We start from the raw sequence: 71,862 nt of genomic DNA on the forward strand, positions 1-71,862 counted from the left end.
TCGATAACGGTCAGCTATTGTTAATATAACACAAAAGATCTTCCTGCCTTCCAAATTTTGTGGCATTAGAGTAGGGGCAGAGGAGACGTGGAGAAAAGGATGAAGTTTAGCAGCTTCCAGGAAGAGATTTTCCTATTATCTGTAAAAGCATATTGCTGAGAACAAACAGAATGGATAAGGGAAGAGAGGGGAGGGAAGCGAGGCCAGGGCAAGAAGATTTCCTGAAGGAAACATCCACAGTAGGAGGTAGAGCTTTGGGTTTCTGAGAAGGGGCAAGGGGGGAGAGTTGGTGGAGATTAAATGGCTTAGTATCCATGTTACAGGTGTGTTAATGGGCACTCTGCTCTTTCTATGGGCATGATACGATCAATAGTCACGTCACAAACCCCTGATCTTTTAACAGATACTGATTGATTACTCCTCACCCCCTTGGGCATAAGACAGATGTATAAAAACTGGTTGCACAGGATGTCTGAATGGGTGGTGTCCCTAGCGTTGTTCAGTGCACAGCTGGCACAACTGTACGTGGCAGTCCTGCCTGGACTCCACCCTCAAATATTTTTTGCTTTGCATTGTGAACCACCATAAGGACCACAAATTTCCCGAGGGCAGGAACATGGATTACATAATTTTTTATACTCCCACAAGTGCTTGGCACTCAGTTGATGATCAGTAACTCTCCCTGGGACTTCCCTGGTGGCACAGTGGTTAAGAATCTGCCTGCCAATGCAGGGGACATGGGTTCAATCCCTGGTCCAGGAAGATCCCACCTGCCGCCTAGCCACTAAGCCCGTGCGCCACAACTACTGAGTCTGCGCTCTAGAGCCCGAGAGCCACAACTACTGAGCCCGTGTGCCACAACTACTGAAGCCCGTGTGCCTAGAGCCCATGCTCCGCAACAAGAGAAGCCACTGCAATGAGAAGCCCGCGCACCGCAACGAAGAGTAGCCCCCTCTCACTGCAACTAGAGAAAGCCTGCGCGCAGCAACGAAGACCCAACGCAGCCAAAAATAAATAAATAAATTTTTAAAAACATAATAATTCTCCCTTAGCAACTCTGTTAGGGGGCCTCATCTGACCAGCATTTTTGGGCCTGCCCCTGACCCTCCAGGCATACTCAGTCCAAGCTCCACACACCCCCATCGGCACCTAGTAAACCCCACTCGGCCCGCCCTCCCCTTGAGACCAGATCAATTCAAGCACCAGGAAATCATTAATATCAGAACTCTCAGAGGGAAAGGAGCTTCAAGTTCTTGTCATTGAGGGCCACAGGATGTAGCCCTGTGACCTGCAGGACCCCAGAGAGCAGCCTTCTTGAGCCACGCTGCCCAACGCGTGGATCCTATCCCAGCCCTTATCTATGCAGGATTCTAAAGGCCCTGGGGCCATTGTTGGAGAGCTCTTATTTTTGGGTGCTTCCTCATACCAAGCCACTCCCCACCCCCACAGAGTGGTTCGCACCCTGGTCCCCATCCTGTCCTCTGTAGTCCCACACAAAAAGCCTAATCTCATGTTTCAGCAAATACGAAACTATGAGACCCCACTCAGGCCTCTTGGGTTCCAGCCCCGCCTAGATGCAATTCTTCTGAAAGCTGTTCCCTGTCCTTCCTCTGAAGGTGCTTATCCCTAGGCTGGGGTGGGAGGAGGGAGGCCCGGGACGCCACACACACCAGGCGTGCCTGCCTCTGTCCACTGTCACCCGCTCAGCCAGAGCCTGGCTCCCAGACAGGCGCAGAGCCAAGGTAGAGCAGTCAGGACACCGGAAAGAAAAGGCTGTGCATTCCTGCTTCCTTCTCGGCAAGTTTCCCAAGCAATGGGGCTCCTCGGGCTGCTGGCCAAAGAGCCTGGGCAGAAATCAATCTCCCCAGCCAGGGCTCCTTCAGAGCTGCCCTTTGGGGAACGTGCCCCCAGTCTTCCCGAGAGCCCCTCAGCCAGCGCAGCAGGCTCTTCCCTGGAGTTAGGTGTGTGTGGGAGCATGTTCCTCCCCCGGGATCCGTGCCGTCAGGTTTGGGGATAGGACCAAGTTTTCCCAGCACAAGTGAGAAGGACACAGGCACCTCTCCTCTTCCAGGACAAGGGTCATGGACACAACTTCTCCTGGAAGCCAGCAACTCACCTGCCGCTACCCTGTCCCACACCCCCCTTTCCAGGAAGGAAAGGTAAAACTCAACTCTTGTCACTCCCTGGGGTTTGGGGGAAGATGCGCGTGACCGCCTGGGCCTGGGGAGACACCTTCCCCTGAATGAGAAACTGAGGCCTCAGGGGCTGAGCAGAGAACGAGAGGGGCTGGACCTGGATTGGTTCCAAGAAACAGAATGCCTGTGGGCGTGCTCGGGGGGTGGGGGGGGATATAAGCCCTCTTGTCCCAGAAGCAGCCAAGAGGTGAGGGAGGGGTGTGAGTGACACCCAGGAAGACAGCAGAGGCTGAGGAGCTCAGGAGAGGCCGGAACAGCCCTGTAGATAAGGCTCTGGGCTTTCTCTCCTTTGGGGCCAAAGCCAGAGAAAGCACAGCCAGTTGCATAATCCTTCTATTTGCTCAGATCTACGTTTTGTCCTGAAGCTCCCTGCCCTGGGAGGTGATTGAGGAAGGCACTCAGCAAGGACTGGGCAGGGCAGGGAGTCAGCAGGCGAGCAAGGGGCGTGCTGGGTCTTCAGCTTTTTTTCCACCGCTGCCATCCAGGAGGATGGAGGCCCTCAATGAGTCTGCCCAGTTCAACTTCTCCCTGCCTCACAACTTCGGCAAGCGGCCCACCGACTGGGCGCTGAGCGTTATCCTGGTGATCATACTGTTAACCATCATGCTCTCGCTGGGCTGCACCATGGAGTTCAGCAAGATCAAGGTGCACTTCTGGAAGCCTAAGGGGCTGGCCATCGCCCTGGTGGCGCAGTACGGCATCATGCCCCTCACTGCCTTTGCACTGGGCAAGGTCTTCCAGCTGAACAACGTCGAGGCACTGGCCATCCTGATCTGCGGCTGCTCGCCGGGGGGGAACCTCTCCAACGTCTTCACTCTGGCCATGAAAGGGGACATGAACCTCAGGTAGGACGGGGGGTGAAGAAGGAGCAATCTGGGGACAGCAGCTGCATGGGAGATCACAATCAAGGCGAAGAGGGGGGCTAAAGCCAGAAGCGTGAGTGAGTGGGGGCTGGGTGGGTGCTAGGGCAGGGGGTGGCAGGCATTGATTGTCAAGAGCTCATGCTGGGCTGGGGACAGGACCTGGGGTTCATCTTGGTTTAAGCACCAAGCCAAAGGGGCCCAGCTGGTCCAGGGGCACCCTGGAGAGCCCCCTGACTCCCAGAGTTGTCTCGAATGGGGCACAAGGATTGTCTTGCAGGAGTACTGTACTGACTTAAAGCAAAGGGACCTCTGGAGAACTTTTACCTGTCTGCCAGGTGGGGCAAGTTGTCTGCTTTGAGGCCAGAGATATGAAAGGGAGTGCAGATTAGTTTCAAAGATCTCCAGGGAGATCAAGGTGGCTCGGAACCAAAGAGCACCTCCAAATCCTGCAGAGCAAGAAGGAACTTCCAAAGATTCCCCCCACCTGTCTGGGCTGTCCTCTCTGAACTTCCCCCATCCACCCATGAGACGCAGGAACACTTCGATGCAAAGACACAGCCAGGTAGATCCTAGAGTTTCCCAGGACCAGGTCGGGGTCCCAAGTCATCATGGGCCTCGCCTCGGCCAAAGTGGTAGGAGGGAAACAGCAGCAGCCCCACCCAGCTCATCACAGCAGAAATCAGCGAGGGCTCCCTCCTGCAGGGGCTGGTTGGACACCCGTCCTTCCAAACAGGTGGGACTCTGGTCTGGAATGCCTCCCAGGGTGAGGCCACATCAGGCCTGTTCCAGCTGCAACAGCAGCCCCTGCTGGCTAAAGAAAACTCACCAGCATAAAAGCTCTTGCTGTTATCTAAGCCTCCGTCTCAAGCCGGTCTCTTCTGGTTCGATCCACTCTTCCATGCCAGGCAAGGCAGTAAATTCAGACAGTCCATCTGCTTGTGCCTGTCAGTATCCTGTCCCTGGCTGAACTTTACTAAGGAAACTAGCCAGGTACGGAAGCCTCCTCCTGGAGACGCCAAGCGATGCTGGGGTTGATTATTAGATGAAAAAATGATAGTGATCATTGGGGGTTCCCTGGACCTGCCATCTGAGAAGCTCTGGACTCTCTACCCATATGATTTGACCCTTACTGAGGTGGTCAATGGAGAGAGAGCTTGGCTTGTATTGTCTCCCATGGGAACATATCCATGTTCGACCACCTCACTGTGAGGAAATTCTTCCCTCTATCTAATCCAAGTCCTTACTGCTGCAAAACAAGCTCCTGGTCTTGATTTAGCCTGTGGACAAGGCCGGCTGCAGCCTCTGTGTCTTGGACAGAGAAACCTGGACTACACCTTAATTCTGTTGTAGAAGGGTTGCAGGTCAGGAAAGGGGTACTCAGGGCTTCGTGGCTCTGTAGAAGCGGCAGCGCTGGATAGGACAGCGTAAAATATCATGGGGGAGCCTCTAAGTGTGAGTGACCAGATGTCCCAGCCTTTTGAGCCAGTGGGTGCCAACGAGGTCTCTTCTGAAACACCTGCGTTTCTGAGGCTCTAGGCCTCCACCGGCAGAGCCTCCAGTGACTCTCCTGCTAGGCCAGGCCTCCTGGTCTGGGCACCTGGGAACTGTCACTTCCACCTAGACCCTCAAGAGACAATGCTCTGCCGGGACGGCCACCTTCTACCATAACGCCCCTACCCACAGACAAACCTCCCCCTCATGTTAAACCAGGCTTCTGACCCCACTGGAGGAGCGTGAATCTCATCCTCCACCATCACATGCCGCCAGGCCTCAAATCCCAAATTGAGTTCTTCATCTGGGACAACTTGTTACATGTATTATAATAATGATAATGGTGCTGATAATAAAAGACAGCCAGGCACTGGGCCAAGCACTTTACATGGGATCCTCTTACAGCTTCCCATGAGGAGGTGCTGTAAAGAGCCCCATTCTAGAGATGAGGAAACTGAGACTTCGAGAGGTTAATACATTTGTCCAAGGTCTGAAGGCTCCAAAGCCTGTGCTATCTTCAGGGTCGGGTGTGTACATAAATGAACTGAGTGGCTGGAGGGTGACCGCCAGCCTCGGAGACACGGGCCGCCCTACACGGGGCAGATGCCATGCATCTCTGCCATGGGTGTTGTGGGAACGGGGACTCAGTGCCTGCACAGCTCCCTGCTTTTCAGGAGAAGATGGAGTCCCCCTTTTTATGTGAAATTTCCACATTTTTAATTATTGGTAACTCGCTCCAAGTTCTTAAAACACTGTGCAAGCCAAACGGGACATGACAGAGGCCCAGATGTTACACAGAAGCTGTGGGTTTGAGATCTGTGTACAACCCCACGCGATTTCCCACCTAGAGCAGAAAGGAATGTTAGGACACCTATTCCACTTTACACGTGAGGAAGCGGAAGTCCAGAGACTTTCCAGAGGCTTCCCGAGAATCTGTGGGCCAGTTGTGTCTGGAGCCATTCCTGGGCTCTCTCTTCCCAGTCATTCTGCCTCACAGCTGGAGTGAGGCTGGGGGAGCGGCCGTCCCAGGGCGTTGGGCACATTCAAGGAGGCTGGGCCGCAGGGTGGACCTCTCAAGGCAGCCAGGCCCAGCAGCTCCTTCCTCAAGGATGCTGCTAGACATCTCCAAAGAAAGCAGGCGACCCGCAAGAGAAAGAGAAAGTGCTCTCACCGGGGACAGAGGAGAGAGTGCCAGAGGGAACTGGGCCCCTTTGATGGCCGCCTCTGCCTCCAGCTCACCTGCTCCCCCTCTCCCCTCCAGCCAGCTCGCAGCTGAGACAAGAGCCAATGGCTGAGGGGATAACCCAAGGATTCCCACAGCTCTCCCCACCATGACAGAGGGAGACTAAGCAGGAAGAGACAGAAGCTACCCAGGTTCCCAGAAGTTTCCCACTTCACCACAGAGTCTCTAATGGGTCCCCTCACAACTCTCTCAGCTTCCGCCTCCAGTGCCTCTATTGACAGGAGTTCAAAAACTGTTCCTCAAGCAGGGTGTACCGATGCCCCAAAGCAGGCTGTATGCAGTGCTCTGAGAACTTAAGCAGGAAGGGTAAAGAAAAAACCAAATGTGCTCCTTTCTCCCTGGTCCCTGGACCCCGAGAAGCATCCGGGTCCACAATGTTACTATGGAACAGATTCCAATCTCAGAGCTAGAGTCAGGAAGTTGCCTCCCATCCCTATCCTTCAGGGTAACAGGATCATGACAGTCACAGATACCAAAAAGTTAGGACCAGTGCCCAGCACTCACACATGCGGAGGAGGTTCGGGGGTCTGGGAGCATGGCTCCCACACACCTCAGTGCACGAGGCTCACCAAGTCTCAGAGCAAATTCCAAAGCTCCCGACATGCCAAGCCAAAGTAAGCATGACTCCTCTGTTCAAGGACATCAGAACAAGCACACAGGTTTTGTGTGGCTTTTCTCCTAAGAAGAAATCAATAGCTAGCACTGTAGCCCCCTGTGTGCCCTTCCCAGTCTCATTCCCCTCTACCCACCCTGAAGGGAGCACCTCCCAGGATTTGCCTTTCAGCACTTCCACAGACCCTTTTACACTATTACTACATAGGTATATATCCATCAACAAGATACACTGTTGCATTTACATGGTTTTAAATTTCATATCAATGGTATCATACTGCCCATATCATTTGACAGCTTGCTTTTTTGAGATAATAGGTATATAAATAAAAGAGATACTTCATGCATTTGAACTGCAGTATAGTTTGCTTGCATTTATCCATTCTCCAGTTGTCAGACATTTACATGGATTTCATGTTTTGTTGCATGAGCAAGTCCTATGCATGCTCCCCCTGTGCTCACATGTGAGAGAATACATAATGAACGCAGGAGTGCTGGGTCTTGAGGTTCACACATCTGCAATTAACAAGTCTCCAAAGTAGTTATTCCACTTCACACTTCCCAGGGCAGTGTATGAAGATCCCTGTTGTTCCGTGTCTTCATCTGTATTCGGAATTGTCAGACTTCTAAATTTTGTCATCTGGTGAGAGTGAAATGAGTCACGGTGGTTTTAAATTTAATTTCACGGGAGGTCTAGCAACTTTTCAAATACTGTTGGCCATTTGGGTGTCCTCTTCTGAAAATAATGCCTTTTGCCTATTTTTCTATGGGACTGTGGTGTTTTCTTCTCATTAATTTAGTTATTTGTTGTTTTTACATGTTGCGACAGTCTACTCACAGTTTTGGGGTTATCCTTACATTTTGATAATGATGTCTTATAAAACGGAATGCTTATTTTAACTTAACCAACTATACGAATATCTTTCCTTGGCAGTTTGTTTCGGGGGTTTCTTTAAGAAATCCTTTACTGCCTTGAAGGTCATAAAGATATTCACCGATGTTTGAAAAGTTTTACAGTTTTGCTTTTCACATGGAGATCTTTGATCAACCTAGAATTTATTATTATGTATGCTGTGATCTAATTTTATCTTTTCCATATGAATAGAGAAAATTCCCAGGACCACTGAGTGAATTTTTCTCCATCAACTTTTAATTCCATCTCTCTCGTTGACCAAATTCACAAATAAGCATAAGTTTGTGTCTGGGATCTCCCTTCTGTTCTATTGTTCTATGTCTCTATCCTTGAGCCAATATCACACTTTCTTAATTACAGCCTTTTAATAAATCTTGATCCCTATCCTTTCCCATCCATATGTTTTTTCTACTTCTTGTTTTGCTGTGCTAGCAAAGACCTATATAGTATAATTTACAATAGGTGATGTGATGGGAACAGGTATCCTTGCTTTATTCCTCTAATTTTTCACCATTAGGTTTACTATTTCCTGTAGATTTTTGACAGATAACCCTTTTCAGGCTAAGGAATTTCCATTCTGTTGCTAGTGTGCTAACTTTTGTCATGCATGAACATTGAATTTTGTTGAATGGCACTTTTCTGCATCTATGATACCATTTTTTCTTTAATCTGATAATACAGTGATATATATCAGTAGACTGTCTAATGTTAAACCATTTTTATATTGCTGGGATAAACCCATTTTGTTCATTGCATTATTTTTTAAAGGCATGGCTAGATTCATTTGGTAACATTTTATTTATGACTTTTGCTTCTGTGTTCATAAATGAGACTGGACCCTAATTTTCCTTTCTCATAATGTGATTTTCTACCTTTGATTGTAAAATTTTATTATTCATATATAATAATTTGGGACATGTTTCCACTTTTTTTGCTCTCTATATAATACTGAGGCTATCTGTACTTTGAATGTTTAGTAGAACTCTACTGTAAAACCATATGTACATCGTGTGGGGGTTGGATGACAGGTTTCAAACTACTGATTAAATGTCTTTAGTGATTCTAAGTTGATTCAGGTTTTCAGCTTCATTTTGAGTTAGTTTTTGTAGATTATATTTCCCAGGAAATTGTCCATTCAATCTGAATAGAAAAATGAAAGTATAAGACTGTCCTTGATTCCTTCTATGACTCTCTAAAATCTTTGTTGTATCTGAAATTATGTTTCCTTTTGCATTCATAATAACATCAATTTGTGCCCTCTTTCCTTTTTCTTGGTTAGTCTCGCCAGCGGTGTCTATTTTTATTAGACTTTGCAAAGAATTTGCTCTTGGTTTAATTGATTCTCGGTTAATTTATATAATTTTTAAAGTTTACTCTCTCGTCTTTAATATTTTCTTTGTCCTGCTTTCATTAGGTTTACTTTGTTTTTCTTTTCAATTCTTGAGTGAAATGCTTAGCTCATTAATTTTTAATCTTTCTTTTCCTATATAAACATTTCAGGCTATAAATTTTCCTCTAAGAATTAATTTAGCTGCTCCCTAGATTTTTAAAATTATTTTTTGAGATATAATTTATATACCATAAAATTCACCTTTTTAAAGTATATAAGTCAGTAGTTTATAGAATATTCACAAGGTTGTACAACTACCACCAGTATCTAATTCCAGAACATTTTAATCATCCCCAAATGAAACCCTATACCCATTAGCAGTCAGTCACTCCCATTCCTCTCTCACTCCAGCCCCTGGCAACCACTAATCTACTTTCTGTCTCTATAGATTTCAGGTAAATGGAATCATATAATATCTAGCCTTTTATGTTTCTGATTCTTTCACTTACCATAATGTTTTCAAGGTTCATCTTTGTGATAGCATATAGCAGTACTTCATTGCTTTTTATGGCTGAAGAATATTGAATTACATGAATACACCATATTTTGCTTATCCATTGATATTTTGTTTTCCATTTTTTAGCTATTATAAATAATGCTGCTATGAAGGCTTGTATACAAGTATTTGTGTAAACATATGCTGTCAATTCTCATGGGTATATACCTAGGAGTAGAGTCACTGGGACATATGATAACTCTGTGTTCTTGATGGCTATACTCTGGACCCTTTGGACTAGGATGTAGTTGATATTCATTTAAGCCATATTTGACCTCTATGGAAACAATGAAGAGGTGTAGATAGTGAATAGGGCTATAGGGAGGAGGGACACACACTTAGTGTGGTTTTCCTGCGGTCTTGTCAAGCCCTCGTCCCCAACCTTCCCACTAGAATGGAAGCCAGAGCATATATTGTAAGGTGAATGTCTACAAACCCAAGAAGGTTCCCTAGCAGCTTCTTCTCTCGGTTGGTCTTTCTGGAGGGCCTCTTCCTACACAGGGTCCTGGGATTAACATGTATGAGGTTCCAAATGGAGATGGTAATAGGACATTTAGGACAGTTAGGATACAGATTAGAGCTGGGAGGGTATACTATTTTTCAGGATCTGCCGAGGACCAGCCCCAGCTGAACAGGATTCACCCAAAGGGGAAGACGGAGTCGGCGTGGACAGAACTCAAGACACCTCTTCTTGGATGCAAGGATCTGACAAATTTATTTTTAAGATTCCAAAAGCTTTTATACTATAAAGTGATCTCATTTTCAAATTTAACATTTTCATTTCCACGCCAAAAATTCCCCCACATAGGCCACAAAACAAAGATAATTTACATCAGCAGATTAATTAAAACAGGTTAGGTAATTTTCCCATCGCCCAGAGTCTCTTTCTTCTCCTGTGGTTAGTCACATGTTGGTCACATCTACGTCAGGAACACAGTCTGCGGTTTCATCATCTTCCTTAGAAAATTAAATGTTCTTGTACCTATATGTTTTTGTTCAATCAGCCAACTATTTAAAGCACAAACTCAAGCACATTATTCTTTTAACAATTGTAAATATTTATAGACTATTTTCTTCTACCTTTATAATCAAAACAATACACGTTATTTTTTATACTTCTAAAAAACCATGGGAGCGGACATTGTACCGTAAACTCATTGATTAAACTCACTGTTGCATAAAAACTCGCCATCATACCCAGGTATTTTCCAACATGTTTATAACTTCACTGGGAGGCCATGACTCTTACAATTTTTCTTTTAAAATCAAAAAGCTACTGCAGAAATATTCCCACCATTGTATTTCCCCAACAAATATAATCATTAAAGGAGCCGAAGTAGTTACAATTCTCCTCTTGATTTTTACCCTAACTTGGGGTTTTTCTTAAACCCCTGCATAAAAACTATACATTTTTCCCAACACCAATAGCAATCCTATAAAAATCACCTTAGGCAAAGGCAGGGGAAGACAAGGGGAGCCACACAGAGGAAAGCTTTGCTTCCACACAGAGAAAAGCTGTGGTTCACGGAGGAAATGGGAAACAAAGCCCTGCTGCGGTGGAAGAGCAGTTGCCATTGGCCAGGTCTCTGGTCTGCTACCTGGGTTCCCATCTGAGCTGGGCGTGGGAAGCGAAGCAGCCATGGGGACAAGAGACCTCTCTCAAAAGGGGTGAGGGTTCAGGCTCCTGCAAAGTTGGGGGGGTGAGGGTCTATGCCCCACCTCTGTTGGCCCCCAAGTTCTCTCCTGATGGCCCCTCTGCGACTGTGCCTGTCTTAGGTTGTTCCTTCCCTGAGGAATCTTACCCGTCTCTGGCTAACCAGCCATCCTCCGGGGCCAAGCAGGGAGATGTGAGGTGTGCGAGTGGGCGAGGTGCAGCGCCCCCAGAGAAGGTCAGTTCTCTGTCACCTTGGTAGCCTATGCCCCCGTGGCCTCCACGCCCAGCACCTGCCCTGGGATTCCCTCGCCAACTGGCGGGGCCCCGGCTCTGATCACATGTCTTCGGGAACCCAGGTTTCTCCTCCAGAGAGGGCCCAGCTTACAGCACTGGGCAAGAGAGACCAATTACACGGCACCAGCCACCAGGAGGCAGGAAGCTTTGCAAACGAGAACTTTGCTTTTCCATATTTACACCTGACAGCACCAGCTTTGCTTGGCACTATGGGTCTCATTGTACCTGGCAGTACCAGCTTTGCTTGGCACTATGGGTCTCGTCCGTGCTGAGACTCAAAGGCTCGTCCGTGCTGAGACTCAAAAGCACTTCCTATACGGCTCCCGGCAAGGATCTGAGACTCACACTCAATTTCTCTTAAATAATGTTAAGGATAAACCAGAAAGTAAAGAACATGAGAATATTGGTGTTGGAGACTAGAATATTATTCAAGATAAAAAACAGGTCTGACGACCAGATTATCTTGTCACTTACTCAACAATGGGTAACTATTGCTGCCTCCTCTACAGCTCCACCATTGTGGTCCTTCCATTATTCTGTTTTTACTGCTTTGCTGCTGTTGTTTACAGTCCTCCTAATCATGGCCTCTGTTTACTGCTTTTTCTTTGCATGTTTTTTGGGTTTTGCCTGAACATGCCTCCCATGCCTCTCCAAAACCAAGTGCTCCATCACTGTGCACACATTCAAACTCCCCAAGTGAGAAAGTGCTCTTGATGTACTTAATCCTTGTTATCTTAGTTAGACAGAATCACTATGTCCAGCCATCCCCTAGGCTCTAAGGCAGGCACTTAGCAACTTAGTAGGTCAGGTGTTATTCTACGTTCCAATGGGCTATAGCCAGAGTGATGGGCTCACACAGCTTTCTTCAAAATGGGCTGTGCTATGTCAAGTATAGAGAGCAAAAAGAGTTCTACTACAGAGGAGATCAGAATGGCTCCTTCCACAGTGAAGCACACAGGGACTGAAGCAGTTGGACAGACCTGGGTTCAAATCCTGCCTCAGCCATCCTATCTGTGTGATTCTGGGCAAGCCACAACTCTTCAAGTCCCCAGCTTCCTCATTAGCAAAAAGGAGATAGTATGCTTACCTCCTAAGCTACTGGGAAAAGGAAATAAAGCAATGTATGTAAGGTTCTTAGCACAATGCCTGGCACAAAGCAGGCACTCCACAAAGTAGTCTGTACAGGCATACCTTGGAGATACTGCAGGTTCAATTCCAGACCACTGCAATAAAGCAGAATATCACAATAAAGTGAGTCACATGGATTTTTTGGTTTCCCAGGGCATATAAAAGTTATGTTTAAACTATATTGTGGTCTACTGAGTGTGCAATAGCAGTGTGTCTAAAAAAACTTACATACCTTAATTTAAAAATACTTTATCGCTAGAAGATGCTAACCGTCATCTGAGCCTTCAGCAAGTTGTAGTTTTTGCTGGTAGAGGGTTTTGCCTCCATGCTGATGGCTGCTGACTGATCAGGGTCGTGGATGCTGAAGGCTGGGGTGGCCGTGGCCATTTCTGAAAATAAGACAACAAGACTGAACCTTCCTTTCATGAATGATTTTGCCATTTGATAGCATTTTACCCAGAATAGGACTTCTTTCAAAATTGAAGTCAATTCTTTCAAACCCTGCCACCACTTTATCAACTAAGTTTATGTAATATTCTAAATGCTTTTTTGTCATTTCCACAATCTTCACGGCATCTTCACCAGGAGTAGATTCCTTCTCAAGAAACCACTTTCTTTGCTCATCCGTAAGAAGCACTCCTCATCCATTCAAGTTTTATCAGGAGATGGCAGCAATTCAGTCCCATCTTCAAGCGCCACTTCTAGCTCTCTCGCTATTTTCGCCACATCTGCAGTTACTTCCTCCACTGAACTGCTCAAAGTCATCCCTGAGAATTGAAATCAACTTCTTTTAAACTCCTGTTAATGTTGATATTCTGACCTCTTTCCATGAATCACAAATGTTCTTAATGGCATCTAGAATAGTGAATCCTTTCCAGAAGGTTTTCAACAAACTTTGCACAGATCCATCAGAGGAATCACTATCTATGGCAGCTATAGCCTTACAAAATGTATTTCTTAAATGGAAAGACTTGAAGGCCAAAATTACTCCTTGATCCATGGGCTGCAGAATGGATTTTGTATTAGCAGGCATGAAACAACATGAATCTCTTTGTACATCTTGAGTGACCAGGTGCATTGTCAATAAGCAGTAACATTTTGAAAGGAATCTTTTTTCTGAGTGGTAGGTCTCAACAGTGAACTTGAAGTATTCAGTAAACCAAGTTGTAAACGATGTGCTGTCATCCAGGATTTGTTGCTCCATTTATAGAGCACAGAGTAGATTTAGCATAATTCTTAAGGGCTCTAGGATTTTTGGAATAAGCACTGGCTTCAACTTAAAGTCACCAGTTGCATTAGCCCCTAACAAGACAATCAGCCTGTCCTTTGAAGCTTTGAAGCCAGGCATTGACTTCTCCTCTCTTGCTATGAAAGTCCTAGATGGCATCTTCTTCCAGTAGAACACTGTCTCATCTACACTGAAAATCTGTTGTTTAGTGGAGCCCCCTTCATTGATGATCTTACCTAGATCTTCTGGATAACTTGCAGCTTCTACATCAGCACTTGCTGCTTCACCTTGCACTTTCATGTTGTGGAGATGATGTCTTTCCTTAAACCTCATGAACCAACCTCTGCTAGCTTCAAACTTTTATTCTGCAGGTTCCTCACCTCTCTCAGCCTTCCTAGAATTGAAGAGAGTTCGAGCCTTGCTCTGGATTAGTCTTTGGCTTAAGTGTATGTTGTGGCTGGTTTGATCTTCTCTCCAGACCACTCAAACTTTCTCCATACCAGCACTAAGGCTTTTTTGCTTTCTTATCATTCGAGTGTTCACTGGGGTAGCACTTTTAATTTCCTTCAAGAACTTTTCCTGTGCATTTACAACTTGGCTAAATGTTTGGGGAAAGAGGCCTAGCTTTCAGTCTATCTGGGCTTTCCACAGGCCTTCCTCACCAAGTGTAATCATTTCTAGCTTTTGATTTAAAAACATGAGAGACATGTGACTCTCCCTTTCACTTGAACACTTAGAGACCATTGTAGGGTTAGTAACTGGTCTAATTTCAATGTTGTTGTGTCTCAGGGAATAGGGAGGCCCCAGGAGAGAGAGAGAAGGGGGAACAGCCAGTTGGTGGAGCAGTCAGAACACATACAACATTTATATCCTTTAAGTTTACCGTCCTACATGGGTGTGATTCGCAGTGCCCCAAAACAATTACAATAGTAACATCAAAAATCACCATAATATAACGAAAAAGTTTGAAATATTGCGAGACTTACTAAAATGTGACAGAGACATGAAGTGAGCAAATGCTGTTGGAAAAATAGCACCGATAGACTTGCTTGATGCAGGGTTGCCACAAACCCTTACTTGGTGTAAAAAAAAAAAAAAAAACACACAGCTGCAAAACGCAATTAAAATGAGGTTGTGCCTGTATTAACGGGCTCTCTCTCTCTCTGCACTCTTCCTATGTCTCCCACCCAGCATCGTGATGACCACCTGCTCTACCTTCTTTGCCCTGGGCATGATGCCCCTCCTCCTGTACATTTACTCCAGGGGCATCTATGATGGGACCCTGAAGGACAAGGTGCCCTATGGCAACATCATGATATCACTGATCCTGATTCTCATTCCTTGCACCATAGGCATCATCCTCAAATCCAAACGGCCACAATACGTACGTTATGTCACCAAGGTAAGAACCTGGGGGCCTGGGCAGGGAGCGACAACACCACCATCATCGCAGTGAATGGCTTGAGGCAAGTCATTTGGGCTTTTTCTGTGTCAGTTTCCTTCCTTGTTTAAAAAAAACAAAAGAAGTCTGCTGCTATTGGTACAACCTACTTCATGGGATTGTAATGTACATGAGAATATTTTTGAAGTTAGGAGAAAAATAGTAAAACACCACACACAACTATAAGGTATAATCATTATTTTAATAATAAAATTAAACTTTTATCATGTACCTAGTAGCTGCTAAGTTTTATGCTACACTCTCTGAGGAGCCACTGTCCTCGAAGTTTGTTTGCAGAAAGTCAATAATAGATGAGAAACAAGATCAACACAATGTACAATCAGGTATTGGCAGAATGTAAGGAGGTGAGGTTAGTGAGGGCCAGGTGGTCAAGAAAGGCTTCCCTAGAGGATGGAAGGAGGGGGCACGGTTTCAGCCAGACCATGAAGAAAGGGTTGGATTTGGGTAAGCCTAGGGAGATGCCTGAATAGAGGAGTTCCAAGGGAGACCATGGGCAAACATGGCTGACTGGATGAGAAGCCAGAGGGGAGGAGGCCAGGGGGAGAGGTGGTAGGCACACTTGTATCACTTTAGGAGTGGGATAGGAGAAAAGTGGAGTGAGATGGCCCCAGCAGGTGTAGGAGTGTGCTATGAGGGCATCACGCCACTGCCCTGCCTTTGGAAAAATCAGACTTGTAGAGTGAGTGGTTCCTCTACCAACTCTTGTGACCTTGGAGCTCAGTTCCCATCAGTCTCTCCTCTGGCTCACTGCTCAGCCCAGGATCCCAGGCTCCATCCCTGTCCTCAGGAAAAACTCGCCTCCTGAAGGCCTGCTGTGGTCCCCACCCCTGGATCTATGCCTTTGGGCCGGGCTACAGGGCATACTACTTGGAGGCCCAAGGCTTCCAGCAGCTTCGGGCCTGGAACAAAGAGGTTTGGTCAGGTTTCCAGGGTCTTTTGATTTTCACACTACCATTGTCAAGGGTAGTTTTTGCCCTTGTCCCGGTGTAGTCCTAATACCGTGGCCACAGTCCCCCTCCCCACCTGTTGAAGATGTGAAGTCATTCCTCCTCCTGCCAAATGGCTCATCACCCCACTCTGCTCTGGATGGCATCTTCCGTTCTCTCCTTACTCCTCAGAAATGTCCTTTTATTGATCATGTCCTCTACCCCCATAGCCTCCTCCCCCTCGCTCTCATTTCTAGAACGTCTCCATATTAGTTCTTCACAGCCAACGTTGATACTGGTTCACATCTCTCCTTTTTTTTTTTTTTTTTTTTTTACTAAGTAGAGTCACGGGACTCTACTTCCCACTCCAGCCAACACCTCTCTTTCCTCCCCTTCCGAGCCGTGCTCCTGGGAGTCACCCGTTGTCCCCACACACCTTCCACTCTCACCACACTGGCCCGCAGGACAGTTCTCCAGTGGCCAGGCCTCAACAGTCTCTACTCCTTGGCCTCCGATTCACTCAGCATCTTGATGACCGCCTGCTCCACTTTCTTCACCAAATCCAATGGACATGTCTCAACTCTTCTTTTAGCAGCTGTTGGTATGGCTGACCACTGCCTCCTTCTCAAAAATCTTCCTCAGCTTCAGTGGCAGGGCACCTGCTTTCCTACCACGTCTTTGGCACTGCTTTTCAGATTCCCTTGTGAGTTCCTCTGGTAAAAGTTACTTCTCTGCATTCAGCCCAAGCTTTCTGCTTTTCTTGCTTTTCTTCCCTAAGCCCAGGACCTCCCCACCACGAGATCTGGTCCATCTCAACAGCCATCTACAAGCTGATGACTGTCAGAACAGCTCTCAGCTCTCTCCTGACTCCTGAATCCATTTATTAACTGCCAAATCTTTCTACCTGAATATGCCTCAAGCATTTAAAATTCAGTATGTCTTAAATTTAAACCACCTCCTTAAGCCTGCTCTTCCCCTCCTCCCACCGTGTGATCATCTCAGTGAATGGCATTCAACGTGCCCCACTGCCTGAGCCGGAAACCCGACAGTCATTCTCCACATCCTCTCCCTCCCCACTCACACGAATCAGGGATCGTCAATTCTGCCTTCTTTTGCTTGAACCCATGTCTCTCCATCCCTGTGTCTACTGTCTTCATTCAGGCACTCTCCTCTCTCACTAGACAACTCAGTCTTCTAACCTGGCTCCCTGACCCAGTTTTAACCTGAGTCTGGAAAGAAACTATCATGTCACTCCACTGCTTAAAGGCCTTCACTGGTTCTTTAAACTCCCCCAGGAGTCATGTGGCCCCTCAGCCCTTTCTTGATTTGGTCTCAGCCAACCTCTCCAGTGTCAGCTCTCTTCTCTGCACATGCCCCACTGGACTCACTCCTACTCACCCTTCAAGTCTCAACACAATTAGCACCTCCTCTAGGAAGTTTTCCTTAACCCACAAGCCTGGGCAGGATGCTTGTCCTACTTGCTCCCGTATCACGCAACACCACTGCAACAACATGTATCATACTGTATTATAAATACCCACTCCATTCTTATTCCCCACCCACCTGCAGGAAGCAACATCCTAAGGCTGTGCCTCAACACTGAATTCTCAGCACGCACAGCTAATACCTGAGAATAAACAAAGGAATAAAGGGCAAGTCCTGTCTCTCCCACACATTAGCAAAAAAAAACAAACAAAAAACCAGAAACATGTGTCTATCATTTCACTTACTCAAGATAGTTTGTGGGATACAGGAATAAAGAAAAAAAAATCACAGAACATAAAAATGTGAAGTGACTCCTGATATCACTTAAAGCAGCTCTGCCCCCCTCCACTTTATAGGTGAAACCAAAGACTAGAACCCCAAGTGCAACTGATATAAGAACATGTCTCCTTACCTCAGAATAAAGTGTTCTTCTGAGAAAGACAAATACAAATATGTGGTACATATATACGATGGAATACTACTCAGCCATAAAAAAGAATGAAATGACATCTGCACAACATGGATGGACCTAGAGATTATCCTACTGAAGTAAGTCAGAAAGAGAAAGACAAATACCATACGATACCACTTATATATGATATCTAAAATATGACATAAATGAACTTATCTATGAAACAGACTCACAGATGTAAAGAAAAGACTTGTGGTTGCTGGGGGCAGGGGGTAGGGAAGGGATGGAGTGGAAGTTAGGGGTTAGCAGATGCAAGCTATTATATATGGAATGGATGGACAACAAGGTCCTACTGTATAGCACAGGGAACTATATTCAATATCCCGTGATAAACCATAATGGAAAAGAATATGAAATATATACATGTATAACTGAGTCACTTTGCTGTATGGCAGAAATTAACACAACATTGTAAATCAACTACACTTCAATTAAAAAAAGTGTTCTTCTGAGGATGCAAAAAGAATCTCAGATCTTAAAGTGAGAAAGCCCTTCAAGATGAAGTTCAGTCTCCTGCCTTATTCTCATTCTACTCCTGTTCCTCTTGTGTTACACATCCATGCCTCAATTCCACAGCAAAAAATGGAGTCAAAATGACCCCAGAGGGGCTTCCCTGGTGGCGCAGTGCTTGAGAGTCCGCCTGCCGATGCAGGGGACACGGGTTCGTGCCCCGGTCCGGGAGGATTCCACATGCCGCAAAGCGGCTGGGCCCGTGAGCCATGGCCGCTGAGCCTGCGTGTCCGGAGCCTGTGCTCCGCAACAGGAGAGGCCACAGCGGTGAGAGGCCCGCGTACCGCAAAAAAAAAAAAAAAAAAAAGACCCCGGAGAACATTCAAAGGGCTGAGATATACTTGGGCTGGAAAGACAGAGGCCAGTAACAAAGAATCACATAAAATGCAGGTGTATCTTGGGACACTTTGCTGCTGGCCAAACCTCCAAGGTTAGACAAGCAGAAGGGCAACAGCTCCGTTTATCAATTACTCCCAAACAGGAATCACTCCTGTGAGGATGCAGAGAAAAACAAGTGGTCAAGATGCAAACGCTGAAGTTTCCTCGTGTTACATTTCTTTGAGGACTGTGCTCATCCTTAATCTCCCCGTTTCATAATGTAGTGAGTTACAAGCTGGAAAATGAGCAAACAATTGTCCCGGCCTCTTTGCACACCTAACACTCCTAGAGACCTTCAAATCAAAATTATCCAACTTCTGGTAACTGGCTCTGGCAGAAGGTTAGGGTTATCTGCTCAAACTCTGCTCAACCAGTTGCATTCCCTAGAAGGAGGTCACACTTAAAACACTTAGACACAATAATAATACAATTTCAGGGATGCCCCATTTGGAAAGGCAATTCAAGTAATACTTTAACTTACCCATGCAAGGGTTTATTCAAGCCTACATGGTTAGAAAGTTAGTGAACCTGAGCATGACATATGGTCTAAGAGCCACTCTTACCATAAGCCAACCATCACTCTTCAATAAGGATCCCGCCCTGACACTGACTCAACCACTCTACCTATGCTTTTCTCATACCTGCTGCTACGGATGAACTGACCTGACTCTCCTAAATCTCACAGCTTCTGCCAACTCGTGGCTTCTGCTGCTCCCAGGCCTTTGTGTCAAAATTTTAACACTTGCCTCTGCTCTTGCTTCCCTCTCTGTAACTCTTCAAACTCCCTAAACAAGAGGAAGGATCTCACTAGTTAGGTCATTCTTCAACCTGCCTAGGTCACCGATGCAAGAAGAGTTGGGCCAGGTTATCTCCTGGATCACTGGCAAGCTGAGTCGGCTACCCATGAATGGACACTCATCACAGCTTCAATCAGCGATGACAGGACAGTGCAGGTGGTAGAAAACATGGTGACCTATGAAGAAGCACCCACCTATGGCCTCTTTTCTCAACAGGTCATGGACATGAGATCGCCACAAAAAGCAGGACTGAGAGTGACAAAAAACTTTGGGATGTCAAATTCCTCTCTTTTCCCTGAGTAGTAATAGCTACAATTTAGTCAGTGGTTCTAATATGCCAGGTCCTGTGCTGTCAACCTCACTCAAGAGAGGTTGCATGACTCACCAGTTTACACGTCTTGAGGATGGCTTTCACACCTGGGTCACACCATTGTCTGTGCTCACCACTCCAAAGGCCCCAAGACTGGGAGAACGAAAGTGAGGGGATGAGAGTGATACTCACACAGAGAAAGAGGGCTTCTGGATTCATTCACAATCCCTGTAGCCCAGTACACCCTATGTTATCCATTACACTCTTTTGATAGGGGCAAAAACTGGACATTAGGTAGACGACAAACCCAAAAGGCAGAAATTAACTCAAAATGCAAGGGCAAACCAAGCAGTTCATCAGTCTTTCAATAAAACCTGAAGCATGTTGTTACTGGTGAGATTCCTTCCTTTCCTGGGACAGGACCACCATCAGTACAGGTGATGTTTCATATGATCATTATCAGTTGCAACATGGCTTAAAAACACAGAAATGCAGAACTGTACAGCTGAAATTAGAGCAATATAAATAAATGTTAAAATGTCGCTAGGACAACACTGTAATGTAATTAATGCCACTGAATTATACACTCAAAAATGGTTAAAATGGCAACTTTTGTGTTATATGTATTTTACCACAATTTTAAAAAATGGTAGTAGGAAATATAAAACCCCACATGTGCGAATGAGCTGGAAACGGAACCAAAACATATAACCATTACAAAACAACACGGTAAGTTCAAGAAAAGTTTGCTATATATCCTTTTACTCAGAAGATGAGAGGGACAGAGGCTTAGGTGTATGTGTATATTTCATCAGTTTAGTGTGTCATCCTCTAAAATGCACAGACAGGTAAGCACACTTTGAAAGCTTGCATCCTTGTTACATGCTGAAAAATCTTAACATTCTAATTTCATAAATCTGCCTATTGAAAAATTTAAATGGTAAGATGTTAACTATAAAATAATGTATTTTAAAACATATAAAAACATACCATTGTTCCTGATGACGGTTGCTTTCACAGCACTTACCTGAGGCAGGGTGGACCTGCACTTTTTTTTTTTTAATTGGAGTATAATTGCTTTGCAATGTTGTGTTAGTTTCTGCTGTACAATGAAATCAGTCAGCTATATATGTATACCTATATCCCCTCCCTCTTGGACCTCCCTCCCACCCCCGCCATCCCACCCATCTAGGTCATCACAGAGCACCGAGCTGAGCTTCCTGTGCTTTATAGCATGTTCCTGCTAGCTAGCTATCTTACGCATGGTAGTGTATATATGTCAATCCTAATCTCCCAATTCGTCCCACCCTCCCCTTCCCCCCAAGTCCACATGTCCGTTCTCTAGTCTACGTCTCTATTCCTGCCCTGCAAATAGGTTCATCTGTACCATTTTTCTAGATTCCATATATGTGCGTTACTATACGGTATTTTCCTCTTTCCGGCTTACTTTACTCTGTATGACAGACTCTAGTTCCATCTAGGTCGCTACAGATGACCCAATTTCGCTCCTTTTTATGGCTGAGTAATATTCCATTGTATATATGTGCCACATGTTCTTTATCCATTCATCTGTCGTTGCACATTTAGGTTGTTTCCATGTCCTGGCTATTGTAAATAGTGCTGCAATGAACATTGGGGTACATGTATCCTTTTGAATTATGGTTTTCTCAGGGTATATGCCCAGTAGTGAGATTGCTGGGTCATATGGTAGTTCTATTTTTCGTTTTTTAAGGAATCTCCATACTGTTCTCCACAGCAGCTGTATCAATTCACATTCCCACCAACAGGGACCCGAACTGCTTCTAATGATGCCATTATTCCCTGAGCCATTTTGAAACTCCTTTTGGGAACTTCCTTATCATCCAATCTGCAGGTCACTCAAGAAAGTAGGCTCATCCCTTTACAGTTATACATCATTTAGGATCTAAAACCACATTACCTTACTTCATTACCTGCTTTAACCAGCTTTGGTTCAAATGACTTTGGCAATGTCCAGAAGTTAAATTCATCGTAAAATGGATGGATGAAGTCCCTACCCATAATGGAGGTATTCAACACAAGTATGACAGGTTCTAAGAATAACTTCTACTGAGCTCCAAAATGACCACAGCAATGGCAGTATTGTAGGGATATGTGGACGGGCTTCAGAGACTTTGAAAGAGAACTTTCATTTACAACAGTCACTTTGCCAGAGGACTGAATAGTCTCATCCTTCAGAGCCATAGCACTTCACTGAAAACCTGCCATCCAGAGATGTCGATCAGAAGCTGTGCTTGGCTCAGTCTTCCTAACGTGTTAATCAGATCTATGACCTCCAGGAAGCTTCCTAGCTACGGATGAGAAATCCAAAAAGATGAAAGATAAAGGTCTTTCACATTCCCTCCCACTTCGAATACATTGATTAAAGTGTTTTCCACCTCCAATACCCACCAGTGTTTCCCCAGCCCTCTCTGCTCTTCCACATGCCCAGTATCCTTCTAATTGCATTTCCTCCTTGTCCTTATTCACAGGGAGGGATGATCCTCCTGCTTTTGTGCAGTGTGGCTGTCGTAGTGCTCTCTGTCCTCAACGTGGGCAAGAGCATTTTGTTTGTCATGACACCACACTTGCTGGCCACCTCCTCCCTGATGCCTTTCATCGGCTTCCTGCTAGGCTACGTTCTCTCTGCTCTGTTCCGCCTCAACGGACGGTAGGTATTATTTTAGGTCCCACTGTCCCACGGGTCTCATGCTCATTCTTGTCTCTCAGAAAAAGGTAAGATCCATGATCTCGGGAAGGCATTTTTCAAGCAATATATTCAAATGTCTCAACTGAACAATGAACTCTGGACTGAGAAATACTGGGGAGGGAAGGTACTGAATGAATAACGCAGATCCAGAAACAAAACACAAAGACCAAAGGCATCGAATCATCCAAAGGGCAGCAGTTCATGGCAAAGTGCTCCCTCCAGAGCCTACATTCCACCTCCCGCCCAACTCCCTGGTGGCAAATGGCAGTGGAGTAGCTCCATGTCATGACAAGCACTGACAATCCCTTTCCCACTTCTCCTCCCTTTCTGTCTAGGTTTTAGTCTTGACACAACACCTTGGGTGGCAACTCTGCTAAGTGCCACTCAGAGCTGAAGTAGTTGCGGACCTCTGCTAGAGCCTAATCCAATTCACAAACACACCTGCTACTTTAGGGGAACAGTCAGCTTGAGCGCCGGGTGTGGACACATCAGGCACCCTAGGCACCCTGTCTATACAGAGTGGTACCCCATCTCAAGATTCCCTATTTTCAGCCACATGGCAGACAGATGTTTACGCAGGGGTCTAAACAGTTGCACTCCAGCCTCGTACCACAACGCCCCGAAGAGCTGTTTTTAAAATACAATTTTAAAATAATTATCCATTTCAAAAACCAGTCTAATTTAATAAAGAACAAATTACTGTTGGATGCAACACATGGTGATATAGCAGTCAAAAGGCTGCCAATGACCACTCATGAATTTTCACGAAGACAGAATGATACAGGTCGTGATAAATGGCCACAGCATCAAGTGCCCACAGTAGTCTCCTTCATAGTAAATGTGCTGAGACAGCGCTGGCGATTTTTTTTAGCAAAGAACTATTTTAATATACTAATTGCACTTCAGTGAATAAAATGTATTAAATGTTAACAAACATTCCATTCTTTAATCCATAAAATGGAAAGCAAAACCGAGGATGTGTTCCAAAGACAGATAATGGAACCAAGCTTTTATTTAATCATTGTGTTTTGGAGTTAAAAGATATCCAAGACAGAAACTGGACCACAGGGCAAGGTTCCCATTTAGACAATCTTCTACTTTACATTTAAATTCTAACTGTCCTATATGTAAGCCCAACATATGCCAATGAATGATTCTGGCTCCCATCTTCCTTTTATCCCTCCAGCCAGACATTTCTCCAAAATTCACTTTGATAATCCCGCAAGTGACAAATTGTAGATTTCCAAGCTACTCAAAAATTCCCTCATAAAAACTCCCCAACAGGAACCTAACAGTCACCATCTCCCACAAGGCTGGATTGGTGATTTAAGAGGTGGGCCAACTTGACTTTTCTCAAAACCGTGCACTCCACACGTGGCTCATTTTTATCTGTGTTGGACTGTCAGTTTCTCTTAAAAGTATTTGGGAGAAGGGAGATGAGCAAGTGAAGTTGCACCCTCACATGCCTTCTCTGAGGGCATATGGGGTTGTTTTTTTAACCTACACAGGTGCAGACGCACTGTCAGCATGGAGACTGGATGCCAAAATATTCAACTCTGCTCCACCATCCTCAACGTGACCTTCCCCCCTGAAGTCACTGGACCACTTTTCTTCTTTCCTCTCCTCTATATGATTTTCCAGCTTGGAGAAGGGCTTCTCCTCATTGCCATCTTTCGGTGCTATGAGAAAATCAAGCCTTCCAAGCGTAAGTACTGAATTGTTCCCCTTTGAGCTCTGCTCCCATTTTGGACATGATTCTGCCAGCAACCATCTCTAGCAAGGACCTTTTGGATCGGGCTGTAACCCATAAAGTCATTAGGAACCAGGCAGCACCAATAAGCAGGAAGGGATTTCAAAGAGCCATGACTAACTATAATAACGGCACTTCATTTTTGCTGGGAGAATCAGCTGTGGAGTTTGCCTCATAGAACAGAGGCAATTTTGGATACTTTAACTGGGGAGACCATGCAGGACTCAGGAGACCATGTAGGACTCAGGGTATAGAAATAGGACAGAACTGTCTTGGACATTACATAGTTGTGAGATGTTGCGTGAAAAGTCCTATTCACAAGAAGTCACTAAGTTTCCATGTTAAGAGTAGGTTCTCAAGCCATGGAGCCAGGTCAGAGCCCCAGCACCACTGGCACTCCTGTATGAGAAAACATGAAAGCAATGCAGCCCAATAATCCAGAATCGAAAAGTGAGGATTCCAACTCTGGCTACACAGTAAACAAAACTTAGATATAAGCTTATTAAATTAATAACAACTATCAAAAGTCTAGATTTAATATAATTTAATGTAATTACCACTAGGATTAAATAACTTCCTAGCCAACAGCACCTCCTAAGATGCTTAGAGTATTTCATTCTCTTCAAGATATAATGAAACCTCAAGAAAGCCCACCGAGTCCCTTAGTGGGCTTTAAACCCCCCCGTTTTTTTTTCAAATCAGAAAACTCAAATCTCAGTCGGTAACATATTTCAGTATTTTATAACTCTAAACATTAGTATATTCATCTCAACCACTCAAATCCTTCAACTGACTCATTTCCCACAAACCTGAGGATGCCTTCGAGACGTCTAGACCCTGGAGACTGATTTACACCTTATGAGAAAGATACAACTTACCCTGGTAGAATTTATCATCTTATAGTAGCAAATGAAGACTTACAATTAACTTAAAAGATGTAGTATTGGTTATCAAGTAGCCAAAAAGAAACCAATAAATAAGTAACCATACTTCAGAACCATTTTTACTAAGCTTTGGTTCAATACTACAGTGGAGTTATGGAAAAGAATCTAATCTGATACTTCTCTTGAGAGCAACTCAAGATATTTGTTACCCATTGAACACTCCACCTTCTTTAACAAAAGAAGCAGATTCCCAGATTTGCAGTTTTAGTCCCAGAAAGGCCTGAAATGTGCTCAAGAGGCCATATTCTGAGTCTATGGCTCTCAAAACCAATGCACCTAGCAAGACCCCTGTGGCAAAACTAAGTGCAAATAACTCACCTCTTTGGAGCTCTTGTACTGTCTGGGCCCAAGCAGCAATGCTCAAGTTAAAGAATCTGTCACAAGTTTCTGTGCTTTTGACCCTTGTACCCTTCTAGAGAGATGGGAGAACAGGAAAGGGGGACCATAATCATAGCTCCTCGCCACCGCCACGCAGGCAGAAAAAGGGGTATACCCGACACCACAATGATAGGGGTATGGAAACACCCCTTGGAAGACTTCCCACTTAATGCATTTTCCTCCCTGTCCCCACTGGCTCCCAGAAGGCAATAGTCAACCTTTGCGTACATAAACTCAACTCCCCATCTGTACTGTGTGTACTAAGAAGTCAGAGATGGAGTGATGAAGAGTCAGTGCTCTTTATTAGACCTTTTGTTACTAGTATTACCATCAGGGATGTTGAGGGGAAAGCAAATCTTTCCTCAGTTTGTCATGGGAGAAGAGGTGGTAAAGAGATGGGGGAAAAAACAAAAACACAGGACACCCTAGGAGTAAGTTCGTATTCTTTTATCTCCCAGATAGAACAAGTTTTTTAACTATTCTTTTGTTCTTCCTAACCTATGACCCTCTTCAACTTTACAGATAAAACAAAAATGATCTACAAAGCTGACACAACTGAAGAAACCATTCCAACAGCTCTGGGAAATGGCACCCACAGAGGGGAGGCGTGCCCCCCTTGCACAGCCTAGCCTTCCCCAGTGACCTGGATTCTGGTCAGAAGGCAATTCAGAAAGCCAACGTGGCAAACTATACAGAGAGCAGAAAGATGAACCACCACCAGTGGGGTCTCTTTCTCTAGCATTTCCACCATAAACTATCAGAATCATCAAGCCTTGCGTGGAGGACAAAGTGGGGGTCTACCCCAAAAAGCCTCACCTATTCCCAGCTTACAACTTGATACTTGTTTAAAAAATAAAAGACTTATTCAATGACAGCCCTACAAAGGCAGGAACCAAAACTGCCTTTGCCCTTGCATCTCTAGAACAGTGCCTGATAGGCATAAAAAAGCAATTTCTGAACTAGTCAATAAATGGGTTCTTACCCTAAAATCAAATACGCAAATTCTGTTCCAAGTTTTGTGACCCAAAAGGGAAATACAAGCTCAGAGTACTGTAGGATTAACAGACTTCAGAAGTCCTTTCTAACCTTAAATATTCAGATCCCATTCCTTCCCTTTTGACATCACTGGAATTAAAGCTCCTGCGAACATGACACCAAGTACGCAAAAGCAGACATAATAAAATGCAAAAACACTTGGATAAGACAAACTCCAAACCTCAGCTATAATCAAATGAAAGAACATTTTGAAGAACACAATTCCAGAAGAGAAGGAAAACTTTAAAAAAGAAAAGCCAAAAAAGTACAAATACCAACAGAGTAGTTTCACTAATCATCTGTCCCATCCCTTCATTAGGTATCAGTAGTTTTCACATTATGCTCCCTCCAAATTCAGAGTACTGTAGGCTATTGCCGAAATTAGCGGTTGCTAAGTCAAAGTAAAGTAACTAAAATCCTTAAGTTTCAAATTTTCCCCAATGAAATTCAGACATTTTCCATCTGGCTCATAGGCATAAAAAAACAGGCGAAAGGGCTTCCCTGGTGGCGCAGTGGTTAAGAATCCACCTGCCAATGCAGGGTACACGGGTTCAAGCCCTGGTCCAGGAAGACCGACAAGCCGTGGAGCAACTAAACCCGTGTGCCACAACTACTGAGCCTGCGCCCTACAGCCCGCAAGCCCCAACTGCCGAAGCCCGTGTGCCTAGAGCCCATGCTCTGCAACAAGAGAAGCCACCGCAATGAGAAGCCTGTGCACCGCAATGAAGAGTAGCCCCTGCTCGCCGCAACTAAAGAAAGCCTGCACACAGCAACGAAGACCCAACACAGCCATAAATAAATAAATAAAATAAATCTAGGAAAAAAAAGTGAAAGATTAACAAACTAATAAGAACACTTGCAAACAGCTGACCATGCATAGAGTTTCTTGTAATTTTCATACCACTTAATGTGATTAGGTTCGATTGAAACCAAGACAAGTAAATTTTAGGTCTGGCAAATGTCCAGAACTACCAGTACTCCCAGCACCAGAACACCAATAATTTGGGTCACTAACAACATCTTAAAAATGCAAATTTGTTTTTAAAAAAAAAACTGTGAGAAGATATACCACTTATCAGCCTTACATATTTTACCCACATTTACATATCTGTTCAAACTGTTTTCTCTCATATCTAGTAGACTGGGTGAGGCAAAACAAATGTTAAGTTCAGCTTTTTGAGGAAGGAATGGCTGAACTTGAGATATATTACACTCAAACTTCCTTAGAGGACTAAGTTGACCCCTGAACAGCCAACCTCCATGTTGCTGAAAATTCGAGCATACTTTAGTCAGCCCTCTGTATCTAAGATTCCACGTCAACTGATTCAACCAAACATGGATCATGTAACACAGCAACGCATATTTGTTGAAAAAAGTCTATATATAAGTGGACCCATGAAGATCAAACCTGTGCTGTTCAAGGGCCAACTGTATATAAAAAACGAGCTACAAGGACTTCCCTGGCGGTCCAGTGCTCAAGACTCCGTGCTTCCACTGCAGGGGGCACGGGTTCGATCCCTGGTCCAGGAACTAAGATCCCACACTCCACGCAGCACAGCCCAACACAAAACGAGTTACATTACGCCCTGCAAAACCTGGTCCTAAAACTTTGCTTAGGATTATATACCCACACTCATTACTTCTCATGTCTTGTATCTGGGAATTCAGGCCAACTTATCAGTTCAAAATAACTTAGTCATCTCTGCCATTTGTTCAAAGAAAGGGCTTTATCTTGTTTATTAAAGTGGTAAGCCACTGATGTTACCTATTTAATGACAGAGAGGTGAAAAGTCACTGGTAAAACATCGAACTACACCATGTCACCCTAAGTTACCACATCTAAAAAGCCCAAGGGGGAAAATAATTGTGCCTTTCCATTTCAGATACACTGTAAAGAAAAAAAACCTAGGTTCCCATTTAGTAAGCAGAGTACCCCACATCTAAGTGAATAAACAAGTATACCACACAAACTCTCCCCAGAAGAGTTTGCGTTAAAAACAACGGCTTCACAATTGTATGGCCTGAGTCCTGCAGTCTTGAACACGGGGCAGCTTTCATGCCAAGAACTTTTAACCCTAGCCTCCACATATGGAGAGTCCCACTACCCAATCCCCGCCTTTGGGGAAGCCCAACCTTCCCAGGGTTTCTAATTCTGCATTCCTCAAAATCCCTGAAAGGTTAGGTCAGATGAGTGTGGAGTGGTTTGGGGGTTCTGGAACTAGACTTCCTGGGTTCTAATACCAGGAATTATATATATCCTACATATAATAGTTAAGGATTCAGTGACTATACAGACAAGGGACTTAATAGTGGCTACTATTTGCTATTCACTGTTATGCTTACAAGTATTTATCTAGACTAGCACTCAAATGAGCCTATGAAATTCCTAGAAGAAACAATAAAACTAATTTCCTATAGGTATAGAGCTCTAACACTTAACAGAGATGGATGTAGAACCTTAGGCAGTTTTCACTACCCAACTGTTTTCCCTACAGACTGTTACATCCATGTCTCAGGACAAGAAAAATCATGTGAAAGTCCCTTAAAGCATTCATGTGCAGTGATTTTAAAAGTTTTATGTGATGATCTCCGACCATCAAAATTATATTACAACCTTTAAGTTAGGCATGAAACATTAAATTTTACGATCTTCCTTCCCAAATTGTCCTTCTCTTGGCTATGGAAGGCCTAAATAACGTGACACCAAATAAAATTGGGTGGTTAAAAGAACAGGGGGATCACGCACAAGGGAAACCGTCGTAACAACTGTTGGTTATCACTGTTTTGAACAGTTCACACTTCTTTGCCCATCTTCTGACTAGCGAAGAAATGTCAACAGTACTAATTTAAAAAAAAAACAAAAAAAGGCTCACCATACCTCACTACTACAGCCTTCTCTACCAGGGATTTTAAATGTGTCAAATGTGCATGGGGAAGGAGGAGGATGTAGCCATACTTCCTTCAAACAAACAGACAAAAGCAGTTTTATAATCTTTTATTATCAATAACAAACAGCTGCTTTAACGTCTTTGCCAGGCAGCTGTTAAAGGGTGGGGGGACGGACACCCTTGACCCTAACAAGGAAAACTCAAATTAAGCCTTTACGTACAAGCAAATTTAGAGCTCTTTTAAGTGTCCAAAGCTATTAATTAGTTTAAGTGAGGCATTAAACTAATTCTGTATTAACATATTTGAATAACCAGGAACTAAAACGTTCAAATTTTTTCTAGTACAAAAAAATTAATTTGCTTTAGTTATAAAAGAGCTCTGTCAATATACACAAACTATATACTTCAGACATTCACAAAAATGTGAGCAGAAGGCTTATCAAAAACATTTAATACAATTAGTTTTCAACAACCCCTGGTGGTCCACATCTACAAAGATACCCAGCCCAACTCAACCCAACCCAACCCCCCTCCAAATCCCACCCCCACAGAAAAGCACATACTTACCAGAATTTTTAGCAAGTATGGTTTGGGAATTTTTTTTTTTTTAAAAAGGCCCCCAGGGCAAGTTATTTACAGTTTAATTGCCACTGTCAACTGATCTGGACCTTGACCGGGACCTGGACCTGGACCTGGACCTCTGGCGATCCACAGATGCTGGAGACTTAGATCTACTTGAAGAACCACGTTTCTGGCTCTTCTCAGGCACAGGAGACCTACTAACAGAACGGGACTTGCTCCGGCTCCGGCTCCGGCTCCTGGACCGGCTGTAAGACTTGCGACTCCGGGAACGAGATCGGCTACGAGACCTGGAGGAACTCCTGGTCCGGGAACGAGACCTGCTTCGCGACCTACTAGGAAAGAAAGAAAACAGAAAACAAAAAACACTAAGTAGCAGGCCCTACAATCCATTAAATGAAACTCTGACCTAAAAATTTAAACAGGACGCCCCTGGTGGCGCAGTGATTAAGAATCCTCCTGTCAATGCAGGGGCAACGGGTTTGATCCCTGGTCCAGGAAGAACCCACACCCCGCGGAGCAACTAAGCCCGTGTGCCACAACTACTGAGCCTGCGCTCCAGAGCCCAAAAGCCACAACTAGTGAGCCCAGGTGCTGCAACTACTGACGCCTAAGCACCTAGAGCCCATGCACTGCAATAAGAGAAGCCACCGCAACGCGAGGCCCGCGCACCGCAATGAAAAGTAGCCCCTGCTCGCTGCCAACTATGAAAGCCCAAGCGCTGCAACGAAGACCCAACACAGCCAAAATAAAATAAATTTATATTAAAAAACAATTTAAAGAGATACCTGTGCCTTTTGCTGCCTTCGATTAATTTGATTTTTCTCCCATTTATTTCTTTTCCAGAAAGTTTTTCAATAGCATTCTTTAAGTCACCATAAGAGGCAAACTCAACTACCCTACAAAGAAAAAAATGCCATTTGTAAAGTTATATACTTCTTGTAGTCTCACAAACTATGTTATCAGTCTAGTTTAAGTACCTTTTTAATGTTCATTTTGCTATTGCTATATTGAGTCATCTCTTTAGGGATAAAACAGCATGAGAGCAAGACTTTGCAACCTCCAAAAAGTTGACATTTTAAGCTAGATGATTCTTTGGGGGTGAGCAGCTTTCCTGTGCATTACAGGATGATTACTAACATCCCAGACCTCTTCTCACAAGATGCCAGCAGCACCCTCAATCATGACAACCAGAAGGTCTCCAGAACTGCCACATGCACCCTGAGGAGCAAACTCAACCCTGACTGAGAACTGCTACATTCCAGCATGCCCAAATTTTAAGAGCTCAAACATTCAGAGTAAAACTTTCAGAATATTTTAAAAGGCTCATACTCCAGTACATACTCACCCTTCATTTAATTTAGGTCGATGTGCATCCGCAAAGGTTACTTCCCCAGCTTGTCTCATGAAATCTTTGAGATCCTTAACGCAAGACAATTGTGTTAAGCAGAGAAAAGGAAACATGACACACAAACAACCACATTGTATAAAAACAAGACTACTGAAAGAGAAGATGTTAGATAAAGTACAAACATGGTATTTACCACACTTGTATTCTATCAGAATTTAAAAATAATATATGTCAGGGCACGAAATAAGCAAATAGCATATTGCTTTTAAGCAAAATGCCAGGAAATTCAGATTTTAACATTAAAGTAGTATTAGTCTATACTGAGCTCAATACAAAAGGAAAAAAACAAAACAAACAAAAACAAAACAAAAAGAAACAATACATATTTTTAAAGTAAAGACTAAAGTAGAAATTTTATATTTAAAAACAAAACATTTACAAGACACCAGTTATCTTGTGCCCCATATGTCATTAAAAAAGTTTACTTTACCTTTATTATTATTTCCCTAGGCTAGTCAAGCAGCAAACCATTAATCGGTCGGAGAAACCTTCATGACATATGCCCGACTGGCTCTTCGCCACCCACTTGAAGGATACTACCCAATCGATGGAAGCCTTTAATCGCACAGCCCTCCCTATTAGCAGACTACTGGCGGATGCAGACATGTTCTACTCTTGTGTAGTTACCAAGGACCACTTTACTGCGATCAGGATTCCAACGACCACCTAATTTCGTATCTTTCAACTCTTTTCGACCAGGACCTCTTATTCGGAAGCGTTACAGGAAGACAGCTCTCAACTTAGGGATCAGATCACGTTATCAACGCTCTGGGATCGCTGCAACCTGGCACTTCAAGGAAGTGCACCGATTACGTCTAGACCGGCAAACACAGATCTAGAGGTGGCCAATTGATCACTGTAGGAGCTGACTGGCAAAGTCAACCAGGCCCAACCAAGAGTGACCAAGACAACGATTAGGATAACCCACAGGCACTCCTCGTCATAAGGCCAACGACACAGATAGGCTGGCAAATAAAGGGTTTAATATTTGGTTAAAATTGATTTTAAAAAACAAGAAAATATATCCTCAAAACATTTACATTTGATCACTAATATTAAAATTTGAAATATCCCCCAATTACATTTAATTAAAATTTTAAAATTACGATTAAGTCCATTAATTTAAAATTAAAATTACTTTTAATAAAACATTAATAAAAACATTAGCTACCCACTAATATTTAAAAAGCCACATTACAATATCTCAAAACTGTATTTCAACAAACCTGCCAGCTGACTCTTGAAGATAAATTCTCAACTATAAGCCGATTTTCTGTTCTTACAGGTGGAGCATTTCTGAGGAAGAAAATGAGCGCTCACAATGGAAGAAATGAAGCAACGTGCACTTATTGTGTTCAGTTGTGGGCAAGTTCAAGCAATCAGATATGACAAGTCATTCAAATGACTTCCGCCAACAGTTTCTGCATTATTTTATGACACACACAGGATCAGTGGATGTAACAGAACTGATTATACATAAACAGCAAAATCGCTTATTGCTAATGTTTTTTAAACATTAAAGACTCCTCCTGCAGTAACGCTTGTTCAAAGCAGCCATCCACCATCCATCACATACCGTCTATCATTTCGAGGTCTGCGACTACTAAAACGGTCTGAGTAGCGTCCTCTACCTCTTCCGCCTCGAGATCGAGCCCTAGCATGTTCAATTGTAACCCTACAGAAAGGGAGGAAACATCTTCATTATCCACTTAAGCTATGTCAGAAACTATTTAGAAATAAACACCCAGCTGACCTAGTCTGCCCTATTTCTGCAGCGCTAACTAGTGATAAAACTAAAAACAAGATCCTCACCTTTCACTGCAGAGTTCTTTTCCATCAAGTTCATATACGGCATCATCTGCATCCCTGGGATCCTCAAATTCCTAAAATACAAACATGAAAAAACCCGAATGCTTCATACACCTTTAAAAGTGTATTCTACAACCCACTGAAACCAGTAAATACCTGTGAAAGCCTAGGAAGAGTATCTTAATGACAACAGCATATAGCTCAGCCACATCAGAAAGCGACCAGCAGTGATTTCTCTCAGCCAGTAGTGAGGCTCTTTTATCCCTTACGAAAATTCACTGCCTCAATGATGCAAAGCATTTCCTAAAGATACTCTACCTGGACTCAATAAAATCAAAGGCACTGCTTACCACAATCTTTACGCACTTAACAACAGATAATCAACCAGTTCTAAATACTCACCACAAAACCAAAGCCTCTTTTCAAATCAATATCTCGTATTCGTCCATACCCCTTGAAGAATCTTTCCACGTCTTTCTCCCGGGCCGCTGGATTTAGCCTCCCGATGAATACGCGACAGCCACTCATGTCCCGCTAGTACTTCCTGTCAGGAAATAATTCAATTGAGATAACACCGGTGAAATGTCAGAAGAATGTCTGGTCAAGGGATCAAAAACATAAACGGCATAAAATAAAATGTTTACCCGGTGATGTTATAAACAAGACTGCCAAGAGTGCCTCTTAACTAGGCCAGGTCCCTTGCAGACAAAATTAAAACTCGGCTCCCAACACGATCCTTCCCTGGGCCCAGACCGCAGCAACCGCAACGCCCACTGCCGCCTCTGGAACTGCGCAGCCGCACTCTCTCCCCGGCTCTTCTGGCCCCCTCCCGTCTGCCGCAGTCAGGAAAGGCCGAGAAGTGCGGGCGGAGCCGACCCCCCCTCCGCAAGGCCAGCCCAATGGCGACGGGCTGCGCGCGCGTCGCCGCCTCCCAGGAGAGTCACAGCGGGTGGAAGCCGGAATCTCGCGACGCCACCGCCTCGCCTGCGCAGACGGCGGCGGGCGGCCGCGGAGCAGTCACAAAATGGCGGCCTCGGAGCCGGCGGTGGGGACAGCCGCCTGTGCCAAACTCCCTGTCCCCTCCCCCCCGCCCGACCCCACCGCTCCGGGTCACTGTACCCGCCCTGGGGCAGCCCCGACCACACCCCGAGCAAAGGTCTCGGCCCACTACTCTCCGGGTTCGGAGAGTGAAGTAAGGAGGCAGGGAGGGGCACACGACCCCAATGTAAAAACGACCGTGACCAGGACCGCCCTTCCCCCGTCAGGTCCCCTCAAACAATACCCAAAGGGAGACGTGCCCCAGCGCCCACCTCGAATAAACTGCGCTCATTGGACGCCGTCCTCCGCACAGAGAGCAGCCCTGACCACTCGCGATCTGAGCGGCCATGAAGAAGCCTCGATCCGAGAAGCCTTTCCCTCAAAGTGAGCCACTCACCTACCGGACAGGATCTTTGGCAGCTGAGACCCAGAGAGGTCCGTAGTCTGCAACGGAGCCGGCAGCCTCCCCGCAGACCAGGACTCAACTCGTCTACGTCTCTCCACAACTGACGCACTTAGCTGTTCTGGCGTCCTACAAAATGGAGGGCGCGTCCTTGCGTCACTTCCGGGACCGCCCCTGGCACCGCCCCATTGGTCGGGGACAGAGGTGTCGGGGGGCCGGACCTCGTTATGGTGACGGCCTAAGTAACCCGCCCTCGGAGTGGGCGGGGCCGAGGGGAGGGACCTGGCATGGGCGTGGCCGTCAGGTTCTCGGCGACGGAGGGGCTCCGCTGGAAAACTGGCTGGTTCCCATTAGGCCGTGAAGTTCAGTTCATAATTATCTCCCCCATAAAAATACCCTAAGGCAAATGACACCTTTTGTTTGTTTGTTTGTTTTCGCCGTGCTGCGGCATGCAGGATCTTAGTTCCCCGACCAGGGATCATACCTGTGCCCCCTGCAGTGGAAACCCTGATTCTTAACCACTGGATGGACCACCGGGGAAGTCCCCACACCTCTTCTTTATCTTAAGGTTTTTTTTAATACCCTGAAGCATACTGGGTGAAAGAAACTCAGACTTTGCAAAAATATCTGGCCATCTCTGACCCCTTGCTGCTTGCAATTTACGGTTGCACTTTGGAGGGCGCTCCCTGATGCTCAAGTGAATATTTTAACCATATCACGGACTTACGGGTTAGTTATAGTAAGAAGTCTAAGGAGCTGCAGTATTGTTTAAATGGGAGGTTTGGGGGTCATGAAATACTGAAATTGGGACTGTGGCTAGAAGGCCATCTGAAATTGAGGCCAGAATGCAGACCTCTGCTTTTCCACACTCTAGGACTGTGCTGGCTAAGAAGGTGTTTCAAGCTACTTTTAAATCCAAACGGTATTTGGTTAACTCCTGTTCCGGTTTCTGTAATGTAACACATAAAAGTCTACCATTCTTCAGAAACAGAAAGTGTGTTTTCAGAGTAAGTGTGAAACGGTAGCCCTTCACATTCTTAACTTTGCGTTTTCCCAGTAAGGTTGGCAGGCTTAGAAACTTAGGCAATAAAGAGAATGATGGTGAAAAAGTTACTTTTCTTTAATTTAACCCCATTTTTGAGAGATGCCCAGAATCTAGGGTTGCTGCTTGCAACTAGAGTTACACAGAAATAAAGTAGTTCAAGAAAGAGCAGAGCTACCAGCCCTTACTCTGACCTCCAGGGCCCTTGGGAACTCTGGATTAGAACTTGGATAGTTTGTATGGCATGAACTCATCCATTCATACGTTTGTATGTTTATTTTATTTTATTTTTTATTTATTTATTTTTTTTTTGCGGTATGCGGGCCTCTCACTGTTGTGGGCTCTCCTGTTGCAGAGCACAGGCTCCGGACGCACAGGCTCAGCGGCCATGGCTCACGGGCCTAGCTCTCCGCGGCATGTGGGATCTTCCCAGACCGGGGCACGAACTCGTGTCCCCTGCATCGGCAGGTGGACTTTCAACCACTGTGCCACCAGGGAAGCCCTGTATGTTTATTTTTAAAAAGCGCCTCTGCGAGTACAGAGCAAAATTATGAAGTTAGTTATGGCGTGGCCAATTAAGGATGGATTTAAAAGAAAATATGTATTTGTTAAATTAAAACACTTAATTTTAGCTGTTAGCCTGATAAACATAGGCATTTTATCATGCACAAATTGTTCCAAACCTGTACTTATTTAATTGCATTTGTTTGCTTTCTGCATAATTAAAAGAAAATCAGCCTCCCAATTATTTTCTACATTCTGTGTTGAATATGGAAGCAACATCTTGTGATTTCACTCACTAAACATTAGTTTCGCTGCAATAAGAGAAAGTAATCTGGAAAATATTTTCTGCGGTGAAAAAGAAGAATGATGGTGCTGTACACTAAAAAAAAAGTAGCTGCTTTCAGCCCGAGGTGTTCTGATTTTCTTCAGGATTAATTTTTTAATAAAGTCTCTTGATTTATTTACTGTTAAAAAGTTTGTGACTTCCACAAATTGTTCATTAGTAGTTCCTAGTGACTTAATCTACTGTATTTTAAACAACTTGTCTTCTGCAGTGTTCGTTTTTTCAGTGAAAACTGCCTGTCTCCCTACCAGATTTTCTTACCAACTTCTCCAATAAACACAAGGTCATCTTCCATGAGCAGAATTACTCTCCCTTCTATGTGATCCTACGATATTCTGTGTACATCGCTGACTTATAATAAAGATATGTGTTATTCATGTTTTTGTCTCCAGGAATGCCTAGCACAGAAAAGACAGTATTTGTAGACCTGGGTTTGCATTAGCATTTCTTTCAAGTGTTCCTGTTCCTATATTAATGTTTCAACAAAATGACTTGGCATCTTTTTCCTAAGACATCCAAGTGAGTAGGAAATCTTTAGTAAAGGAAAAAAGATGCAAAGAACTTACAGATTAAAATAAACAGAGTTTATCAAAGCCATCTCTTTGGGAGACTTTCAGCGTAACTGTGGGAAGTTTCCTTCATCACATCCCTGATTTTTATCTAACTCAGGAGTCAGCAAAGTATGGCCTTTGGGCCTAATCCAGCCTCTCAACTGTTTTTGTATGGCCTGAGGATGATTTTACATTTTTAATAATGGGGGGCGGGGAATCCAAAGAAGAAGAATATTTCATGACACATGAAAATTATATAAAATTCAAAGGTCAGTATCCATCAGTAAAGTGTTTTTGGAAGACAGCCACTCCTGTTCATTTGCTTAGTGTCTATATCTGTTGTCCTGCCACAAAAGCAGGGCTGAATACTTTCGACAGAGACCATATAGACCAAAAAACCTAGAATAATTACTACCTGGCCCTTTTCGGAAAACGTTTGCATACCCCTGAGCTAAGTGATTCCTAAACTTCAAACAGCTCTGTAAATGCTTCCACCAACTCCCTTTGTCAGAAAGTAAACTCATAAACAAGGAGACAGGACTTGATCTTTATTTTTCAATAGAGTTTCTTTTGTTCCAATTATAAAAAAAATAGATACGCATTGTCACAAAAATGTTCAACAGGAAGAATAATCGAAAGAAGGAAATGCTCACAATCTCATCTCATCAAATCAACCTCTGCTTATATTTTGCTGTATTTCTTTTGTGTGTGTGTGATTTTTTTTCTGACTGTTTAATTTTTTTTCCAATTCAAAAGTAATACCTCATCATTTTTTAAAATATAGATATGAGAATTTAAAAGGTCATTCTTATTTCCAACCCTAAGGGATAACTATTTAGGTTTTTTTATAATTTCCCTTTAATGTTTTTCTATAAGCACAACTGTATTTTCAAAATATGAAGCATCCTCATATATAGAAATGGTATCATGAGAGGTTTTATTCATAAAACTTAATCATGGGCATTTTCCCATGTTTCTTTAATATATTTATGATCAAAAGTGTATATTCAAAATTTTATCTGTTTTCCACTTAATATGACACAACTATATGCCTAAGGAAAAATATTCATTCTGACCAACAATTCTGTTTTTCCGAAAATGTCCTAAATATCACCAGAGGCTTAAAAATTCCTATCCAAAACTCCCAACACTAAAAGTGTTGACTTCCTTGCTTCTAGATAATAATACTAACAATTTTTTTTAAAGAATAAGTATCCTTAAATAATTTCTCTTGGAAATGTATCGTTTTTTCAAATGTTCGATTTTTGACTCAGATTCACCCCTACATACTCATCTGACTTCTTTCTATTGCTACATCCTGCTTTGGTGGTTGTTGTTTAATATAGTGCACAGTAATTAAAATACCTGTGAACCCATTACTTTAATTTGAGTCCCTAGATGAGTCTTTCTTAGCACCAGCTGTATATTAAAATCACCTGGGACGTGTTTGAAGCTTTCTGCTGCCTGAGTCCTCCTGGCAGAAAATTCTGCTTTAATTGGCCTGAGGAGGAGTCCCAGTTTGTTAGTAAGGACTGCAGGTGATTCTAATAGCCAGGAGTATTCTCTAATACTGACCTAGGTTCAGGAACTCACTTTTTTGTTCTCTATAAAAACCATCTTCCCTGCTCCAAATACTCGTATGTCACTCAGGTTGTGGCTGGAGCCCTGACTGGGACACAAACCATTTTAACAACAAGATTAAATTCAGGGCACCTAAGCGTATTCTCCTTACCATCCCTTTTAATATTGACAGCTGCCATTTCCTGAGCTACTATTATGTTCCAGGCATGGTGATAAGGACATTACTCCCATTATCTCAGTCAATCCTCAGGCCAGCCCTTCCATGTAGGTGTTATAACATTGTTTAAATGAGGAAACTGGGGCTTAGAGAATCTAATGCTCTGTTCTGCCCAGAACATCCCACTTACAGATTTTCCTGCCACAGCCCTGATCACAAAAGCTGCAGCATGACCCTCATGGGATACCTTTCTGTGCAGTAGGGTGGCCCCAGAAATCCCAGAAACAGGAAACACTTCTGAATTTGCAGAGTTCTCACCACCAAGGCCAGAGAAGTTTAGAGTGAGGTAGAAATTAGAATATACAGAGCATCTCTGCATAGGGATTGAACTGAAGGAGAAATAGGGCAGTATCTTTAGAGAGCAAAGGTTAGCATAAGAGCTTCTGAGAAGGACTTCCCTGGTGGCGCAGTGGTTAAGAATCCGACTGCCAATCCAGGGGACATGGGTTCGATCCCTGGTCTGGGAAGATCCCACATGCTGCTGAGGAACTAAGCCCACATGCCACAACTACTGAAGCCCACGCACTCTAGGGCCTGCATGCTGCAACTACTGAGCCCGGGTGCTGCAAGTGCTGAAGCCCTCGCGCCTAGAGGCCGTGCTCCACAGCAAGAGAAGCCACCGCAATGAGAAGCCCGTGCACCACAACGAAGAGTAGCCCCTGCTCACTGCAACTAGAGAAAGCCCACGGACAGCAGCGAAGACCCAGCACAGCCAAAAAAATAAAAATTAAAAAAGAAATTTTGAAAACCTCCTGAGAATATTTTTTAAGGCAGAGATAGTAATTCCCACTAATTCAGAATTTATTGACAAAAATTAGAAATTCTTTATAGGTCCATAGCAGTGTGGTTATTCGATATCGGTGTGTGCTATGAATTAACACCCAATTTAAATTCTAGCTTTAGTTGCTGTTTCTGTCCCACTTTTACCTCTACTCTCAATTATCCTCTAACTCAGTGGTTCTTGAAAAGAATCATTTAGGCACTGCCGTATTTCAAATGCAGATTCCCCGTGCCATTGTCCCAGAGAGCCTGATTCAGGAATCGGAGGCTTAGGAATCTGAATATTTAACTGGCACCTTAATCGGGTGGTTTCCAACTATAGTTGCAACCACTAACCAGACCCACATTTTCTGGTTTACTCCTGCCTTTCCTGTTATCTCAGCAGCCATCCCATGTTTTCTCTCCTTTTCTCAAGTGACCATTTTTCCTTCGTTGTTAGCAGGGGTATCTACTATTGTGTAGCAAACTACCCCAAATTTAGCAGCTTAAGACAGCGAATATTTACTATCTCACAGTCATTGTGAGTCAGGAATTCAGGGCTGGTTTGACTGTGTGGCTCTGGCTTAGAGTCTCAAATGAACCCACAGTAAGCTGTTGATGTTGATTGGGGCTGCAGTCTTACCTGAACTAGAGGGATCTCCTTCCAAGCTCACTTGCCTGACTATGGATGGACCTCAGTTCCTTGCTGGCTGTTGGCTGGAAACCTCAGTTCTTCTCCATGTGGGCCTGTCCATAAGCTGCCTGAATGTCCTCACAACCTGCAGCTAGCTATCTTCAGAAGGAATGACCTGAGAGAGAGAGAGTGCATCCAAGATGGAAACGACAATCTTTTCATAACCTAATCTTAGAAATGATATACCATAGTGTTTTAGTTTGCTAGGTGCCATAACAACGTACCAAAACCTGGGTGGGTTAAAACAATAGAAACGTATTGTGTCACTGTTCTGGAGGCTGGAAGTCCTACATCAAGGTGTCGGCAAGGCCATGCTCCCTCTGACGGCTCTAGAGGAGGATCCTTCCTTGCTACTTCCCAGTTTCTGGTGTTTACCAGCAATTCTTGGTGTTCCTGGCTTGGAGATGCATCACTTCAGCCACATGGCCATCTTCTCCTGTGTGTCTTCACATCATCTACCTTCTGTACCTGTCTGTCTTTCTTTGAATTTGTGTCCAAATTTCTGCCTTGTTTTGTTCTTATTGTTTTTTGTATGTTTGTTTGTTTTGGCCGTGCCGTACAGCATGCGGGATCTTAGTTTCCCCCTACCAGGGATCGAACCCCTGTCCCCTGCAGGAAACTCGGAGTTCTAATCACTGGACTGCCAGGGAATTCCCCAAATTTCCCCTTTTTATAAGGACACCGATCACATTGGAGTAGGGCCCACCCTAATGACTTCATTTTAACTTAATGACCTTTGTAAAGACCTACTTCCTGATAAAGTCACATCTGAGGTACTGGGGGTTAGAACTTTAACATACCTTTTTGGGGGGGCACACAATTCAACCTATAACACATAGCTTCTGCCATATGCTATTGGTCACACAGCCAAACTTGGTACAATGCGGAAGAGAAGTACACAGGCTGTGAGGACCAGGACGGGGGATGGTTGGGGGTCATCTCAGAGGCTAACTACCACAATACTTCCTGCTTCACCTGGAAAGTAGAGAGAGCCTCTCTCTCCCCTCTATCTTCAAATTACATATATCTTCACCCATCTTCCCCTTCTCTGTCTCAAAGAAAGAAGGAGCTAAATTTCAAACTTTGGTCCTTTATGCACCAGATTCCAGACCTTGCTCTATCAATTATTGTTTTTCAATCTTAAGTCCCGACCTCTCCACTATCTCTTTAATCTTTAATTGTCAAACCTTCTTAGTTTCCCTCTTTAAAACTTAAAAAAAAAAAAACCCCACCTATGTCACTTGTCAAAGCTGCCCCATCTCACCTTTCCTAAGCCAACACATTTAGCTACAGAGCAGGTAGTTTTTACACCTCGAGGTGCCACTCTCTCGAGCTCTCATTTACCTACAGCTGGACCTCCACCCTGCCTCTCCACTGAACTGCCCTCAACGTTCACCTTGACCTAATTGCAGAATCCAGTGGCCTCTTTACAATCTTCATCCTCCTTAATGAAAGCTGCCACCCATCTTTCCCTTACTGTATGCCAGGCATAGTGCTTGGGGCTTTGGAGTTATTAGCCAATCCAACCTTTATACAACTCTCCAATGTCAGTTCATATCCTCTTTTCTTTTTTTAATATGTTAAAACCAAAGCACAAAGTCACACAGCTGGAAATGGTGGGACCTTGATTCAACCCCGTGTGCCTTTTCTAACTCTGTGGATCTAAAGGATTTTCTTTCCAAAGTTAAATGACTTACTCAAAGGGGAAGTCAAAACCTTATAGCATTTTTTAAGTCAGGAGAGCAAATTTTGCATCATGGGCAAGTAACTTTAGCTATGTTTTTGTCTCTGTGTTACAAAGATGAGGGCTAGAAGGTGTAAAAGGATTCAGCATCAACCCTTACTAGCAAGGACCGAAGCATCTAGGCTGCGTTGCAGGTGACATCCACAGGGGAAGTAGCTGAGCCCATCAGCTAAACGTGCAGAGCTGGAATAAGACGTGTGTTGGAATTTCAGGCTCAACACTTAGTATGGGAAGCTCCAGAGACTAAAATAGGGCCTGGCATATCACAGGCACTCCAATCATATTTGTGAAGGAGAGAATCCATGACTTTCAGTATGGTGCTGGACCTTTCTCATCCTCAGTTTCCGCATGTGAGAAATAGGTCAATAATCATAGTTAATTCATAGGGTTATCATGAGAATTAGGTGAGATAATGCATGTAAAGTATTTGATCCCGTGCCTGGCACACTCCACACATTTCCACTCTAATGAGTGATCCAGGCAGCCCTATCTCTCGAGTCAGAAGGGACAAAAATCACAGGGGAGGTTAAACTGCTATAACAAAGGGAACCAACAAGACTGGGACTTAAAGTACACAGAAGTTTCTTTTTCATGACCTCAAATCCTTTGCAGGTAAATATAAAAGACAAACATTCCAAAGTGAAGCCATTCAGAGGTACCCCTCAGTGCTGGTTGTCCTGTACATCTACTCCACCCCACAAGCTGTCAGCAACTGGGGACTGACCAACTACCAGGCTCTTTCCATCTCTGATATCCAGAGGGAAGCCTCATCGTAAGGGCAGAGCTGTGATCCAATAGGCCTGGTACATTTATAAGAGAGGAATGGACACCAGAGCTCTCTCTCCACCACGTGAGGACACAGCAAGAAATCCCCATTAGCAAGCCAGGAGGAGTGCTCTCACCAGAACCTGACCACGCTGGCACCAGCCTCTAGAACTGTGAAAAAAATAAATATTTGTTGTTTAATCCCTCAGAAAAAGAAAAGAAGTAGAAGAAGAAGAGAAAGGAAGCCTCAGAATACCAATTCTCCATATACCGATTCCTAACAGAGCCATTGTGGTGTACACATGTTACCAACCAAGGTTCTTGGTCTCCTTAATCAATAGAAATTGATATGAGGCCAGATAAGCAATTCAGGCAAGACTTTATTGGGGCCCCAGCTGCAGCAGGAGGGAGTGAGAACAAGTAAAAGGTTCCCTTGCTCACTCGTTCCCTGATGGGGGGCGAGCTGGTTCCTTATACGGGGTGAGGGTAGGGGCGGGTCCAGGGGTTGGGCCGGAGGCGTGGCCTAGGTGGTCTGCCCCTCCCTCTGGTGGTGGTGTGTGCAGGGGGCATGCGCAGTACCCTGCTTTTGCTCCCAGCTCTTCAGAAGTGGCAGTTGGGTTTTTGGTCTTTTTGTATCTTGTTGTCCGTAATTTGCCCCAGCTGCCCATGCATACAGTTCTTTTTAGTCCCTTATAGTTTCTCTGTATTTTGTTGCTTGAGGAGACGTCTGTCCAGGTGCAAGGACTGCAGCCAAGTGTCGCAGGTCCCAGGTCCCAGGGCCCAGCCTGTCTCACACATACGTCCAGAAAGAGACCCCCTCCCCCTGATCAGCCCCAGTCCTGGCAATGATTCCTTCCCTAGTACAATAATTAGAGTCAAGGCACACAGGACCAATCTGGTGAAGAATACCTGACATTTATCTGTTTGATAAATCAGAGTACCCAGAAGTGGGCCAAGTTTAGTCCAGAAGAAATGGCTTACTCTCAGATAAAGGGTTGTGGAAGGGAATGGGAAGCTTCTTCCTGATCACTGTATCTCAAATAAGCAGTCTTCTGATTTAACAGCTTGGATATTGAGTATTAATTCAAATGGCCTTGGCCTAAAGAGAATTGGGGTCAGATATCCTGCTGGTGAAGCAATTAGTCCATCCTGTTGATCTCTGTGGAGATCTTGTTGCATCCACAGTGAGATATTATTAGGAACCAGAGCAGCAGAAACTTGGATCCTGGTGGAAAACCAGTGACCAGGAAAGGCCCAGCACCTCCAGCATTAGCACATACGAACTAGTGCAGCTTCTGGGTTGAGGTTTGGGGCTTCCAGGTGATCTTGATGAGGCTGACTCTAATCTTCTCTGTTGGTTTCCACCACCCTAAATCCTGATTAAGGCTCATGTGCTCCCAGACCCTGTTCAGAACAGCAGGGCACATGGTATAAATAGTTGAGTATTGTATAAAATGGAAGCAAGGAAAGGGGCTGGAGGTGGAGACAGAGAGGATAGTGGTGGATCTCATCTACCATGTTAATGAGCTGGGACTTTATCCAGAGGACACTGAGTAGGTGTTGCAAGATTTTATGCAAGAAGAAAATATGATTAGATTTATGTTTTAGAGGGGGAGGGCTGGAAGGGGGACAGTTGCCAAAATCAAGACTTTTTATATGACAAGGAACGGAATCCCTGGTACAACCACCTAAAAAAATGAGTTTATTTATTGGCGAGTATAACGGAGCAATTTACAGATAGGCCCAGCTGTAGGCTTGGTTTTATCCAGAGCTCAAGCAGACCTCTGGCATCCATCTCTTTGCTTGACTTCCTCTGAATATGAATTTCATTCCCAGGCAGGTTTGTTTTGTGTTAGCAAGATGCCAGCAGCCCTAGCCTCACAACCTCACACCTCCAAAGTCAGAGGAAGAGAGAGCATCTCTTCCAGGATCTCCCAGTGAAGCAACTCAGATCCTCCCAGAAGCTCTGGCAAACATTTCCTAATGTCTCACTGCCTTTCAGTTGGGTCATCTGCTCATCCCTGACCCTATCACTAAGGCCAGAGTGACTGGGTCTTAGTCTGTTCGGGCTGCTATAAGAGAAGACCACAGATTGGGTGGCTTAAACAACAAATATTCATTTCTCACAGTTCTGGAGGCTGGAAGTCAAAGAACAGGGTGCCAGCATGGTCAGGTTCTCAGTAAGAGCCCTCTTCCTGCTATGTCCTCATAGGGCCTTCCTTGGTGTGAGCACAGAGAAAGAGAGACCCTGTGTCTCCTCTTGTTTTTATTAGGACACTAATCCCATCATGAGGGCCCCACCCTCATGACCTAATCTAACCCTAATTACAAGTCTTCACCTCCAAATACCATCACGTTGGAGGATAGGGTTTCAACATATGAATCTTAGAGGGATACAAACATTCAATCCATAGCAAAATATGCTGATATGGACTTTAGCTAAGCAGGATCCATACTGCAAATGGGGACCCTCACCAGAAAGGGTGGTGGGGCAGCTCCACTCAAACTATAGCTTACCAGTGGGGGAGGGGTGGTTCCCCAAAGGAAAAGCAAGAGATTGTTTTACCCAACAAAAAGGGTAAAAGGATGTTGTGGTAGCCAACTCCCAAGATAACCCCCAAGGATCCTCACATCTTGGTATCCACACATAGCCTCCCACATGTATCAGGTTTGATGTATGTGACCAATAGAATATAGCAGAAGTGAAAATGTTGGAAATTCAGTTTTAAAAGACGATGGCTTTAAAATAAATAAATAAATAAAGACTATGGCTTTTTATAGATTTCTTTAATTTTGTATCTATATGAGATGGTGGATATTCACTAAACTTACTATGATAATCATTTCATGATGTATGTAAGTCAAATCATTATGCTGCACACCTTAAACTTATTCGGTGCTATGTGTCAACGATACCTCAAAAAGCTGGAAAAAAAAAAAGAAAAAAATCATTAATTAGAAATTAAAAACATCCCAAGGATTTACTGTATAACACAGGGAACAATATTCAATATCTTGTAATAAACTATACGTAACAGAAAATAATCTGAAAAAAATATATACATTACTGAATCACTTTGCTGTATACCTGAAACTAACACAATATTGTAAATCAACTATACTTCAATTTAAAAAAAAGAAATAAAAACTTAATTATGTTTTTAAAAAGACTATGGCTTCCATCTAGAACTCCTCCCTCCCTCCCTCCCTCTCTCTCTCTCTCTCTCTCTCTCTCTCTCTCTCTGACACACACACACACACACACACACACACACACACACACACACACCCTTGTGGGGAAGGCAGCTGCCACATTGTGACCCTCAGGCAACCTATGGAGAGTCTGACTGAAGCCCCCAGCCAATAGCCACGTAAGTGAGCCTGGAAGCAGCTCCTCCAGCCCGACAGCCTTGAGATGACTGCAGCCCTAGCTGACAGCTTGACTGCAGCCTCAGAAATGACCCTCAGAACCACTCAGCTAAGCCTCTCCCAGATTCCTAATCCTCAGAAACTATGGGAGATAATCTATATTTGTGGTTTCCAACTATTAAGTTTGGGGGTAGCTGGTCACATAGCAGCAGATAACACAGATGGTGAGGCAAAACCAAGAGCTGTGCATTCAGTCAATCACGGGATTGATGGGGCACTGGTAAAGGAAGGGGACAAATGGGAGTGATATTGAGGAGGCAAATTATAACAACTTGGTGATTGATTTGCATGGAGAGTAAGGGCGATAAGAATCAAATTTCACTTCCAGGCTGTAGAGTGGGTGCTGTAGAAGATACAGGAAGAAGGGGTAATGCCCGCGCGCGCACTCACGTCAGTTGAGTTGCAATGTCCAGGGAGGAGATTCCATCAGGCAGCAGGACCCAGAGGTCTGAAGCATGGGAGACAGATATGGATCAGAGCAGTTTCTAAGATCAAGTTGAAAGGAATCCCCATATATATGACTAGGAAAATTTAAAAAAACACTCAGGTTTTTGTTGAGGCAAAGACATGGAGGGAGTATTTCGTGAGCAGATCAAGAATGTGTTTGTCTTGGAAGGAGCTTTCCAGTGGCCAGTGGAGAAAAGGCCATCAGCCTATAAGATCCCAAGCATGAACACTATGGGGACGAGGGTTTGGGGAGACGAGCGGACTAGAAACTTACAATCTGGGCTGGGGCCAAAAGTATAGGGATAGGACTAATTTGCCTTCAAATTCAGACAAGACCCTGGCCCAGCTGGTGTGTGTCTACTTTTCACCTTATACATTTGCATATGTCAACCTGGCTCACATACTCTGGATTAGTCCATCAAAAACACATTCTTGTTTTATTGCACTTAACATTTATTTGTAAATACATGTTCCTGGCTGTTACCATAAGGCACATTAAGTGTATTTTTAGTGTTTCATTCAGTAAGTCATTTGCCAACCTTGACATGGCCTGGAGTCTGGGCTGTAGTCCCCACAGCTCAAAGGCATCTCGCCTGTCTCGAAACTCCTGTAGCACTTCATCTTTGTACATCTCTAGCAGCTATCACAGGCTGCCTTGGAGTATTATTATTTGTGGGCAGCTTATAAATTCTTTGATGTCAGAGACACTGTTTTATAAACCTTCGCAGCCCACTCAGTGAGAAGAACGATTCCCCATGAGCCGTAAATTGTAGGAACCAGCTTTCACAGGATGTCACTTGCACTGGCTGGTCAGTGCCCACTCCTTGTTCTTGGGGAGCAGCACGTCCTGTCCTCATAGTAAATTCTCTCAGCAGTTATATTGCTGCTGCCTGGAGCTACTCCACAGGCATCCCTAACATGCACATCACGATCAATGAGGTTCTCTCCACCCCTGGAATTTGGAGTTTTGAGCTGAAACAGCCCACACTGAGGCATCTTAATGGCAGCGTGCCGGAAAGAAGTCGGCTTCCCAGTCTGTGGCTGACATGCCCAGGGCTGCCCTGATGCTGGTACCTTCTGAAACTGATTGAAACCTCCTGAATTTCATGCGATGTCCCAGCACCTTGCACTAATTTCCTCTTTTTCTTTCAGCTAGCTCAAGTTGACTTCTGTAACTTGAGCATGAAATAGCTTAACATGCAGCATTATCCAGTGCAAGCAGCAAAAGATAGGTTCATCACTGAGGACTCAGAAAACGTCTCATGAAATCCGAGGGCAAGAATGTGCCCAGCTCAGAGAAGGAGTCTGGAAACAGGAAGTGGGAACTGTCAAGAACTCAGGAATATAGTGTCTTTTCTCCCGTCTGTTTTCTGTTTTTGTTTTTACTTCAGTTCCTCTCTCCCTGCAGCCTGGCTTTCCCTGTCTCTCAATGCACATGGCAGAAGATGGCCACATCATATCACCCAGGTTTTACATCTCCTCCATCCACAAGCAGATCCCAGCATGAGAGTGGAAGCTCTTTGTCCCAATTCCAAGTTCCCTGGAGAGGAAAATCTGATTAGCCCAGTCTGGGCGAGATGTGTATCCCGGTCCAATCAGAGGAAATGATGTCCCATGGCACAAGCATGGCCATCAGAGAGCCCACATCATAGATGAGGATGAAGTTTAAGAGGGGTCACCTCCGATGCTGAACAAACAAGCAGCTCAACTTCAAAATGGCCCAGTGTGCCCTGGATCTAACTCACAACCACCCACCACCCTTCCACCAGAGCAAGCCAAAGTGGCTTATCTGTCTTCCTACACCAGGCTCTGCTCGGGTGAGAGTGTGTGAAACCACCTTGTCTGCCTGAGTCATGCCTGTTTTCCTCACTATGTCTAACTAGGAAGATACCGTAATAATTACCTACTGTACCTGGTAGCATTCAGGAATAATTGGGGGCCTACTATGTGCCCAGCACTGTGCCAGGGTTTTCATTGACTTATCTCCTTTGACCTTCACGTTAACCCTGAGATGCGTATTGCTGAGCCTGTTTTATGGGAGAGGAGCTATGTCCCAAGAGGTCTATTTCCCAAGTTCAATAACTATTAGTCACGGCCGGAGATTCAAACCCAAGTCGGTCTAAACTCTTTCTACGGCCAAGGTCACCTTCATTATGGATTAGAGGGGTGGATAGAGTGCAGCGATGTGCCTCTGCAAGCAGAGGATGAAGGTGAAACTGAGTTCAGGCTGAGGGTCTCAGACACTGTGGATGCCCCCTTCCTTTCTGAGGCTCTGACACTGACTTCCCAGAGCCCTAACTCAACACACTGCCTCTCTGCCTCTCTGACCCAACCTTCCCCAGGAAAACGGGGCCAGGGAGGAGCAGAGTTAACGTGGTGGAACAACAGAGCCTGAGACCTGCTCAGTGGTTTCTCTTCTGAGTCTCAAAGCATTTTGTGCTCAGAACCTCGTGTACGTTAAATCACTTAAACCTCAAAACAAAACAAGTTTTCGTAAGAGAAGAATGAGGCTTATTGAAAGTAACTTCCAAAGGTTGCACAACAAGTAAATTTTTTGTGTGTGTGTGGTACGCGGGCCTCTCGCTGTTGTGGCCTCTCCGGTTGCAGAGCACAGGCTCCGGACGCGCAGGCTCAGCGGCCATAGCTCACGGGCCCAGCCGCTCCGCGGCATGTGGGATCTTCCCGGACCGGGGCACAAACCCGTGTCCCCTGCATCGGCAGGCGGATTCTCAACCACTGCGCCACCAGGGAAGCCCAATACGTAAATATTTTAACTCAAGCTGTTTATCTCAGAGGTCTCAAACTTTTACTACCATGACAAAGCAATAAATATTGGATATGTGCTGAAGAAAAATTTAAGGACTTACCCAGAGAAGTTTAAGGAAGGAATATGACACATAAAGGAGAGGATGAGGCTAAGAAGCCATTTTCCCATGGAGGGGAAACCAGCTGAACTGAAGGGCAGCTCTGGGTGTGATGGGCCACAAAACATACCAGGGAGCAGCTGCCCCCTCCTTGCCGGTGAGTCGAGGTTATGTTTAGGTTGAGTTCTCAGCTGCAGCAGCTATTGCACCTAACTTGGCTGTGTGTGAATGCCTGGGCTATGTGAACCCCTGGGGGACACACTGAGACTTCCCAAGGGATATCTGGGCACTAAATTCCATTTTAAGAGGTCCACCTGCCATTCAAGATCCTTGTCATAGTCAGTGTGGGCTGCTATAACAGAGTACTCTAGTCTGAGTGGCTTGTAACCAACAAATATTTATTTTTCACAGTTCTGGAGGCTGGGAAGTCCAAGATCAAGGTGACAGCAGATTAGGTGTCTGATGGGGGCCCACATCCTGGTTCGTAGACGGCCGTCTTCCCACTGTGTCTTCACGTGGATGAAGGCATGAGGAAGCTCACTGGGGTCTCCTTTACAATGTCACTGATCCCGTTACCTAATTATCTCCCCAAAGCCCCACCTCCAAATACCACCTCTTTGAGGGTTAGGATCGCAACATATGAATTTTGGGGGACACAAACATAAAGTCTGTGACAATCCTCCAATTTGATGTGAACTCTTTCCCAGGTTGATCTGATTGTGAACTTTCCCGTTGTTTCAGGCATCTCCTTTCCACCAGCCCCTTTCCCACTAGACAAAGATTCCGGATGAGTGGGAGGTTAACTTTCTTTTGTCCAGTGAGAGAGGAGCACCTCCGAGGCATCAAACGAAGGGATCATTAGAAATACTATTGGGTAGGTATCGAAAAAACGATGTGTCTAATAACAGGATTACAAATCCCTCGTGAGTCAAATGGTTTCCAATCCTTTGCTTTCAGAATAATTGGAGGGGGACATAACCAGGTTGCCAGCTAACACCTCATTAAGCATCATTTTTGATCATTCACAAAAAGGTTTTTTATGTATGACTTAGAAGGAATTTCACAAACTGAGTGGGATTACAGCAACAAAACACCCATTCCCATCGACTTGTCTGTATAGAGAATGTTCTTCAGCACTTAAATGTATAGATGTCTCTTTCTTGCAATTAATATTATTCATCCAAGGTTATATGGAAAAAATTGCCCTACCCACCCCATTAAGAGATGTATTTCCAGTAAAATTACTTTTGAAATGGAATAACTATCAAAACTTGTAATATGTTTGTAATATTTTATGTTGTTTTGATCACAGGTAATTAAATTTTTAAAAATTTCTATTTATACACTTAATTTTGATGCATAGAAATATGAAGAGGGTGCTTAAAAATACTTTCAGATATAAAAACACATTACATTGGGGTAAAATTCTATGGGGGCAGTGGAATGGGAGTGAGCTCAAGAAGAGAAGGAATGATATAAATTTTTGTCTCATTAGAAGAGCTGGTTCCTGTGTATTAAAATGGACCATGATGGGTATCAAATTGCAATGATATGCAGCTCCCAATGGATTTATTAAAAAGTGATCTAATGGTTTCTTTGTGAAATGTCAATACTGAAATTACACCTGAAATTACATCCTTTGCAACTATTTAACTAGATGATGAAAGATTTTAGATGTCTACTTAAAAATGTGGGGAAGGGCTTCCCTGGTGGCGCAGTGGTTGAGAGTCCGCCTGCCGATGCAGGGGACACGGGTTCGTGCCCCGGTCCGGGAAGATCCCACATGCCGCGGAGCGGCTGGGCCCGTGAGCCATGGCCGCTGAGCCTGCGGCGTCCGGAGCCTGTGCTCTGCAACCGGAGAGGCCACAGCAGTGAGAGTCCCGCATACCGCAAAAAAAGAAAAAAAAAAAATGTGGGGAAAAGTACATAGCTTTGCAAAGTTTGTTTAAAGGCTAGATGAACAGTAAGATCGGAAGAGCACGGGCCTGCGCCACCGAACTCAACCCATGAGCACAGGGGGCTAGATTTAAAAGGGTGAGTGTTGGGACTTACCCCACCCCCAGAGAGACTGAGACCTGGCCTCACCCTGAAGCCTCTCTCCCATTTCCCTTCAGGTGACACTCTACGAAGCACAGGGCTTTTCTCAAAGGCCCATTTCAGGGCCCTCTCGTGGCACCTTTAGCCCTTCCAGTGGGGTCACCAAGTCTATACAACCACCTTCTAAGTCAACAGCTCTCAAACTCAGAGAAACACCAGTCACCCCATTGCTGGGTCTGCTTAACAATGCAATTTCTGGGCCCTCCTTAGACCCATGGAATCATATTCTCTGGGGGTTGAGGAAGAAACTGTCCCAAATCTAAGCAGGAATGGAACTCTCTGGTCTGGTATAAATAGCTATTCTTTCTCAGAAGAATTTTGCATTCTTGATAAAACACTTGAGCAATTTTCTGATAGACATTAACAGGCTGTAGTACATTTTCTGGAACCTCACCACCCTACCATGGTCTTGGGAGGAGCCTACAGACTTTTACAGTCCTAGGAGGTTTCTGATAATCCTTCTCCCCTCCCCCTCCTTCTCCCTACCTTTCTCCCTCTCCCTCTCCCCCACCCCCTCCTCCCTTTCCCCTTCCCTTCCTCTCTTCTTTTCTCTTCTTTTTTGCCTCCAGTATGACAATGATTATCTAAACCAACACTGTTCAATAGAAATATAGTGAAAGCCACAAAAGAAAACCACACATATTATTTTAAATTTTCCAGTGGCCACATTTTTTAAAAGGTAAAATGAAACAGGTGAAATTAATTTTAAAAATATATTTCATTTAACTCAATATCTTCAAAATATTATCATTTCAATATGCAATTAATATAAAAATTATTAATGTGATATTTAAAATTTTTGCCATATTAAGTCTTGGCAATCTGGTGTGTATTCCACCTTCAGCACGTCTTTTTTTAATTAATTTTTATTGGAGTATAGTTGATGTACAGTGTTGTGTTTTTCAACAGCTGCATGGAGCTTGAGGCTACCATACTGGACAGCAGAGATTTAAACATTTTTATTATTGCCTTTTAAAATGTCTCTGCCAAGAAAGGAGTCTTTGAATTAGCTTTTTTTTTTTTTCTATTTTTTTAGAAAGCTTCCTTCAGTGGAGGAACAAGGGTGTCATTGGTAAGAAAGTAATAATGATTCAAAAGGAACAGGGGTTGTGTGGCCTTGGCCACCACCCCTTAGCAACATTGTTTTAGGTCATATTAGAAACTTTGACTACCACCAGGGCTAGGAAGTGAACACAGGACCTGGTTTCCTTACTACAAAATGAAGCTACATGTGGAATGTTGCATCCCCAAACCCTTTATCCCAAGCTCTGTACCTAGGTTGGAAATCACAGTTACTATGTGTTATAGTGACCTGCATAGCTCAGAACCTTCAGGCAAGAATGGGACATTCCATGCTCCTGGAAAAGATTTCACATAGGAAAATTTCTCATGGTACATGGATTTTTAGAGAACAGTGTTCCTCAGCCCTATGTTGTTGATGTTAAATAACACAATCGGTTTTATGGTTCCTAGTGGTGACAAGAGTTAAGTGAGATAATATATGCAAAGTGCCTGGTGCATAATAACAGCTCAATAAATAAATGGCAGGTGCTCTTACTGTTGGTAGGAACATTGTTAGCATTAGTGTTATTCATCTAGGTTTCCTGTAAAATCATCCTTTCCTTCTGCTGCATGGGCTGCAGCCAGTTAAAGTTGGACAGTTTTTCTTTAAATCTTAGCCCACACAGGATTGCTCCGTATAGAAGCACCACAGAGGCTCCTGGTCTAGGAGTGTCTAACACTTCCCAGAGCCACGAGTTCTCTTTTTACCAGTGACCACTGCTTGCCTTACCTAAGACGTTTGTCTTTGCTCTGTCGGGGCTTTACTTCTGGACTTCGTTTTATTTTTCACGCACAAATACTCTAAAGGCTCCTTGAAGAAGAGAACCTTATTTTATCAGGAGCCAAGCCCTCATTTCAACCCTGCTGCACTGGGTCAGGGCTACTTGTCCAAAGTGCCCCCACCCTGACACACACAGGATGTCCAAAGTCTCCCCAGGTCCTGTTTGTTTTTTCTATACAACGCCCACACCTGGATCTCCCACCGCCACTCTCATTCACACCTGAGGAGACCAGGTAGTTTTCAGTGCCCTCCCTCAACCTGTCTTTGTCAGACAGGTTCTCCCAGCTCCGGAACTTTCTTTGAGTGTAGAACCCAGTTGGTGGTGGTACTTTTTTTTTTTTTTTTAACGAGGGATCGAACCCATGCCCCCTGCAGTGGAAGCACGGAGTCTTAACCACTGGACCACCAGGGAAGTCCAATTTTTGGTTTTGTTTGGTGGTACCTTCTTGTTTTCAAATGCAATGATACTGGGATTACTAAAGTAAAAATGTATTTATTTTGAGTGGTTTAATTGCTTGTAAATAAATTGCTTATTTTTCTATATGCATCTCACAGGGAAAAAAGTGGACTCCTCAGATAAGCAAGAAGAATCCAAAACACCCCCATAAGCATCCTTCACACATCACTGATGTGTAGGCAGCCTTCCAGGCCACCTTCCCAGGCATTTTTATTTGTTTGTTTGTTTATTTATTTATTTTTGGCTGCATTGCGTCTTCGTTGCTGCGCGTGGGCTTTCTCTGGTTGTGGCGAGCGGGCGCTGCTCTTCGTTGTGGTGCGAGGGCTTCTCATTGCAGTGGCTTCTCTTGTTGCAGAGCACGGTCTCTAGGCGTGCAGGCTTTCTCTACTTGTGGCATGCGGGCTCAGTAGTTGTGGCTTGAAGGCTCTAGAGCACAGGCTCAGTAGTTGTGGCGCATGGGCTTAGTTGCTCCACGGCATGTGGGATCTTCCCGGACCAGGGCTCGAATCTGTGTCCCCTGTGTTGGCAGGCAGATTCTTAACTGCTGCACCACCAGGGAAGTCCCCCAGGCATTTTTTTTTTTAAGGCATTTGTTCTTTTGTCAAATCAAAATGAGGATCACCCCATTGGCAGTATTATACCTTTTTTTTCTTTTTCACTTAGCAAGAATATACCACAAACATCTTACTCAGATTTTGACATCACGACTTTAAGTAACTGCTTGTCATTTATGAATTTCATTGGCAGTGTTACTGAAGGCCTCATGGCTTTTTCTCTTCGCGATGTTTTTTCAGCACCGGCAACGCAACACTGAGAGGGTGACTAGCGGGTTGCAAAAGTGTGACATACAGCTGTGCATCTCTCTCTGGCCAGGACAGGAGGTTGCTTCACCCTGTCCCTCTAAGCAGGACAAGCTTTCCTGAAAGAAGCCACCAGAACAGGCCACAGATACTAAGGGCTCAACAGCGGTCAGTTGGACAAACTTATCTTGTGGCTAATCTGTAGTTCCAAACGTCAAAAAAAAAATGCATTTTAACACGTTTGGGATCATGCTATACTTGACTATTAATTCTTTTTAAACTGCCTTTTTCCATAAATCAGGAACATCTTTTCCCGTCAATAAGTATAATTTGAACCCCTCATTTTAAAAAATTGTACAAAATTGATAGACTATTGGCAACTGTTGAAGCACAGGAATAGGCACACGGAGCTCTGTTGAACTATTCTCTGATTGTGTGCCTGTTGAAATTTTCTATAATAATTAAAAAAATAGGTTATAGTGTGCTCTTACAGTCCATCTTTAGTTTTCTGAGACCAAACCCTAGGGTTAGGGAGATGGAGGTGAGTGGCCAGCTTGGAGCAGAAGACCAATTGGGAGATTTAGCGTGGGTGGGCCTCACTCTAGAAAAGCCGCTGTAAGGTGGGCAGGACCGGAGGTGGAGGAGGAAGCAGAGGGGAATGTGAGGGTCCGGGGGGCAGGTGGGGTGGAGGCGGAAGGGGAGCCGTTGCTGTGCGCAGATGCAGGGCCCCTTCCAGGGAAGCCACGGTTGCTGGCTTCTTCCTGCCTCTTGCTTAGACTTTGGGTGCCCCAGCCTGTCTTTAGCACCTGGGCTGTGTGGGAGGAGTTCCCTCTGTACCCGTTGGAGGCAGACCTTGGGTACCCACAGATGCTCAGGATAGGTATGGGGACGGATAGGGTGGAGAGGTCTCCCCAGGGAGCATTTTCCACTTGCTCCCGCCTAAGGCACGCTTCTCCCCTCCCACACATACTCCCCCCGTGAGTACACGGTTGCAGAGTAAGTCAAGGATGCGGGGGAGAGGTGGTCGCAGAGGAGACTGGGGGCTGAGGGAGGGCTGGCAGTGAATTAAGCAAACATGCAACTTGTTCTAGCACCCAGGCCTTTCTGTGTGATTCCACTGAATCGATTTGACTCAGGACAGGCCAGCAAATGAGGGGGGACAAAACCAAAAAAAAAGGATTGATCTCTTACACAGAGAACTAAAACTTCCGGCCCTTCAGGCTTTTTGTTTTCTTTTCCTCCTTTCTTTTTTGCTTGCACAGTGTTTACAAACCAAAATAATAAACTTCTAACATTTGGTCTAAAACCAAAGTTATTACTGCTAACAATGAAAAATTAGGGGATTTCACTTAAAACATTGTGTTTTGGGACTTGTTTAAGAGCATCTGAAGATTGCAGACCCTTTGGCTGTGGGTGCCAGCGGCTGGGTCACCCCCTCCCCCTCCCCCGACCCCAGCAGCCTGGCCCCGGGGGATTTGAGCACAGGGCCCTTGGTTATAGACTCACAGAATGTCAGGAGGTCACTTAGTCCAGAGTTTTCCAAACTGTGGGTCTCCCTTCATTAGTGGCTCTTGAAGTCACTTTATTTTGAGAGGAGAAGAGAGGAGAGGAGAATGCAGGCTGACAGAGGCAGCGAAAGTGCTGGTGAGATGTGTGTGCTGCAGGGAAGTGAAATCCAAAAACCCCCAAAGGTTTGAGAATTACTGGACTAGGCTAAGCCTCTCATTTTACAGATAAAGAAATTAAGGACCAGAGAAGGAGAATAACTGACCCAAAGTCACACAGCTAGCTAGGGTGAGTGCTGGAGGAGGATGTACGGCCCCTGAGCCCAGGCTACCCACCTTGCTGGGGGTTGGGAACACTGAACTCAATGTGGTCAAATCAGGCTCAAGCCAATACTCTTCACTTATTAGAAAGGAAATGCCCAGGTCCTTAGGACAATGTTTCCTCAAGGTAAGGGACCACCTGTACCAGGATCACCCCAGATGCTTTTGACAGATGCAGATCCCAGCCTCAGCCACCTGCTCACCTTAGACAAGTAACCTAACTTCTCTGAACCATTTCCCAGCTGTGAGGTGGGGCTCGTGAGAGCGCCAGCCTCACGGCATTGCCTGGAAGTGCTCCCATATGATTTCTGACATAACGGTGGTTACTATCACCTATTAATTCTCAGCTAGGAGCCAGCCATTGCACTGGACCCTGGGGGACAGAGATGACCCAGCCAGTCCCCCTCTTTAGGGAGCTCACAGTCTAACCACTGATCACACCGGGTCCTCCCTCTTCAGAGCAAGACTCCAGCTCCTAATGATTCAACGAGGCCTGTGATGTTTGTATTTTCCCCAGAACAAGTAGGTATTTGCACCAAAGAAAGGAGCCTCTGGCTGGTTGAGGGGATTCTCCTATCCTGAAGATGATAAAGCCCCTCTCAGTTTCCTTATCTGTAAAATGGTCTTTCTCCATCCTCGGGGTGGGGAGGACAGCGTGCAGATATTTGGGCTGAGTGCAGAGGCCTGGAGAGCAAGCCAAGAAGGTGAGACTGGCAGGGACAAGACGTTCTGGGAGCAGGACCCCGTGCTGGCCCCTCGGGAAAAGCCCTGGACCTATGGGAAGGGCACCATGGGCAATGACGCCAAAAAGGTGGGAAACCCCCGAGGCCCTGCCCCGCCCACCTGGCCGCCAGACCTGCCTGCCCAGAAGGGAGAGGCTAATCAGAGACGTCCCTCCTCTGAAGCCTTCACCTTTCTCCTTCTTTCCAACCTTGACTCCCAAGCTGAATGGACACGGTTCTCCTGTTGATTCCAGCCCACCAGCACTGTGTGGTTTTCCTGTTGTGACGGCTGCAGGGAGGGCCACAGAGGGAGGCCAGGAGGTGCCTCTCTCCGCACCCACCAGCCTGGCACCAGCAACAAAGCTGCCCTGTTCCCACTCCGGCAGGTGGCTTCAACTACGGGGTGCCACCCAGAGAAAAGTCTGGGGAGACACGCCTCTCTCCTTTGGCAAGGCTTTAACTTCTTGCAATTAAGTTTGAATAAACGTAAAGTGATTATTTCACCTAATTGATACAGATCACTTAACCCTCGCACAGTCCTCCTGTTCTTATTCCAAGGCAGCAGAGGAGACCCAGGCTGCCAATAGCGGCAGACCGAGTACATTGGATCTTGGTCATTTCTGAAGACCAGCATTTTCTATACAACAAAATTATTTTCATCAAGAATCATGGAATAAAAAAAAAAATCATGGAATAAAACAAATAATAATGGCCAGAAAAGGAACACAGTGAAGTTTGTCTCATATTTAACTTTGTATATGAAAGCATATATATTTTTGCAACATTTTTTATTCCTTATCAAACTATTATAGCAACAGTGTATGATTTGTAAGAGAGAAAAAAACCACACAAAACTCCTGTCCCCTAAGAAAGCCACATGTTTATTTCTCCGTGGTCCCCTTCCAACCTCCATCCATGTGAGCGCATGTCTTTACATGGCTATAATGAAAGCAAATCTATTTTATGCCTTCTTTTTGTTGCCTGCCATATTATAAGCATTTTCAACATAGCAACAGAACCTTTATAATTATGGCTCAAAGGATCCTAAGTGAACAACAATGGGGGATGATAACGTATATGCAACAACTCAGTGTTTTTTGTTTGAACAACAAAAGCAACGAATGTATCATATTTCTCAGCAGTGGGAATATAAAATCATCCTTGTTAAATTTAAAATAAAACATGAATATTACATTACAGAAAAAAGCAATGGATTAAATACCTTAACTACATTTATGTTTGGGTGGTGGGTTTTTTTTTTAACAAAAGGGGAAAGAACACATGAAGAAATGTTTCTGAATGAATAAATGAACCAAACCATTTGTTTCATCCTTGGAATTGATTATCTGATTTTCTCCAGAAAAAAAAAAAAAAGACGATGCAAATGATTCAATCCAGGTCTTATTATACATTCTGTTATTATAAGTTCCTGATCTGGTAAGCGCGCGCGCACACACACACACACACACACACACACACACACTCGAAAAATCTCCCATTCCTAATTATGTGCTTAGTGCACGCCACCTGGTGGACAAATTGCACTGCACTCTGTCTCTCTCACTGGAGCTGACATGAAGTCACAGGTGCCAGAAAGCTCTATAAAGGTTCGAAAACAGGTTTATCCCTCATTACCTAATCCATTTTCAGTGTTTGACCGCCACTTTATTAACTTGAACCATTTCTCACCTTCACCAGGATTTTAACTTTAAATTGAAGGAGGACCATGTGCCTGAGCAATAAGCTATCCAAATGGAGCAAATAAGAATAGAGCTTGGGCTTCCCTGGTGGCGCAGTGGTTGAGAGTCTGCCTGCCTATGCAGGGGACACGGGTTCGTGCCCCGGTCCGGGAAGATCCCACATGCCGCGGAGCGGCTGGGCCCGTGAGCCATGGCCACTGAGCCTGCGCGTCCGGAGCCTGCGCGTCTGGAGCCTGTACTCCGGCACGGGAGAGGCCACAACAGTGAGAGGCCCGCGTACCGCAAAAAAAAAAAAAAAAAAAAGAATAGAGCTTGGCATTAAAGTTAAATAAACACACTGAAAAACCAATGTGGCTTGTGTCTGTGATAGTGCAGGAGAGCCTCTTGGCACAGGACAAGCAACAACTGACAAAGCTTCAGGGAGAAATAGGTAAGTCAACAATTGTACTTTGAAATATTACCACACTCCTCTATGCCCAAGCAATACAATTAATAGACTGAGCTATTAGCTATATATAGCACTCTGAACCTGGAAAAAAAGGAATACATGTACTTTTTGAGATATGCAACCTTTAGAACAACATCGTAAGCCATAAAGGAAGCCTCTACAAATTCCAAAGGATCTTTACCGTTCAGACTGTACTTTGATGACAAAGCAATAAAATTAGAAATGTATAACGAAAGTAGAGGTTTTTAAAATCTCAAGACAGGCAATGGTCTGTGAAATATTTGGTGGATGGATATAATAATTTCCTTTTTTTTTTGAAAAAGTTTGGTGACCTCTAAAGAAGGGAAATACTATTTTATGGCTTCCCAACTAGACAAGGGGAAATAGAGGTTATAGAAAACTGATAACATTTTCAATCCAAAAGAAAGTCGAAAAAGTAAAAGTGAAGAACGATAAAAGGGTAATACAAAATAAGATATTAGACATAAGTCCAAATGCATTAATAATTTTAAGGAAGATAAACATAATAAATTCAAATATTAAAAGAACTTATCAGATCATAGTCCTACAAATCCAATAACATGCTACTCATGAGAGAGACCTACAACAAAACCGGAAAGAAAATTTGAAAACAAAGGGATGAAAAGCTGGCTTAGCAACCTAACATAAACAAATAAACTATATGGTGTTAAAAAAATTAATAAGGGATGAGAGGAAAAGTACATAATAAAGCAATAATCCATTAAGAAAAGAGGACATCGGGACCTCCCTGGCAGTCCAGCGGTTAAGACTCCACACTTCCACTGCAGAAGGCGCGGGTTTGATCCGTGGTCGGGGTAAGATCCCTGCATGCCGCATGGTGCAGGCAAAAAAAAAGAAGAAGAAGACATCGTAAGCCTGGGTAGACTGAATAACAGCTGAACCATTGTTAAATATGCATGCAAATTCTTTAACACTCTTCCCTTCAAAAGGTGGAGCCTAACTCCCCTGCCTTGAATATGGGCTGAATTTAGCAGCTCACTTCTGATGAGTAGAATATGGTGGGGTATGTGGTTCCGAAAGCCACATCATAAAAGACATCATAGCTTCTGTGTTGCACACTCTTGCTCTGGGGAAGGCCACTTGCCATGTCACGTGGACACTCCAGCAGCCCGAAAGACGTCCACAAGGGGGGAGACTGATGCACCAACCTGCCAATCACGTGCATGAGCTTGGAAGTAGGTCCCCAAGACCTGGGCTCACCTTTGGAAGACAGTTGTCCCAGCTGAGATCGGCAAACTCATGAGAGACCCCAAACCAGGATCACCAAGCTAAGCCATTTCTGAATCCCAGACTCAAAAACTGAGAGACTGTAAATATGTATTGTTGTTTTAAGCCATTAAGTTTGGGGGGTAATTTACTACACAGTAACAGAAAATTAATAAGATGGCCTTAAGTTTTAGAAAGCAAAAACTGACATAATTATAAAAAGAAATTGACAAATCACAAGGCCTAGTGGGAGATCCTAACAGCCTTTCTCAGAAATGGGTAGATCAAGCAGAAAAAAAAATTATAAAATAGAAAATAATAATACTATTAGCTAATAGTTAAGAACTTACGGTATTATTCAAAGTGTTTTGCTTGAATACAGAACCTTGCACCAGAAAATAGAGGCATACATTATTTCAAGGGTGAAAAAAGCATCATAAAAAACCAGTTATAAGGTCACAAAGAAAATCTCAAGATAGTTCAAGTAATCTGTTATACTAATCACTGTTTCTACTAAACACAATGCAATTAAATTTAAAACCAATAATTAAAACAAAGTGTTTTTAATCCATATTTGAAAACTTAAAAATTTACTTTCAAATAACTCATGGTTAAAGGGGAAGTGACACTTAGTAAGAACTGAACAATGGAAATACTACTAATCAAATCTTTTGAAATGTAGCTAAAGTGGTAAATAGAGGGAAATGTGTAGGCTTAAATGCATTTACTGAAAAACGAATTAAAATAAGTAAGTTGTGCTCAATACATGAAGCCAAACAGAAATACAGAATAAACCTAAATTAAGACCAAAGAAGGAAATTTTTAAATGAGACAATAACAATAAATTAATGAAATAGAAAGCAACAACAGCAACAAAAACAACAACCAAAAAAACAAGAGAGAGGGATTGACAAACCTCCAAGCTGGTTATTAATTTATTTTTTTTAACTTATGAACTTCATTTAAATTGGAAACTTCTGCTCTTTGAAAAATATTGTTAAGAAAGAAAACAAAACAACAATAAAAAACCAAGAAGCAAATATTTGCAAAATACATATCTGACGAAGGACTTGTATCCAGAATAGAAAATAAGTCTCAAAACTTAATAAGAAAACAACCCAGTTTTTTAAATGGGCAAAATATTTGAATGGACACTTTACCAGAAAAGACAAATAGCAAATAAGCACATGAAAAGATGCTCAACATCATTAGTAAAAAATGCAAACAACTCAAATGTCCTTTGACGGGTGAATGAATTAAGATCTGGTATGTCCATATGATGGGATGCTATTTGACAATAAAAAGGAAGGATTTACTGATACCCATAACAATATGGACAAAAATCAAATGCATTATGCTAAGTAAAAAGTGAGACTCAAAAGGCTACATAATGCATGGTTCTATTTATATGACATTCTGTAAAATCAAAATTTTAATAAAGACAGAAAACAGATCAGTGGTTGCCGAGGGCTAGGGTGGGAGAGGGGTGCTTACAAAGGAACGTTAGGGGGTGATGAAACAGTCCTGATTGTGACGGTGATTACATGATTGTATGAGTGTCAAAACTAAAAATGAAAAAAGGGTGAATTTTACTGTAAAGACAGTAGATGTTAATAAACCTAAGACAAATAACACTAATAACAAGCCTCTGTGGAGATTGCTCAAGAAAAAAGTGAAAGTCACACAAGTAAACAATTCTAGGAATTGAGAAATATTAAAGGGTACATGATGGACAATCCTGCAGCCTGTGGAACAAAAACACATTCACAGAAAGATAGACAAGATGAAAAGGCAGAGAGCTATGTACCAGATGAAGGAACAAGATATAACCCCAGAAAAATAACTAAATGAAATGGAGATAGGCAACCTTCCAGAAAAAGAATTCAGAATAATGACAGTGAAGGTGATCCAGGACCTCGGAAAAAGAATGGAGGCAAAGATCGAGAAGATGAAAGAAATGTTTAACAAAGACCTAGAAGAATTAAAGAACAAACAAACAGAGATGAACAATACAATAACTGAAATGAAAAACACACTAGAAGGAATCAATAGCAGAATAACTGAGGCAGAAGAACGGATAAGTGACCTGGAGCACAGAATGGTGGAATGCACTGCCGTGGAATAGGATAAAGAAAAAAGAATGAAAAGAAATGAAGACAGCTTAAGAGACCTCTGGGACAACGTTAAACGCAACAACGTTTGCATTATAGGAGTCCCAGAAGGAGAAGAGAGAGAGAAAGGACCCGAGAAAATATTTGAAGAGATTATAGTCGAAAACTTCCCTTACATGGGAAAGGAAATAGCCACCCAAGTCCAGGAAGCACAGAGAGTCCCATACAGGATAAACCCAAGGAGAAACATGCCGAGACACACAGTAATCAAATTGGCAAAAATTAAAGGAAAAGAAAAATTATTGAAAGGAGCAAGGGAAAAACGACAAATAACATACATGGGAACTCCCATAAGGTTAACAGTTGATTTCTCAGCAGAAACTCCACAAGCCAGAAGGGAGTGGCATGACATATTTAAAGTGATGAAAGGGAAGAACCTACAACCAAGATTACTCTACCTGGCAAGGATCTCATTTAGATTCGATGGAGAAATCAAAAGCTATACAGACAAGCAAAAGCTAAAAGAATTCAGCATCACCAAAGCAGCTCTACAACAAATGTTAAAGGAACTTCTCTAAGTGGGAAACACAAGACAAGAAAAGGACCTACAAAAACAAACCCAAAACAATTAAGAAAATGGTAATAGGAACATACATATCGATAGTTACCTTAAACGTGAATGGATTAAATGCTCCAAGCAAAAGACTCAGGCTCACTGAATGGATACACAACCAAGACCCATATATATGCTGTCTACAAGAGACCCACTTCAGACCTAGGGACACATACAGACTGAAAGTGGGGGGATGGGAAAAGATATTCCATGCTAAATGGAAATCCAAAGAAAGCTGGAGTAGCCATACTCATATCAAATAAAATAGACTTTAAAATAAAGAATGTTACAAGAGACAAGGAAGGACACTACATAACGATCAAGGGATCAATCCAAGAAAAAGATATAACAATTATAAATATATATGTACCCAACATAGGAACACCTCAATACATAAGGCAACTGCTAACAGCTATAAAAGAGGAAATCGACAGTAACATAATAATAGTGGGGGATTTTAACATCTCACTTACAGCAATGGACAGATCATCCAAACAGAAAATTAATAAGGAAACACATGCTTTAAATGACACAATAGAACAGATAGATTTAATTGATATTTATAGGACAGTCCATCCAAAAACAGCAGATTACAATTTCTCCTCAAGTGCTCATGGAACACTCTCCAGGATAGATCACATCTTGGGTCACAAATGAAGCCTCAGTAAATTTAAGAAAACTGAAATCATATCAAACATCTTTTCTGACCACAATGCTATAAGATTAGAAATCAATTACAGAGAAAAAAACATAAAAAACACAAACACATACAGGCTAAACAATACGTTACTAAATAACCAAGAGATCACTGAAGAAATCAAAGAGGAAATCAAAAAATACTTAAAGACAAATGACAATGAAAACACAACGATCCAAAACCTATGGGATGCGGCAAAAGCAGTTCTAAGAGGGAAGTTTATAGCAATACAATCCTATCTCAAGAAACAACAAACATCTCAAATAAACAATCTAACCTTACACCTAAAGGAACTAGAGAGAGAAGAACAAACAAAACACAAAGTTAACAGAAGGAAAGAAATCATAAATATCAGAGCACAAATAAATGAAATAGAAACAAAGAAAACAATAGCAAAGATCAATAAAACTAAAAGCTGGTTCTTTGAGAAGATAAACAAAATTAACAAAACTTTAACCAGACTCATCAAGAAAAAGAGGGAGAAGACTCAAATCAAAATTAGAAATGAAAAAGGAGAAGTTACAACAGACTCCGCAGAAATACAAAGCATCCTAAGAGACTACTACAAGCAACTCTATGCCAATAAAATGGACAACCTGGAAGAAATGGACAAATTCTTAGAAAGGTATAAACTTCCAAGACTGAACCAGGAAGAAATAGAAAATATTAACAGACCAATCACAAGTAATGAAATTGAAACTGTGATTAAAAATCTTCCAGCAAACAAAAGCCCAGGATCCGATGGCTTCACAGGTGAATTCTATCAAACATTTAGAGAAGAGCTAACACCCATCCTTCTCAAACTGTTCCAAACACTGCAGGGGAAGGAACACTCCCAAACTCATTCTCAGAGGCCACCATCACCCTGATACCAAAACCAGACAAAGATACTACAAAAAATGAAAATTACAGACCAGTATCACTCATGAATATAAATGCAAAAAATCCTCAACAAAATACTAGCAAACAGAATGCAACAACACATTAAAAGGATCATGCACCATGATCAAGTGGGATTTATCCCAGGGATGCAAGGATTCTTCAATATATGCTAATCAATCAATGTGATACACCATATTAACAAATTGAAGAAGAAAAACCATATGATCATTTCAATAGATGCAGAAAAAGCTTTTGACAAATTTCAACACCCATTTATGATAAAAACTCTCCAGAAAGTGGGCATAGAGGGAACCTACCTCAACATAATAAAGGCCATATACAACAAACCCACAGCAAACATCATTCTCAATGGTGAAAAACTGAAAGCATTTCCTCTAAGATTAGGAACAAGACAAGGATGTCCCCCCTCACCACTATTATTCAACATGGTTTTGGAAGTCCTAGCCATGGCAATCAGAGAAGAAAAAGAAATAAAAGGAATCCAAACAGGAAAAGAAAAAGTAAAGCTGTCACTGTTTGCAGATGACATACTATATATAGAGAATCTTAAAGATGCCACCAGAAAACTACTATAGCTAATCAATGAATTTGGTAGAGTTGCAGGATACAAAATTAATGCACAGAAATCTCTTGCATTCCTATACACTAATGAAGAAAAACCTGAAAGAGAAATTAAGGAAACACTCCCATTTACCATTGCAACAAAAAGAATAAAATACCTAGGAATAAACCTACCTAGGGAGACAAAAGACCTGTATGCAGAAAACTATAAGACACTGATGAAAGAAATTAAAGACGATATCAACAGATGGAGAGATATACAATGTTCCTGGATTGGAAGAATCAATATTGTGAAAATGACTATATTACCCAAAGCAATCTACAGATTCAATGCAATCCCTATCAAATTACCAATGGCATTTTTTACGGAACTAGAACAAAAACTCCTAAAATTTGCATGGAGACACAAAAGACCCCGGATAGCAAAAGTGGTCTTGAGGGAAAAAACTGGAGCTGGAGGAATCAGACTCCCTGACTTCAGACTACACTACAAAGCTACAGTAATCAAGACAATATGGTACTGGCACAAAAACAGAAATATAGATCAATGGAACAGGATAGAAAGCCCAGAGATAAACCCACACACCTATGGTCAACTAATCTATGACAAAGGAGGCAAGGATATACAATGGAGAAAAGACACTCTCTTCAATAAGTGGTGCTGGGAAAACTGGACAGCTACATGTAAAAGAATGAAATTAGAACACTCCCTAACACCAAACACAAAAATAAACTCAAAATGGATTAGAAACCTAAATGTAAGATCAGACACTATAAAACTTTTAGAGGAAAACATAGGAAGAACACTCTGACATAAATCACAGCAAGATCTTTTTTGATCCACCTCCTAGAGTAATGGTAATAAAACCAAAAATAAACAAATGGGGCCTAAAGAAACCTAAAAGTTTTTGCACAGCAAAGGAAACTACAAACAAGACGAAAAGACAACCCTCAGAATGGGAGAAAATATTTGCAAATGAATCAATGGACAAAGGATTAATCTCCAAAATATATAAACAGCTCATGCAGCTCAATATTAAAAAAACAAACAACCCAATCCAAAAATGGATAGAAGACCTAAACAGACATTTCTCCAAAGAAGACATACAGATGGCTAAGAAGCACACGAAAAGCTGCTCAACATCACTAATTATTAGAGAAATGCAAATCAAAACCTCAATGAGGTATCACCTCACACCAGTTAGAATGGGCATCATCAGAAAATCTACAAACAACAAATGCTGACGAGGGTGTGGAGAAAAGGGAACCCTCTTGCACTGTTGGTGGGAGTGTAAATTGATACAATCACTATAGGGAACAGTATGGAGATTCCTTAAAAAACTAAAAATAGAATTACCATATGACCCAGCAATCTCATTAGTGGGCATATACCCTGAGAAAACCATAATTCAGAAAGACACATTCACCCCAATGTTCATTGCAGCACTATTTACAATAGCCAGGTCATGGAAGCAACCTAAATGCCCATCGACAGACGAATGGATAAAGAAGATGTGGTACATATATAGAATGGAATATTACTCAGCCATGAAAAGGAACGAAATTGAGTCATTTGTAGAGACGTGGATGGATCTAGAGACTGTCATACAGAGTGAAGTAAGTCAGAAAGAGAAAAACAAATATCGTATATTAACGCATATATGTGGAACCTAGAAAAATGGTACAGATGAATCAGTTTGCAGGGCAGAAATAGAGACACAGATGTAGAGAACAAACGTATGGACACCAAGTGGGGGAAGTGGCGGGGTAGGGGGGGGCGGTGATGGTGTGATGAACTGGGAGATTGGGATTGACATGTCTACACTAACATGTATAAAATGGATAAGTAATAAGAACCTGCTGTATAAAAAAATAAATAAATTTCAAAAAAAATAAAAATAAAGTAGGTAAGTAAAAAATGTCAGTATGAGTGATCTATTTAGAGGGGTGGGAGAGAGGGAGAGGTGTAAACACCGGGAGTACAAAAGCAGGAATGGTTATATACTGAGCCTCTGGGGAGCAGAAGTGGGTGTGGGGAGGGGGAGGCAAGGCAGATGGCTTTATCCATTATTACTTGCCTTCTTTGTGTTTTAAACAATATGCTTGTAGTAATTTAATAAACAGAAAAAAAAATAAAGGGTACATGATGACAGATAGTAAAATTTTAAAAAATTAAGACACTAAATGCGAACAAATTTGGAAAACATATATTTAAATAGATAACTTTATAGAAAAAACCACCAAAATTATCTCAATGAAATGGAAAATCAAATTAAATCAATAATCATTCAGGAAATTGCACATAGGGTTTTATAGGTCAGTTTTATCCAACCGTTAAGAGCCAATAAACTCTGTAGTCTACAGTTTCAGAAAATTCAAAAGAGGGAAGTCAAGAAAATATTGTTCCATGGGGTTAGTACAGCTCTGGTAGCAAACAGGGACAAGAAAAGAAATTTTCAGACCGTTTTCACTTACGAATATATGTCAACTGAAAAAAAAAAAAAAAAGCACAACACATGAGAGTTGTGAGTTACGTTTTATTTGGTGCCAGATAAGGACTACAGCCCGGGAGACAGCCTCTCAGATAGCCCTGAGGAGCTGCTCTGAAGAGGAGGGGGAGAGCGTCAGTATATATACGATTTTAGTGAAGGGGGTGTGTGCAGCCAAGCACACATTTCGGCCGAAGGTCGCTGCTAGTCACGAGGAGCAGATGCCTCTGTAGACAATTTTAGTCCTTTTCTAGATATGAGAAGATGCAAGAAATTGAGCTCATAAAATCTCCTGAAAATATCTAAGTATCTGAAGGCCTGTTCCGCCAGCTTTTCTCAGAGCACAGAGGCCCTCCTTCCTGATCTCCACCCCGAACCCCTTTCAGGGTGTGTTGAGGGTCAGTGACGGCAGGGGCTAGTGAGTTCAGTCTTGCAGAAACAGATGGCGAGCGACAATTTTTAACCGGCAGTAGATGCCAATTAAACAAAAACTGCGGTGTATTTTAAGACACACAGGCACACGAGTGACAATTTTTAATTGGCAGTAGATGCCAATTAAACAAAAACGGCAGTGTATTTTAAAACAGGCACACACGGCTACATGCTCTTATCATAATCAAGTTGGGTTTAGCAAGGATAGGAGGATGGTTTAATAGCAATCAATTCTATCACTATTCAATATAATGCATTACATTAACAGATTAAAGAAAAACACGTTACATCTTATCTTTTCTATCAGTAAAAGCATTTGATAAAATTAAACACTCGTTCATTATTCACAGCAAACTAGGAATTAAAAGACACTTAGCTATGCTAGCCTATGAGAGCCAGCCTGTGAGCGAATGTCCCTAAAGTCACACAGAAGGGGTTTCTTGGTATTTGCTGCCGTGCACACCTCAGGAAGAAGATGCTACCAGGGGCTTGTTTTGGAAGCTTGTGTTAAGTATTTGAGGTAAGTTTCAAGGCAACATGGTTTTATTCTGGCCTGGGGGCTGTCAGAAAGTGGAGGCAGTTCTGTGATTGGAAATTTCCCTTTTTATCTAGGAGGCCCTCTGGACCTCCCCCTTTTTCACGAGTCTCTCCCTGCTTCAGTCTCTACCCCTGATAATGATGACACCTAGAGCATGCTTTAAAATCTCCTAGGGTGCCCCTCCACCTACAGGGTAGCGTTTAAAGTCATGAGAATGTCCCTCCCAGCCCTTTACCATAGAGCAGTCTCCAGGTCCATGCCACTGGGCAGCACATCCCCACACACACACCCTCCCTTCCAGCCACACCAAACGCCCCCCTGCTCCCCAACATCACAGCTTCTTTCAGGCTTCTAGGCCATGGCTCACAATTTTAGCTCAGTCCAGAAGGACCCTCCCCTGCTCACCTTCTTTCTGCTGAGCAAACTCAAGTCCCAGATTAAATGTCAGCTGCTCTGCAAAGCTCTAGCCGGTGGTCCTGCACTACTCCCCGCTATTTTCCCCGGTGCTGTCTCCCTCCTCATCCTTCCTGCAGCCCTTCTTTCCTGTCTCCTGCCCTTCCTCCATCTTCCTTTCCTTCTTCAGTGAAATAATGAGTCTCTGGACCTGCCCTGCTGGGCGCTGAGGAGTCAAGGGTGAACCAGGAGGCCACAGATCAGTGACAAGACTATTGAAGAGCCACACACGAAACCTCCAGGACCCAGCAGTGTCCACAGGTTCAGCTCCACAAGCCCAGCCCCCAGCACAGGCGTGGCACTTTGCAGACGCTCAGGGAAAATCTGCTGGGTGAAAGGAGTCTGTTGTAGGTTGAACTGCATTTCCCAGAATGATACGTTCAAGTCCTAACCCCCAATACCTGTGAATGTGACTTCACTTGGAAATAGGGTCTCTGCAGATATCATCAGGTTAAGATGAGGTCGTATTGGATCAGGTAGATCCTAATCTGATGACTGGCGGAAATAGAGGGAAATTTGGACACAGACACAGGGAAGATGGAGGCAGAGATAGGAGGGATGCATCTGTAAAACAACAAGCGACAAAGATTGCTGGCAGCCACTAGAAGCTAGGGAGAGGCAAGGAAAGATTCTCCCCCTAGAGCTCTCAGAGGGAGACAGGCCCTGCTGACTCCTTGATTTTGGACTGCTAGCCCCCAGAGCTGTGAGAGAATAAATTTCTGTTGCTTTAAGCCATCTGGTTCGTGGTGATTTGTTCCTGCAGCCCTAGTAAATTAATGCAGAGTCCCAGGGTCATTGCCCATGAACTCCTGGTCACATTCCCTCTCTACCGCCCCAGGAGGCCACAGGTGCCCAAAACTCTGCTGCAGGCTGCATCTCAGCTTTCCAGTTTATCCCACCCGCCTGGCCTAAGCCTCCCTTCTCTGACCGGCAGAGGACTAGTGTCTAGTCTGACATTAGATGGCGCCAGCAGGCTGAGCCATCCCGGCTCCCTCACTGTGGGCTGAGCTCCCAAGGCCAAGACAAGGAACAGACATCAACTTTTTAAGTTCTTCCCAAAGAGCTGGCTTTTGTTCTATCAGAAGGAGGAAGTCAGATGCTTTCACCTGCAAACTGTCCTTCCCAGCCTCCGAGTTTGAGCTGCTGTGGGGAGAAATCAGAGGAGCCGAATTATTGCCCTCACCTCCCCACCTCCCTGGGGGTTTTTTTGTTTTGTTTTGTTTTTTTGTTTGTTTGCGGTACACTGGCCTCTCACAGTTGTGGCCTCTCCGTTGCAGAGCACAGGCTCTGGACACGCAGGCTCAGCGGCCATGGCTCACGGGCCCAGCCGCTCCACGGCATGTGGGATCTTCCCCGACCGGGGCACGAACCCGTGTCCCCTGCATCGGCAGGCGGACTCTCAACCACTGCGCCACCAGGGAAGACCCTTCCCTGGGTTTTGCCCTCCCAGGTGGGCTGTGTTCTGGTCCTTCGAGTTCCCCTACATGTTCCTATGGGAGGCCAACCACTTTTTTTTTTCACCCCAGAAGCAATTCCCTAGAACAGGCTTTGATTCTCCCCCTGGACAAGTCTGATGGACCCTTCCCTGGGTCCTGGTCCCTCAGCCCCATATACTCCGGGACCCTTTGCACAGCTCCCTACATTCCCTCTTTCCAATCAAAGCCCTTGTGCATTTCTCTGTTCTTCCTCTTTTTCTCCTCCACCATAGAGATGTACGGTTGACCCTTGAACAACATAGGGGTTAGGAGTACCCACACACAGTAGTGGAAAATCTGAGTATGACTTTACAGTCCAATGTCCATATCCAAGGTTCTGCATCTGTGGATTCAACTCACGTAGTACCGTGGTATTTACTATTGAAAGAAATCCATGTATAAATGGACCAGCACAGTTCAGACCCATGTTGTTCAAAAGACCAGTACAGTCTTTTTGACCTGTTTTTTTATTCCTTTCCATACAGTAGAGTCAACCACAGAGACCTCAGACCTCTTAACCTGAACGATCTTCCCAAATATGTGAGCAACGGTCTCATTTCTTCCACACTAACTCAAGCCCACCTTCTGGTCTAATCACCTGAGGGCTGCTCTTCCTTCTCTCACCAGGATGCCTGCAGTGGCCTCCTGGTTAAGTTTCCACTCTAATTTATTGTCCACCAAGTTCTTTTCTAATATACT

At 43.7% G+C, this 71,862-nt stretch overlaps 2 protein-coding genes and 1 long non-coding RNA gene across 8 annotated transcripts; 1 reads left to right on the forward strand and 2 right to left on the reverse strand.

Moving 5' to 3' along the window:
• The first annotated feature begins 1,834 nt into the window (after positions 1-1,834).
• Positions 1,835-26,640, forward strand: SLC10A1 (solute carrier family 10 member 1). The gene is made up of 5 exons (XM_073800320.1): positions 1,835-3,040; positions 14,699-14,909; positions 22,358-22,536; positions 24,084-24,280; positions 26,170-26,640. The coding sequence occupies exons 1-5, from the start codon at positions 2,685-2,687 to the stop codon at positions 26,274-26,276; spliced, it is 1,050 nt and encodes a 349-aa protein (XP_073656421.1). The 5' UTR covers positions 1,835-2,684; the 3' UTR covers positions 26,277-26,640.
• LOC117311034 (uncharacterized) lies at positions 9,892-20,965 on the reverse strand. Its single transcript, XR_012329925.1, has 2 exons — positions 12,512-20,965; positions 9,892-12,374 (listed from the first exon to the last, which is right to left on the reverse strand). It is a non-coding gene; the product is annotated as an uncharacterized lncRNA (long non-coding RNA).
• A 3,022-nt stretch (positions 26,641-29,662) lies between the features above and the next one.
• SRSF5 (serine and arginine rich splicing factor 5) lies at positions 29,663-34,964 on the reverse strand. 6 transcript variants are annotated; one of them, XM_033850999.2, is made up of 8 exons: positions 34,809-34,964; positions 33,772-33,913; positions 33,373-33,443; positions 33,137-33,235; positions 32,787-32,856; positions 31,498-31,571; positions 30,938-31,048; positions 29,663-30,484 (listed from the first exon to the last, which is right to left on the reverse strand). In XM_033850999.2, the coding sequence occupies exons 2-8, from the start codon at positions 33,895-33,897 to the stop codon at positions 30,211-30,213; spliced, it is 825 nt and encodes a 274-aa protein (XP_033706890.1). In that variant the 5' UTR covers positions 33,898-33,913; positions 34,809-34,964; the 3' UTR covers positions 29,663-30,210. The 6 variants fall into 6 exon arrangements, 5 of the variants coding, with proteins under 5 accessions (XP_033706890.1, XP_033706893.1, XP_033706889.1 ...); XM_033851002.2 differs by having other exon boundaries at positions 29,663-30,481; positions 34,805-34,961; XM_033850998.2 differs by having other exon boundaries at positions 34,805-34,961.
• Positions 34,965-71,862: the final 36,898 nt, after the last annotated feature.

The sequence above is a fragment of the Tursiops truncatus genome, chromosome 2, assembly GCF_011762595.2.
Source record: "Tursiops truncatus isolate mTurTru1 chromosome 2, mTurTru1.mat.Y, whole genome shotgun sequence".
NCBI classification, from domain to species: Eukaryota; Metazoa; Chordata; class Mammalia; order Artiodactyla; family Delphinidae; genus Tursiops; species Tursiops truncatus.

Excerpts from the sequence above, each read along its gene's own strand:
- SLC10A1 (XM_073800320.1), top strand. The coding sequence starts at position 2,685 with ATGGAGGCCCTCAATGAGTCTGCCCAGTTCAACTTCTCCCTGCCTCAC. Across the intron at positions 22,537-24,083 it reads CTGTTCCGCCTCAACGGACG|GTGCAGACGCACTGTCAGCA; the intron begins GTAGGTATTATT and ends TAACCTACACAG. Across the intron at positions 24,281-26,169 it reads GAAAATCAAGCCTTCCAAGC|ATAAAACAAAAATGATCTAC; the intron begins GTAAGTACTGAA and ends TCAACTTTACAG.
- SRSF5 (XM_033850999.2), bottom strand. The coding sequence starts at position 33,897 with ATGAGTGGCTGTCGCGTATTCATCGGGAGGCTAAATCCAGCGGCCCGG. Across the intron at positions 33,236-33,372 it reads AAAGAACTCTGCAGTGAAAG|GGTTACAATTGAACATGCTA; the intron begins GTGAGGATCTTG and ends CCCTTTCTGTAG. Across the intron at positions 31,049-31,497 it reads CGACCTAAATTAAATGAAGG|GGTAGTTGAGTTTGCCTCTT; the intron begins GTGAGTATGTAC and ends TTTTCTTTGTAG.